Source organism: Biomphalaria glabrata, chromosome 2 (assembly GCF_947242115.1).
Source record: "Biomphalaria glabrata chromosome 2, xgBioGlab47.1, whole genome shotgun sequence".
Classification (NCBI taxonomy): Eukaryota; Metazoa; Mollusca; class Gastropoda; family Planorbidae; genus Biomphalaria; species Biomphalaria glabrata.
The window spans coordinates 62600439-62672527 of NC_074712.1; the positions used below are offsets into that span (position 1 = coordinate 62600439).

At 37.6% G+C, this 72089-nt stretch overlaps 3 protein-coding genes across 5 annotated transcripts in view; 1 reads left to right on the top strand and 2 right to left on the bottom strand.

Annotated features, from left to right (window-relative positions):
* The first annotated feature begins 865 nt into the window (after positions 1–865).
* On the top strand, positions 866–45857 carry LOC106075292 (uncharacterized). 3 transcript variants are annotated; one of them, XM_056021840.1, is made up of 4 exons: positions 866–1143; positions 28873–28978; positions 30555–30641; positions 45009–45857. In XM_056021840.1, the coding sequence occupies exons 2-4, from the start codon at positions 28892–28894 to the stop codon at positions 45741–45743; spliced, it is 909 nt and encodes a 302-aa protein (XP_055877815.1). In that variant the 5' UTR covers positions 866–1143; positions 28873–28891; the 3' UTR covers positions 45744–45857. The 3 variants fall into 3 exon arrangements, with proteins under 3 accessions (XP_055877815.1, XP_055877816.1, XP_055877814.1); XM_056021841.1 differs by lacking the exon at positions 866–1143 and adding an exon at positions 7717–7861; XM_056021839.1 differs by lacking the exon at positions 866–1143 and adding an exon at positions 28319–28455.
* LOC129924746 (S-antigen protein-like) lies at positions 11499–20206 on the bottom strand. Its single transcript, XM_056021258.1, has 2 exons — positions 20077–20206; positions 11499–13954 (listed from the first exon to the last, which is right to left on the bottom strand). Exons 1-2 carry the CDS (start codon positions 20204–20206, stop codon positions 11499–11501), a joined length of 2586 nt encoding a protein of 861 aa, XP_055877233.1.
* Positions 45858–59003: 13146 nt separating the features above from the next.
* LOC106065555 (U3 small nucleolar RNA-associated protein 6 homolog) overlaps positions 59004–72089 on the bottom strand; it is a 165016-nt gene continuing 151930 nt past the window's right edge. Inside the window, exons 19-21 of the mRNA XM_056021843.1 lie at positions 61624–61690; positions 61378–61450; positions 59004–59237 (exon numbers count right to left, since the gene is read on the bottom strand). Of these exons, the coding sequence (XP_055877818.1) occupies positions 59086–59237; positions 61378–61450; positions 61624–61690 (292 nt within the window). The 3' untranslated portion in view covers positions 59004–59085. The remainder of the gene's footprint in view (positions 59238–61377; positions 61451–61623; positions 61691–72089) is intronic.

A 72089-nucleotide genomic window follows, 5' to 3' on the forward strand; every position in this document is an offset into this window, starting at 1 on the left:
AGAGAGAGACAGTGAAACAGAGAGATAGAGAGATAGAATGAGAGAAACAGAGATAGAGAGAGACAGAGAGATAGATAGATAGAGACAGAGAGAGAGAGAGATAGAGAGACAGAGAGAGATAGAGAGACAGAGAGAGATAGGAAGAGAACGAGACAGAACAAAGTCTAACATTTTATTCGAATAACAACAAACACACGAGTTGCGTAATTCATGTATAATAAAATATTGTGTACAAAAATGTCGTGCCTCTAGCAGACGTGGAGGTCAATTGATTATGAAGTGTCTTGCTTGGTGTCGTCTGGTCGTGGCTCAAGATGAGACTCTCGGCGCGCGTCTCGTCTTTTGAAGCAGGTAACCATACACAAGTGGCAGCATTGTGCGCCCTCTGCGAGGCAAACGGGGGAGGTGGCGGCTGTCTAACCTGCATGCTGTCGATACATAAGTAAAAAAAAAAAAAAATCCTGGCGAAATTCCACGGTACTGACATCTTTATGTACTGGCTACAATACGCGGATGGATACACAACCCCACTAGATCTTAGATCTAGATTCTGGATCTACACTCCATAAGAGTGTAAGGCCAATGCGTCAACTTCTAAAAATAAGTCCGGATTGTAAATATAGTGGGGTGGGGGGGATGTTATAGTTAATGTAAAGATAAGGAGGGGGAGGTACAGGAGGGTTCATCAAGATGGGGTCCGGGTGCTAATATTATGAATCACCCCTTTTGTTTGTCACGTGACTCTCTCGTCTAGATGACGAGCAGACTAGAACGAGCCGGCCCCACAGGGACTAATACTTCGTGAGTGAGTGTTTACTGAAGAGAGAGAGAAGAGAGACAGAGAGAGAGAGCAGTTTAGGGAAGGAGTCCCTTCAGATACATACGTATCCATTCAGGTGACGGGCATGTAAATAGACTTGGAGGCGATCCATCACACAATAACACAAGGGGGAGACAATTGGAATAAGGCTATACCAGTAGCAGCACCAGTGACAGAGAGAGACGGAGCAGACGGGGAAACATGGCAGACGGGAAGGGAAGCAGACGTAAAGTGCGCCATATTTAAAGAGATGGACATGGCCAGCCGCAGGACAATGATGTGAACTGGACTAGCCACTTGTGACCTATTATTCTTTTTAATATGTAAGTTTCATTTTTATTTTAAAGATTGTCCAATAGAAGTTAGAATTACTTTTTTTTATAATAGAGGTTCGTACGTCACTTGCACTTGTTGTTTTAAAATGCATATATTACTTATTTTTATGTTTTATTATTGGTTTATAGCTACAATTTATTATTAAAGATTTAGATATGTAGAGGGATCTAAGTTTATCCTCAACAAATATCCTTGACTTCTAGACTAAGAGTCAATAAAACTCAGTGAGATTATGCTTCGGGTAGAGTGGTACAGCGCTTGGTTTCTGGGTTCGAATTTCGGTGAAGATTTGGGTTTTTTAATTTCGGGATTTTTGGAACATATTACTTTTACACCATCTGCCATATTGATCTTAATGCCTGAAATGGATATTTTACTTTTTTTTTAAATTATCATTTTAATCTCCATATGTGTGACATTATATTGCCCTTGTGCTCTTTTTTATCAAGCACAATAACTATGTAGAAAATTTAAGTTTTCCTCTTGGTTTAAATAATTTGATTAATAAAGAATGGAAGTGTGTTCGTAAGGACATTTCCGTGTTTACTTCCGGAAGTGTGAACCTCCTGTCTGTGAAGTGTCTAGAACAAAATATGTAGAAAATTCAAGTTTTCCTCTTGGTTTAAGTAATTTGATTAATAATGAATGGAATTGTGTTCACCTCATTGTGCCTATGTGTTTGTAAAGACATTTCCGAGTTCAAACAGAGAACCTTTACACAATTTACATGTGGAATCTATAAAAACACAATTTAGATAAAAAAAAAGGGGGAAATGAAGCAGGTTGTAGGTTTTTCATAAATAGTGTCCCGCGTGTTCCTCAATAGTAAAATGTTACAAAAATTGTATTTGAAAAAAACATATTGTCATTTTTTGTGCACTTTTCACAAAGTTTATATCAACTCATTGTCTGTCTGTCTGGTAAAAAGTTTGAGCACGTTTATTCTCCCCTTTCCCATCCTCGTATCAAGTTAAAAACTTTGCACAATTATTCATTGAACCTGAAGACATGAAAATTAAAAAAAAAAAAAAAAACACAATTAGTTGTTGGTAATTAATAATCATGTTTGATATCGAAATAAGGCTTATAAATGCTACTTAATGAGAGATGTGGATTTAATCCCCTTATTACGTTTTAAAACGTTTTATCTCCCACTTCCCATTATTATTATTATAGCTTTTATATAGCGCTACTTTCATGTTTATAGCATGCTCAGAGCGCTTTTTTGGTCCAATCTCATTTGTGGACCAGTGGGGGGGGGGGGGGGGTGAGGGGGTATCTAGGAATTGGTTTTCCGTGCTGCCTTTAGGCGCTCAGTAAACACAACTCTGCCCGAGTCGGGTGTCGAACCTTCAGCCCCCTTCTAGGTAGCCAAGCCAAGTTAAGTTCAAGCACACTTGGCCTCTCGACCACGACCATTCTCGGATTGAAATTTTGCAGAAGTATTCACAGTGAATGACAAAATCAATCCAATAATAATAAAAAGTTCATCATTTAGTACTAACTAATTATTTATATATATGAAGGGAGCTAAACCCTGAAATTTTCAGATAAAAGGCAGTAATTAGCGGTTCTTTCCCTTTGATTCGCTTTTTTATTTTTTTTATTTTTTAAGTATTCCATTTCTATTGCTTGTTAGCATTGTAGAATCAAATTTATCACATCTTCCGCTTGTAGAAGTAATAACAAGTTTTCATTTCTAGTTGGCAACAATGATCTTCAGTTATTTTATTTTATGTTATGAAAAAAATGTACATTTACATAGGACAACAAATGTTCCAAAGCATGTCATAAGTATACGATTAAATATGGTCAACCATTGGTCTATCCCTGTACCCTCCGCCTCTACCAGGGCCGGCCTTAGGTAATGGGAGGCCCAAGGCGAAGTGAATAGGTTGGCCGCCAAATGAAAACATAAAAAAATAAGACCGAAATATACACAATGGGTTATAAACCTTCCTGTATCTACATCCCAAATCAACAAATAAGTTAAATTCTTAAAACGCCGATAGCAGGGAATGTGCTTCATGGACGATTCACGATTCACCAGACTAGAAATAACGTTTTGACATTTCACCAAAAGGAAGAAACAATGGACTTCTAACATACGTAGTCTAACAAGTAGATGTAAACATTCGTGAATAAGCCTTGGACCATAGTAGGGACTTAGAGCTAGGCTAGTAGACATAGAGCCATAGAGTTCTGCTATGTTGATAACGAGGCTAGAAGACATAGAGCCTTAGAGATCTGCTATGTTAAGAACGAGGCTAGCAGACATAGAGCCTTAGAGATCTGCTATGTTGAGAACGAGGCTAGCAGACATAGAGCCATAGAGATCTGCTATGTTGAGAACGAGGCAAGTAAACATAGAGCCATAGAGATCTGCTATGTTGAGAACGAGGCTAGTAAACATAGAGCCATAGAGTTCTGCTATGTTGAGAACGAGGCAAGTAAACATAGAGCCATAGAGATCTGCTATGTTGAGAACGAGGCAAGTAAACATAGAGCCATAGAGTTCTGCTATGTTGAGAACGAGGCAAGTAAACATAGAGCCATAGAGATCTGCTATGTTGAGAACGAGGCAAGTAAACATAGAGCCATAGAGTTCTGCTATGTTGAGAACGAGGCAAGTAAACATAGAGCCATAGATTTCCGCTATTATTGAGATATGATACATGTTTCGCAATTTTATTTTTCTAAATAAAAATTTCTCCTGCACGAGGCCCCAATCAATCGGAGGTCCTATGCGGATGCCTTGTTTGCCTATGCCTAATGCCGGCCCTGCCTCTACATCTAATTTTCATTACAGACGGGTCAGGCTTTAGAACTCTCGAGACCATAGAGCGTGTAGTCGCGCACCACGTGACCTGTATCTGAGAAGGTGCAGAGAACTTTCCTCCTGTTGGTGTCGGGGCAACAGTGCCAGGAAACTGAAATCTAAGTAGGTTAAAGTTTCAGACGAGCGCCAGATTTAGGACAAGTGGAACCCAGGACAAAACAAGTTAAAACTGAGCAAATTAGTCTGCGGGTTTTACTAAATATTCAATGCTTCATAATCGTTGTTGTAGGCCGTTGACTAAATGTGGCTCAACAAAAATGGCTGAGACGGATTTTGGGAGCCAGTTACACAGATCGGGTCTCAAACAGGGAAATAATATGCCGAACTGAGAGTCGAACACTTAGTGAGGCTGTGACAGAGCGTCGCATGAGGTTTGCGGGACATGTTCTACGACAAAATGAATTACGCACACCAAGAGTTGCGATGACATGGAAGCCAAAACGAGGAAAGCGCAAACAGGGACGTCCTCGTATAACCTGGCGTCACACCTTCATGGAGGACCTCAGAACAGTGGACATCAGGTGGGAGGAGGCTTCAGACATTGCCAACGACAGATCTTGGAGACAGCTTGCCGCCCAATGCGCTGAACGGCACTGGAGGACCTAAGTCTAAGTCTAAGTAAGGTTCGGGAGGACCTAAGTCTAAGTCTAAGTAAGGTCTGGGAGGACCTAAGTCTAAGTCTAAGTAAGGTCCGGGAGGGTCTAAGTCTAAGTAAGGTCCGGGAGGACCTAAGTCTAAGTCTAAGTAAGGTCCGGGAGGACCTAAGTCTAAGTAAGGTCCGGGAGGACCTAAGTCTAAGTAAGGTCCGGGAGGACCTAAGTCTAAGTAAGGTCCGGGAGGACCTAAGTCTAAGTAAGGTCCGGGAGGACGCAAGTCTAAGTCTAAGTAAGGTCCGGGAGGACCCAAGTCTAAGTCTAAGTAAGGTCCGGCAGGACCTAAGTCTAAGTCTAAGTAAGGTCCGGGAGGACCCAAGTCTAAGTCTAAGTAAGGTCCGGGAGGACCCAAGTCTAAGTCTAAGTAAGGTCCGGGAGGACCAAAGTCTAAGTCTAAGTAAGGTCCGGGAGGACCAAAGTCTAAGTCTAAGTAAGGTCCGGGAGGACCCAAGTCTAAGTCTAAGTAAGGTCCGGGAGGACGCAAGTCTAAGTCTAAGTAAGGTCATTGACTGCTGGTAGACAACTAAACCGCCTGTAGGCGTATTATATTTTAACTTGAACATTTTGGAATAACCTGAATAACTTCTTTGCGAACAAAGCTATAAATAGAACTTTTATTACAATATAGACAAATCCAATTTCAGACGAGATGAGATAAACTGATATTTCAAGAAATATAACTCACATTACAAAAACACGTCTTTACACTCAGACATCCTAGAGTTGTCTCTCGTACTTAACACAGCTTACTACAGCGCCGCTTATGTTGCACCATTCTACAAGTCTTACACCAACTTAATGCTCTATATATAACTTACAACAAATATTCACTTTTGAAACACACGAGGCGCGGTGGCTGAGCGGTAACCGGGGGTCGCGGGTTCGAATCCTGGTGAAGGCTGAAATTTTTCATTTCGGGGTGTTTGGTCGCCTCTGAGTCCACCCAGCTCTAATGGGTACCTGACATTAGTTGTGGAAAGTAAAGGCGGTTGGTCGTTGTGCAGGTCACGTGACACCCTCGTCAACCGTGGGCCACTGAATAATACGATTATAATGGCAACGTTGCTGTTATGATTTTTTTCTCTAAAAGACTCACATCGATCACTATAAACAGTGGATGACATGTTTAATGAGAATACTGTCAAGCCAGCACAATGACAATCTGCAGGAGATTTTTTTAAAAATATATAATTTTCGAAAAATTCGTTTTAATAGTCAGATAAGCTGGGACAAATTTATGTAAGCTTCCCTTCCTCTCCATTTTACATGAGAGCGTGGAAAATGTTGTCCGAATTAGAGAGTCTTCACTGAGTTAACGTCTTTTCAACATGCACGACTAGATAAACACAAGGATACACGTAGGACGTAATTATCTTCTCTTTTCAAGGAACGTCTGTAATTTATAAGATAAGATAACAAAAGTCATCGACTTTTTCTTTAAAAAAAAAGTTTAAATTTTTTTTTTTAAATTAACAAAACACAACGACAATAAAATAAGTAAATACAGAAGCCATAAAAAAAGTTACAAATTTTGCAATAAATCATAAAATCATCAAAACACCATAAACATGTTTCTCTTTTACCTAGCAACGGAACTTCAAACTCGTCGGCTCCGCGAGAGAAAATCCTCGCGTAGCTGCAGGAGGTCTGATACAGTGATAAGAGACTATCGCTTTTTCCACTTTGTACTTTTCACATCAAAATCAAACAGATGTGTCTAGTCTAGGGGAAAACTACATCAGTGATGAGCAAACTAAGGCCCGCGGCCCAAATCCGACCCGTGGTGCTATTTTAGGCAGCTGTCAAAATGTCAATATTCTGACTAACTTGTATAATGAATCCGTTCTATTGGAAGCAATTCCCCCCCCCCCTGTGATGTGGGCTGTGAAACAAGGGCCGGAAATTGACATGCCCGCCAGGGGTAAAAATTGTTGGGGACATCTTAATATCGAAAAAATACACAAAAAAAAAAGTCTAACACGTTGCTTATATTATAAATAAATTTATATTTAGTTTTGTTCACCAGGAAGTTATTCAAGTTATTTGAACTTTTATTAGTTAAGAGATATTACGCCTACAGCGGTTTAGTTGTCTTCCAGCAGTTCGGTGCTACAAGTCAACGACTTTTCAGTCTCACGTTATGGAGTCGTCTCCCCCCTAACTAAGAACAAATGACAACAATGCCACCTACGTTGCATCATTCGCAACCAATCGCTGAGCTCTTCACACCGTCACCATAGAAACACACAAACACACACTCCATAACATAGGTGGTTGGTCGTTGTCCTGATACTACAGCACCCTAGTTAACTGTTTCCTCTGAAACATCGTCTGCTTAGTGAAAGATCCTGAAATGGACAACGAGCCGACCCGCAGCGTAGCGCACGCCCCCCCCCCCCCTCGTTTTTTTTTTCCAAGGCCTGCACTCTGTCACCGCGAAAGTTACGTGGGGTAACTCTAGTCCGACTTGCAGAAATAAAAGAGTTATCTTGCCATGACTTTTTCATCGTGATGTCCCACATAGGTTGTGCTACGAAAAGAATTATATATATATTTAGAGAGAGAAATTCGCAACAGAAGTTTGAAACATCTTTAGATTATTCTTACAGGCCTATTAATACTTATGGAAATTTCCTAAACACACTTGCCAACAAAACTAGGTCATCTCCTCACTAATTAACACCTCACTAAAGTATATGAAAACGCTTTTAAATGCGTCTTTCTTGTTTTTGTAGTCAAAGAACAATACGACCTCACTGCTGTTTCACTGGGGGGGGGAGAGTTTTCGATTACCCTTTTTTTTTTTTAAAGTAGCCGATTACAAGTACGACAGAGCCTCGATACGCGCATAGTCGAAACAAGACCCGATTTTCTCAGCTCGCGGCACAGACGTCGAATGCTAATTACCGCTTTTTTCTTTCAAAATTGATGTATTTTATTTTTGAAACAATTTTTTTTTAGGTGGGGGGGTTTCGTCTTGTTTTTTTTTTTTTTTTGTTTTTAAATCACTTTTATGTTTTCTTGAAAGCGAAGAGTGTAGTGTATAAGTCGTCTGCTGATGTATAAAAAAGGTAGATTGCGTAGAATGAAACGAAAACAAGTCCTTGTTAAAAACAAGAAATTGGTTTCATCTTGTGGGGGGAAATAGTTTCGGTGCTTGGATTTAATTTTCCGGACACGACCTCTTGCAAAGTGTGGATATTTCATTAGTTGGTAGGTACCTCTGTGTTTACATTGTATTTAGTGTAAGCAACTTGAACTTTTAGAGTACGCGGTGTCAAACCCTATAAGCTAAAGTGGCTCTAATTACTTAAAAACCTGGCATGTACTTTATGCATATACAAAGTACACTCGCCTATATAATTTAGGTGACTTTCATAACTTTAAGATTCTAAGTGCGGTCTCGAGTGTATATGTGGAGGAGGTACTAGAGAAGAGATATATGCGTTTATTATGATTGACAGATTGTTGAAGTGAGGATTATTATTAACGATCAAACGTATTGATCTTGTCCTCATGTTTGATGCCAGGTCTCCGAGATTGCCTTGGTGACCAATTATAGTGGTTCAAATACAAACCCGACAGACCCCGACTTGAGCCTTGGACAAGTCGGTGGTTCAACGTTTTATCTTACAAATCCCCCACTTCTGACACCATACTAAATGTATATGACCATCATTGTGTACTTCTTGAGACCAACAATCACAACATAACAAAGACGATAAAAAATAACACCAAGACTTAATGCGTTTAAAGTTATCCTGCAGCTGCACATTAAAAACTGGACACCGTCCATTAAACAATTAAAATCTAATTCCCACTTCTGACACCATACTTAATGTATATGACGATCATTATGTACTTAAAGAGACCAACAATCACGACATAACGTGACAAAAACGACAAAAATAACATTAAGACCTAAAGCGTATATAACATTATCCTGCAGCTGTACATTAAAGACACATTAGACACCGTCCGTTAAGCAATTAAATTAATCCCTTTCCCGTGTATTCATTTGGATAGTAATTACTTTATGTCTCAGACGCTAAACCCCCCGAGTTATGTAGTAAATTTGTATCTTCTGACTTGATTCATCTTATCTTCTTATCTTATAAAATACAGACGTTACTTAAAAAAAAAAGAGTCCTACGCGTTAGGCATCTAGTCATGCATGTTAACCAATAGTCATTGGTTTTCCTGGCTGCATTAGGCAACCCATTCCATGCTCTAATAGCACTAGGGAAGAATAAGCATTTGTATAAATTTGTCCTAGCATATAGAGCAAGGAATGTGCCTTTATCTTTGTGTCTTTCTGAGTATTGTATTAAATTTTGTTTTTGTATTTGAAGATTATGGTTCAGTGTTTTATGTATAATGGACCTCTTTCTCCAATCGTAAACAAACGACATTTAGCCACGTGATTCTCTATATTTTCTATACAAATTATGTAATCTATAAAGGCTGTCACGTGATACGTATTTTTCATTGTTTTTTCAATATTATGACGTGGCTAAATGTGTTTATTTACGATTGGTGAATGAGGTCCATTGCTACTTTACTTTTGAGTCTTCTGTCTGAAGGCTTTCTAAATTAAGTGATTTACCTAAAGGTGTTACTCTAGTCAAATGTGATTATTTGAATGTTATGAATCTCACTGCTCTATTTTGTGTCTGTTCCAGTTTCCTAATATTTTCTTGAGTTGAGGGGTCCCAAAAAGTGGATGTATATTCTATTATTGGCCTAACCAAGGTTAAATAACATTTTAGTTTTATGTTCTTATTTGATTTATGGAAATTTCTTTTAATAAACCCTAATGCTTTGATTTTTAAAATCTATTTGTGACGTATTGTTTGGGATGTCAGAGCCGCATCTCAGAAATGTGTGTTACGTTTTGAGAAGTTATCTTAAGCAAAACGAGTATATTTTATTAACGGCTATAACTAATGAATTCTATATTGATATTTTAAGCGTCAAGCCCTCCCTCTAATAAGATCCGCCCCTGGTTTCAGTAATTAGATCTTATAGGTGGTCTCGAGAGAATGTTCACGTGTGTGTGTGTTGATACATACGTGTGTATGTTTGGGCCAATGCTAGTCTAGGTGTGTGTGCGTGTGTGGGTAGGCGTGGTCCGCTAGAATGTAAATAAACCTGGAGAAGGGTGAGGGGGAGGGGTGTTGCTGTAACATCCCACCCCTCCTCTGTTCAACAAATATATAGGTCACTGCTTTTTTTTTTCTTCTTTTTTTTTTTCTCGCCAATCCTCGTACCAGCGAACTAACAGATTTCATCATCTGAACATCTTCCAGGTAACGCAGTCGTCACATCTGGAGGCAACCTCCGGGTCAAGATGTTGTTGTTAAGAAATAAGAACTAACTAGATCTGTCTAAACGTAACTAGATATAACTAGATCTATTTTTTTTTAAAAATTAGTTTTTGATTGGCATTATCAAAAGAATAACAATAAATATAATAAAACAACTATATTAAAATTATAACAAAATTTAAATAAAAAGGTGGTTTTCATTTTGAGAAAACACAAAAAAGAATGTTAAACTGCCCATCTGTTAAGCTGAGATACTAGGTTACTATCCCAAAGACCAATTACTCCAACATGTGTCACGTGACCATTAAAGTCTTGATGGACGGGAACAACCTATTATTCTTTAAAAAAAAATAATCACTAATGTCTCCACCAGGATTTAAACTAAAATTCCTCTGCCCTGCAGTTAAGGGATATAACAACCACTTAGCTGTTTCTATCCCTTTCAAAAGATATTACTTAAGACAGGGCCGGCCCTAACAATTGCGGAGCCCTATGCGAAAGTGATTACGCTGGTCCCAGTCTGGGTAGGGATTAGCATAATGTTAGAATTAAGATTTTGTATTGGGAAAATACATACCTCTTTGCAATGCAATTTTATTAAATGAAAGTTGGCAATGCCGTTTTTTTTTAATCGCGCGTAGGATTGTGACCTCAATGTCGAAGGCGCCGGTAGGATTGGCACCCCAAAATGACAACTGTGTCTTTTTTTCAAGGGATTTGTATGAGTTTTCAGGAGATTTTAATAATTTCAGATTTCCATGACTTTTTCGCAATTTGGGAAGATTTGAAAGGGTCCTGGAAAATCAGAAGGCCGCGGAAACCCTATTATTATATATAAGTTATAATGTTTTAATTTAATAATTTACACCTAGAATTAGCGCGGGGCCTTTGAAAGTGCGGGGCCTACTGCGGCAGCAGAGGTTGCAGTGGCCTAAGGCCGCGCCGACTCAAGATGCTCAAATTATTTTAAATATTTGAATCATAAAAAAAATATTCCATAATTCCGATTGAAAAATAAACAACTAAATAAATTGATCTTTAAATGTCTGAAATAGATTATAGGTCTGTACCTTAACCTTAAACTGATGCACTTCTGTCTCAAATCTGACATGTCTAGGACCTCAGCAGACGACGTTATTAACACTTCAACACTTTCACGTCTGCTGGCATTCAAAGAAAAATGTTTTCTATTACCGTTATGCACTTTGAAGAGGCTTTGATAAAAACGTGTTGGGATAAATATATGCACGTGTGCTGGGCAAGTCCTTACATGCAACACATACAAGGCTAACAAAGAAAACAAGAACTATAACTACTGGTAAAGAAATGTGAAAAGAAGTAATGTAATCGAAAACAAAATCCAATCCAACTTTTTTATTCAAATAATGGGATAATCCAAACATTCATATTTGGTCATTGAAAAAAAAAAATCGAGAACAAAAATGGCCGCTATTGGGCTCAAACTCACGCTATTGGTGTTATAAGCACGAGGGTCTATCAAACAAAGCTAAGCAGCAGTAACATTATGAGATTGAAATAAAAGATTTATTTTTTACTTTCAACTTCAATACACTTTGTATAAAGTGGGGATTAATATCAACATTAAAGACAGTATTAGACACATCATTAGACACATCGTTAGACACATCATTAGACACATCGTTAGATACACCATTAGACACATCGTTAGACACATCATTAGACACATCGTTAGACACATCATTAGACACATCGTTAGATACACCATTAGACACATCATTAGACACATCGTTAGATACACCATTAGACACATCATTAGACACATCATTAGACACATCGTTAGACACATCGTTAGATACACCATTAGACACATCATTAGACACATCGTTAGACACATCATTAGATGCATTATTAGACACATCGTTAGACACATCGTTAGATACATCATTAGACACATCATTAGACACATCGTTAGATACATCATTAGACACATCATTAGACACATCGTTAGATACACCATTAGACACATCATTAGACACATCATTAGACGCATCGTTAGACACATCATTAGACACATCATTAGATGCATTATTAGACACATCGTTAGATACACCATTAGACACATCATTAGACACATCGTTAGACACATCGTTAGATACACCATTAGACACATCATTAGACACATCGTTAGATACACCATTAGACACATCATTAGACACATCGTTAGACACATCATTAGACACATCATTAGATGCATTATTAGACACATCGTTAGATACACCATTAGACACATCATTAGACACATCGTTAGATGCATTTTTAGACACATCGTTAGATACACCATTAGACACATCATTAGACACATCGTTAGACACATCATTAGACACATCGTTAGATGCATTATTAGACACATCGTTAGATACACCATTAGACACATCATTAGACACATCGTTAGACACATCATTAGACACATCGTTAGATGCATTATTAGACACATCGTTAGATACACCATTAGACACATCGTTAGACACATCGTTATACACATCATTAGACACATCGTTAGATACACCATTAGACACATCATTAGACACATCGTTAGATACACCATTAGACACATCGTTAGACACATCGTTAAATACACCATTAGACACATCGTTAGACACATCGTTAGACACATCATTAGACACATCGTTAGATGCATTATTAGACACATCATTAGACACATCGTTAGACACATCATTAGACACATCGTTAGATGCATTATTAGACACATCGTTAGATACACCATTAGACACATCGTTAGACACATCGTTAGACACATCATTAGACACATCGTTAGATACACCATTAGACACATCATTAGACACATCGTTAGATACACCATTAGACACATCGTTAGACACATCGTTAAATACACCATTAGACACATCATTAGACACATCGTTAGACACATCATTAGACACATCGTTAGATGCATTATTAGACACATCGTTAGATACACCATTAGACACATCGTTAGACACACCATTAGACACATCATTAGACACATCGTTAGACACATCATTAGACACATCGTTAGATACACCATTAGACACATCGTTAGACACATCATTAGACACATCGTTAGATACACCATTAGACACATCATTAGACACATCGTTAGATACACCATTAGACACATCGTTAGATACACCATTAGACACATCATTAGACACATCGTTAGATACACCATTAGACACATCGTTAGATACACCATTAGACACATAATTAGACACATCATTAGATGCATTATTAGACACATCGTTAGACACATCGTTAGACACACCATTAGACACATCATTAGACACATCGTTAGACAATTCATGAGACACATCATGAGGAACATCGTTAGACAAATCGTTAGACACATCGTTAGACACATCATTAGACACATCGTTAGACAATTCATGAGACACATCATTAGACTCATCGTTAGACACATCGTTAGACACATCGTTAGATACACCATTAGACACATCATTAGACACATCGTTAGACACATCGTTAGACACATCATTAGACACATCGTTAGACAATTCATGAGACACATCATGAGGAACATCGTTAGACACATCGTTAGACACATCGTTAGACACATCGTTAGACACATCATTAGACACATCATGAGACACACCATTAGACACATCGTTAGACACATCATGAGACACACCATTAGACACATCATTAGACACATCGTTAGACACATCGTTAGACTCATCGTTAGACAAATTATGAGACACATCGTTAGACACATCGTTAGACACATCGTTAGACACATCGTTAGACACATCGTTAGACACATCGTTAGACAAATTATGAGACACATCGTTAGACACATCGTTAGACAAATCATGAGACACACCATTAGACACATCATTAGACACACCATTAGACACATCGTTAGACACATCATTCGACAGGATTGGTACAGCGATTGCACCCCACGATGACCTGCTAACTACTGTAAAAAAAAAACGCAAACTAAAACTCTATGGCCATATCACAAGGGTGGGAAGAGGCTTCAGATAGATAGATAGATAGATAGATAGATAGATAGATAGATAGATAGATAGATAGGTAGGTAGGTAGATAGATAGATAGATAGATAGATAGATAGATAGATAGATAGAGTCGAAACTTGAAACAATCCTTAATGCAATGGCTCGAACAAGACTCTGACCCCAAAACTTTCCTATAGAACAAAAACTATACGGAGAACTGCCTGATCTGGACACCACTGCGCAGTTCATCTCAGATCTAGAATTACTGATCTGAACCCTCCGACATGTAAAATGAGAACGAAGAAGAAGAAGATGCAGTGGATAATAAATAAAATAAAAAATTTCAGACTTATTTCGAAATTATCAATTTGTGTGTGTGTATCAAACTGGTTTAAGCTAGTTTAGTTCATCTCTACCTTGCCCGAACACGTGCCCCCCCCAATCCCCCCCCCCCCATCCAAAAAAAAAAATATATTGAAGCAAAACACGATTGCATCATCATCTCAAACTGTTTTAAATTTTCATTCATGTAAGACTACGTGGTTGAAATGGAGCGGGGAGGAAGGGGGGGGGGAGTAATGGGGGCATGGGTGACGAGAGGCAGGGGGAGCGGGTGAAGCAGAAAAAAACAACAAAAAAAAACTTGTTTTCACGAGTTCAGTGTGTAGACCTAGTCACGCCTGAAAGCCGCTGTCAATAACATCAGATACATGAAATGACGCAATCACCGCTTAACAAAAGCGGTTTGATACAAAAAAAATAAATAAATTTGGATACAATTTGTAAAAAATAATCCTGAGACCTGAATGCTGTTTCACTGTGTTTACCAGCGGTTCTCAACCTTTTAGGCCGGCGACCCCTTTTTATAACTCCCCCACTCAGCAGCGACCCCCCCCCCCTCACACTTACACAGAAATAAAAGAATGGACAAAAAAAATCAATTTTTCGATGGTCTTAGGCGACCCCTGGGAAATCGTCAATCGACCCCCAAAGGGTTCGCGACCCACAGGCTGAGAATCCCTGGTGTACACCTTTGATGTTATAAAAATATTATTAGACAAAATATTAAGAAACTCAGACTCCCTGCTTCTTTCTGTTTTTTTCCCATGCGAATTTACGAGTGGAGTAACTTCCCCCTTTTTTATGTCTGCTTCTAATTACCGGTTAGACGTCTGCTGACGGTCGGTTATTTTCATCAGATAATTGGTCTGTGACGTCACGCATCACGATTAAGAATGCTTATTGCATCAGCACATTTGAAAGGGAGATCAATTCATGCATTTAAATCGACTTTGCGTCCCCTGACCTTCAAAAGTGTAGGACGCGTGTACTATAATTTCGACCATACCTGGGAGCGGCTGAGTCGTGGGAACTGAATGGATTTACTGTATATAAAGATTTAAAATAATTTCAGATTACTTTATTGATAAATCTTTTTTAGTGCCTGTGTTTTATACCTGACATTTTGTAAATAATATTTAGACATAAAAACAAAACCTAATAAAACAGCACATATTTTTAAACAAATGTGTACAAATACATAATCCTTTTTAAAATTTTTAGAGCATAGAATGGGTTGCCTGAATCAGCCAGGAAAACCAATGACTTGGCAGGATTGAGGCCATTTGTTTGCAAGTAAAATGTTTGACATTTCGGATGTTCCTTCAGAGTTGAAGATAATCCACTTCCTAGTTCAAAACTCCCGCAGGACGACGGGGTTTGGGAGCGGGCAGGGTTTGAACCCGGGACCATCGATAAGTCCGAACGACCAAGCAGCCATCCATTATTTAACATACAGGACTAGATTGACCTAGGAACATGACGTAATCATCTTCTATTTTCAAAATAACGTCTGTAATTTATAAGATAAGATATAGAAGAGTATTTCCCCCCTTCGGACAAGAACAACAGATACCTTGCCGCAACGTTGAATCCGATTGTGAGTGGTTCTCAATTGGTGATAAGATCATGTAACCCCCATGTTTCCATCGCCTTTGTATCGTTCTTGTCACGCTTGACCGCACATCGCGCGAGGGGTCAAGTTATTAGTCACACTGTGTGACGTAAATTATGGGTCAAGATTGATGGCTTGTGTCAGACCAAAATATCTAGAACACATTGGAAACAGATATTGATGTCAACAAAGACACGGGTCATCGAATGAAAGACATTTCTTACTAAGGGTATACAAATGATGTAACAATCCAGATAAAGATTTTAGAAGACTATAAAATACAAGCAAAGCTAGGTATAGGGGTCAGTGGTCAGTGGTCATTGGTCACTAGTTTTGATGGTCAGCATTTTCACTGCGCATCATTTCATTTCCCAATATTTCTTGAGTCAGAGTATTCTACTTTGTATGATTTAATGGACCTCATTCACCAATCGTAAACAAAACAACATTTAGCCACGTGATAATATTGATAAAACAACGAAAAAAAAAACAACGTATCACGTGACAGCCTTAGTGTATTACGTAATTTGTATAGAAGAGATAGAGAATCACGTGGTGTTTGTTTACGATTGGTGAATGAGGTCCATTCGTACAAGTGATCTATGTTTTATATGATTTCTCTTATCGATAGATTACTTGGTTTACTGGATACTTTCATGCATGGCGGAAAACCTATAAATATCCAGCTTTTTGGTATATTTGGTGTACAAAATAAAGGAAGTGTTGATGGGATAGGTGTTTTATTTTCTATAAAGTTACACAGTGATAGTTTCGCACATTTTAGCACTGCAGTTTTTTTTTTTGAAGCACTTCTGTTTGCAACTGTTATATAGTTGGCAGTTTGGATGTTCAATTTAGCGTCCTTGACATTGTTTAGATCAGTGTTTCCCAAACTGTGTTCCACGGAACCCTAGTGTTCAGGGAGGCCTGTATAGGTGTTCCTGGAATAATTAACTAGTAGGCCACTACGTGAATTCGCCTCTCTAAAAAAAAAATAATAATTAAAATGTTAGGCTGAATACTCAGAATGTGAAAAAGTGTTCCGTTAAGGAAACAGATTGGGGAAAACACTGGTTTAGTTTATCTTGACAATCTCACATTGAATTGAGTTTGAAGATATTGAACTCAAGAAAAAAAAATAATTCTCCGATGTGTTTTTTAAGGCAGTGGTTCTCAGCCTTTTAAACTCGGCGACCCCTTTTTACAATCCCCCACTCTGCCGCGAGCCCCCCCCCCCCCACACACACACAGCAATAGAAGAATAGTAAAAAAAAAAACAATCCATATTTCGATGGTCGTAGGGTAAATCGTCAATCGACCACCAAACGGTTCGCGAACCACAGGTTGAGAACCCCTGCGTTAGTGTGTTTCAATAGAGTCACCTCCACAATGTGCATACGTCGTGGAATTGAAGAGACAGCACTGCACTATATAACAATATATCGTCTGCGCGACAGAATGATCATACATTCACTCATACCGTCGCTCTCACACGCTTACTCGCTAACACACACTCGCGCTCTCTAAAACACACGCACACTCACTAACACACACACACTCACTAACACATGTACACACACACTTGCTAATACACTCACTAAATCTTATAAAATACAGACGTTACTTCAAAAAAGAAGATGATTACGTCCTACGCGTCATTCATTCAGTCATGCATATTAACCAATGACTTAAATTCTGCCAAGTCACTGGTTTTCCTGGCTAGCTCAGGCCAACCCATTCCATGCTCTAATAGCACTAGGAAAGAAGGAGCATTTGTACAAATTTGTCCTAACATATGGGACAAGAAACACTAATGCGTAGACAATGTTAGGAAACTCTCTTACTTACTTAGACATAGGTCCTCCCGCGCCGTTCAGCGCGTTGGGCGGCAAGCTGACTCCACAAAGATCTGTTACTGGCAAGGTCTGAAGCCTTCTCCCACCTGGCGTCCACTAACACAAACACTCACTAACACACACACACACATATGCTAATACACTGACTAAATCTTATCTTAGCTTATGAAATACAGACGTTACTTAAAGAAGATGATTACGTCTTACGCGTGTTCCTAGGTCAATCTAGTCATGCATGTTAACCAATGACCTAAATTCTGCCAAGTCACTGGTTTTCTTGGCTAGCTCAGGCAACCCATTCCATGCTCTAATAGCACTAGGGAAGAAGGAGTATTTGTACAAATTTGTCCTAGCATATGGAAATAGGAACACTAAAGCGTAGACAATATTAGGAAACACTCACTAGCCTATATTAAAAAAAAAACCCAAAACCAAAAAAAAAAAAACCCACCGTGTTGAGCCCTGCAAAAAAAAACAAACAAAAAAAAAAAAACAACAACCTGGCAAAGTTGATAAATTGTTTTGCACTGAAAAACCTTTTTACAAGTTTTCTAACAGCGACAGTAAAAAAAATCCTGGCAATAATTTGTACGAGTGCATACTGAAAAAAATAATTACATAACGAGGTGAGTTTGTGAAACAAAACTCTTAGGAGAGCCTTGCGGGTTGGTCAAACGTTCACAATACGCTTTCACGCAGACTCTGGCGTAACATCGCATTCATAGCAGTGACCATAAGATGACCAATAAAGTACCTTTTTTTTGTCCAAAACAGATTTTTAAGGGTGAAAATGAAAATTTTAGTAGCCTAAATCTTATAGTATAGGAACTCCCTTCTTATAGACTGTACGTAGTAGTAGCCACAGCTTAAGCATGAAAAAGATAAGAAAGATTTTCTCTGTACATCCTGATAACAAGATACGACCCTCAGTACGACTTCAACAATAAATTAATTACACGGACATGTTTTTTTTTTCTATGACGGGTCTATGTCGAGTGCGCTCTGGACTGTCGTTTCAAAGGTCCGGGAGTCAAAACATCACCTGCGGACTGCTGGACGTTTGGGATATGATGAAAAAAAAAAACAAGTTCCCCTTTCAGACTTTGAGATCTATAAGCCTTCTGTTTATGTGGCCCTCGGTTATCAAGGGTGTCATGTGGCCAGCACACCGACCAACCGCCTTTACGTTTTCCCCAGCTTACGACAGGTACCCGTTGGGCTTTGCCCGGCTAGGGTGTAACAATCTTCATTTCTGAAGGAACAGCCGAAAAAAACTGTAAACTAGACGTACAACTTTAACTAAAGAGCTATTTGGTATATCCTGTGTGCAGATACAAAAAGTGTTGGCTGGATATGTATAGCAGAAAATATACAGGCACGATACTTATTTGCACCACTTTAGCGTCATATTCCTGAATTGTATCTTATCTTCTTATCTTATATATCATAGACGTTACTTGAAATAAGAAGATAATTACATCCTACGTATTTCATGTGTCCATCTAGTCATGCATGTTAATGAATGTCTTAAACTTCTGCTAAGTCACTCCTTGATTTTCCTGGCTGATTCAGGCAACCCGTTCCATGCTCTAATGGCACTAAGGAAGAAGAAGGACTTGTAAGAATTTTTTCTAGCGTTTGGAATAAGAAATTTGCCTCTATCTTTGTGTCTTTCTTATCTTATCTTATATAATACAGACGTTACTTCAAAAAAGAAGATGATTACGTCCTACGCGTCATGCACTCTTTCTGAGTGTTTAGTCGTTAGTAGTATAAATACAATCTTTATTTAGTAGCTATCCGTGATATTTAAATATGGCATCATTAACATTGTTTATCTTTTTTTTTTTTCACAATCTTCCTCTTTTTATGCATTCTTATATCAACTCTGTCTGTCTGTCTGTCTGTCTGGTACACATTTTGAACACGTTGTTTCTCCCACATTCCAGTCGTGTATTAAGTTCCTAACAAAGCATGAATCAATAAAAAAAAACAAATTAACCTAGTAGTCAAATAAATAATGGCAAATAACTTTTTTTTTTAAATAAAAAAGGGAAGTGCATCTTACAGTATTAAGATATGTGGCTGTAAATGTGCAGTTTTCCCCTTAGATATATTTTTTTTTTTAAAGTATATATATATATATATATATATTATTTCGCGGGTTATTTCGTTTCCATACATCGTCCCGTAGCCATAAAGAAAAGTGGTGTTCCGGACATCTGACCACATAGACGTTACTTCCCATAGGTTGAATTACATAAACCCATACGTTTGATCATAAGTATGACCAAAGATTTGACCATAAGTATGACCATAAGTATGAACATAATTTTGACCAAAGAGTTGACCATAAGTATGACCATAAGTATGAACATAATTTTGACCAAATATTTGACCATAAGTATGACCATAAGCAGGGCCGGCCTTAGGCCACTGCAGCCTATGCGGTCGCAGTGGGCCCCACGCTTTCATAGGCCCCGCGCTAATTCTAAGTGTACATTATTAAATTAAACCATTATAACGTATATAAAATAACAGGGTTTTCGCGACCTCCTGATTTTCCAGGGCCTCCAGGGAAATCTCATGAAAAGGCAAAATATACGATAAAGTCCTGAACTTTTTTTGAATTTATTCAAATCTCCTGAAGAATAGAAGAAATTGACATTTTGGGGGTGCCAATAAATAAAAAGTGGCATTGCGAGCTCTCATTTGATAAAAATTTATTGCAAAGACGAAAGTAGACCTATTTTCTAATTTAAAAAAATAATAATTTTGACATTAAGCTTATCCCTACCCAGACTAGGCCCCGCTAAGGCCGGCCTTGACCATAAGTATGATCATAGATTTGTTCTTCAGTATGACCATAAGTTTGACCATAGGTTAGACCGTATTCCTTCAAATCTCTACATCCAAATGTTTTGCTCTTCTGAGCCCCCCCCCCCCCCCCCGCCGCCGCCGAGTTTGTAGTTTGTTAACACTTTCCTAACTTGTCATGCAGAGACCTGTTTCACTGCGACATTACGATCCGGGGGTCAGGCTGACATTCTACACAGACGAAGTCTGACAACTGGAAGGGAAGAATTTAGGGAAGTGTGTGCGTGTGAGTAGTTGGGTGAGCGTGAGGTGGATGGAAAAAGGGGAGGGGGGGGGAATGGGATGACGTGGCTGTCGGACGCACTCACTGTCACGTACATAAAGCGCGTTCCGCGAATGACTTGCGTAACTTCTGCGTAACTTCCGCGACCTTCTGTTATGCCGAGAACATAAGACTGGGGTTGAGAAAGAACAGAAGAGGGCTGCGAACGTGGGGGGGGGGGAAGAGAGATAGATGGAAAGAGGGAAGACAAATAAAAATACAGAAAGAGAGATAGACAAAGAGATACAGAAAGAGAGAGAGACAAAGAGATAGAGAAAGAAACACACAAAGAGAGATAGAGCGAGAAACAGAAGGAGAAAAGAATGAGAGAAAAAGAAAGAGGAAGAAAGAGACTAACAGAGAGAGAGAGAGAGAGAGAGAGAAAGAGAGGGAGAAAGAGGGAAAGGAACAGAATAGTAATTGTGATCAAATTTAAACAGAATGTGAGTGGGAGATAGAGTAGTGATACAGAGAGAGAGAGAGACAGACAGAGAGAGAGACAAACAGAGAGAAAGAAGAAAGAGAGAGAATGAAAGTAAACAGAAAGAACGGCTCTGATACATGAACATTTACTTATTCTTCGCTTCATGTTAAAAAACAACTCCACCTCCGATACACCTGTGTACACGTCACTCTCATATGTTTGTCGCTTTGATTGGCCAGACTGCTCATTTGTTACCGACGACTTGAATGTGTTAACATGGCTCAAACGTTGATCACTGCAAAACTTCTCCCAACGCTGGCCAACACAATGTGTTCAACATATCTGTTCGCTGTTTTCCAACCAGAGCCCCATCAATCTTTTAGGATCACCCTCAAAATGATTCATCAGATTGTGACTAAAATGATTCATGTCAACATTTAGATTTTTTTGTTTAATGTGCCAAAGTAAAAATAAACTACCCCTTTGTTATGGAGTGTGTGTGTGTGTGTGTGTATCCTAGGTGATGAAGAAATGATGCAAGATAAGCGTCTCTGTCGTAAGCTGTGTTAAGTACGAGAGACGACTCCAGGATGTCAGAGTGTAAAGACGTGTTTTTTAAAAGTTAGATTTGTTTAGAGATCAGTTTATTTCATTTCATCTGAAGTTGACTTTGTCTGTGTTGTAATGACGAGTGATGTGAACCAAACAAAATTTCAAAAGTTAAACTAAAATATAGTAGTTAAACTAAAATATAGTAGTTAAACTAAAATATAGTAGTTAAACTACAATATAGTAGTTAAACTAAAATATAGTAGTTAAACTAAAATATAGTATAGTAGTTAAACTAAAATATAGTAGTTAAACTAAAAGCTTATCACGAATTTCAAAATATAGTTAAACTAAGCTAAATAAAATTAATTGAACCTTAATAACTTTTCATAACTTTTTATTTGGTGGGGGGCCTTGTTTGATCTCTAGATCTAATTCATTATTATTATTATAGCTTTTATATAGCGCTACTTTCATGCTTAGAGCGCTTTGGTCCAATCGCATTTGTGGACTAGTGGGAGGGGGTATCTCGGAATTGGTTTTCCGTGCTGCCTTTAGGCGCTCAGTAAACACAACTCTGCCCGAGTCGGGTGTCGAACCTCGAGCCCCTTTCATAGGTAGCCAAGACAAGCCAAGTTCAAGCGTACCTAGCCTCTCGACCAAGCTTCCCACCATCATTCGACATTGCATAAATCTTGCTCCATGATAAAGTCAGTTAAGGAAGATGTTTCTTCCTAAACGCAAAGCAAAAATTCGAAAATAAAAAGATGTCTAAATGAATAGAAAAGAAGGTACTTTTACTTTTAAAATATATATATATATATTGAGCTTGCAGAGGAAGTCAGGCTCAAAGGCCGCCCAAGACTAACCTACAGAGATGTCTGCAAGCGAGACATGAGAGCCACAGACATCAATGAAAGTATGTGGGAGGAGATAGCTCAAGACGGAGAGCATGGAGACAGACTGAGCTTGCTGGTACGATCCTCGCCGAGTGCAAAAGAAACGAAGCTGCCTTAGTCTAGAGAAAAAAAAACAACATACCATATCAGCTAGCCCTTAATATGCGTATACATGCACGAACTGTGGCAAACTCTGCCGCCCAGAATTGACTTCATCAGTCCCTCTAGATTCTGCCCCGTCTCAAGAGGAAACCAAAACCAGTATATCACTCAAACACAGCTACCATCTCTTGAAGAGCTTCTTCGTGAAAGATGCCTTTCCAAAACACTCAAGATTCTTAAAGATAACCTGCACCCATTAAACCACTGTTACATAAGATCTGAACGAAGTGGTCGTCTCCTTTCCATTAGGACTAAAACAGAAAGATTTAAAAACTCCTTTATCCCACTTTCGGTCAGAGTGTTACAAGATCAGCTGTCGTCATCGAGAAGTACATAGAAGTCTAATTCATAAAGCGCTGGTTATGAGTGTGTATGTGTTTCGTGTGTGAATATGGTTCGTATTTGCATCTATACTGTTATTGTACAGTAGTTACGCTGAGGTTGTCAATTGTAGTCAAACCGAATTTCCATTTGATTGGTTCAATAAAAAATCATCATCATGTTGTCGCATCCATTGTCTCCCAAGACAGAAGGAACCATATATATTGGCTAATTATATAACGGAAAATCTTACAGTACCGGTAAAGTTTAAAATCTTATAAAAGAAATAGAACTAGACTTTCACATTTAGACCTTTACGAAAGAAATAGAACTAGACTTTCACATTTAGACCTTTACCAAAGAAATAGAACTAGACTTTCACATTTAGACCTTTACCAAAGAAATAGAACTTGACTTTCGCATTTAGACCTGTACCAAAGAAATAGAACTAGACTTTCACATTTAGACCTTTACCAAAGAAATAGAACTTGACTTTCGCATTTAGACCTTTACCAAAGAAATAGAACTAGACTTTCACATTTAGACCTTTACCAAAGAAATAGAACTAGACTTTCACATTTAGACCTTTACCAAAGAAATAGAACTAGACTTTCACATTTAGACCTTTACCAAAGAAATAGAATAGACTTTCACATTTAGACCTTTACCAAAGAAATAGAACTAGACTTTCACATTTAGACCTTTACCAAAGAAATAGAACTAGACTTTCACATTTAGACCTTTACCAAAGAAATAGTACTAGACATTCACATTTAGACCTTTACCAAAGAAACAGAAAACGAAATTTCTTGAGTCTTAAGAAACATTGACCTGTGTAACTTTTTTAGTTTCAAGGTAGATCTAGGTATATATTCTTGACTAACTAGACCAATGCGTTATTTTCATGTCTGACCACCCAATTTACAAAAACGCAGTTTGTCTTCGACTACACATTACAAAATCCCTACATGTGTACGTCTATCTGACCAGCTGTTAAAATCAGTCGGACATCCAGTCTATTTAATTTTTGTCAGGGAGGATTGGGATTAATTTTTTTTATAGAGTTGGTTATCCTAATGCTCTTTTCTACATAGGCCTAACTTTAGGTTTAGACCAAGATCTCTATAATTAGTCTATTAAAGACTATGGCCTATTATACGCTTCGGCTTCATCTAAGGTTTAAGCTATAAAAACTGTGCACTTGATGTTCCTGCAGTTAATAAATTATCGTTTAACGCAAATGAATTGATTTAAATCATTATTTATTGACCTAACACGCTAATCAGATTCCCGCTATAAACCGACAGAAGTTAAACACCACCACGTGACTAAAAAACTTGTATGAACAGCCCCATGCAAAATATTGGCAGCAAAAAATGTTTACCAATATTTATAATGCTGTTTTTTTGTAAAATGTTTTACATGTTTCGGATGTCCCTTCAGAGTTGTAGATAGTTTACTTCCTAGTCCAAACCTCCCGCAGGACTACGGGGGATGGGTGCGGGCAGGGTTTGAACCCTCGACCGTCGTTAAATCCGAACGACAGTCCAGCGCGCAAACCGCACGACCGGGCAGCCATGCTGTTACGTACAAGTGATGATATTGGCGCCAGAACTTCTACCAGAATCTGACTTTACCAATTTCTCTTCAAATGTAGACTGTGACTAAATAGTTGTTAATTGAATTTTGTTTGTTGTTTTTATAATCAACGCTGTTGATATCATGTACATGACCAAAACAAACATGGATGTGCGTTGCAACCGCTACCACATGTTGAAAAGTTTTACACATTTAATTGAACTTTTTAGTTTGTAACTAAAAATCAAAAATGATTTAAATTTTTACTACATTTTATTTTCTAATTACACTTTGTCCTTTTATATAATACGTCTACAGCGGTTTGTCTACCGGAAGATCGAGCTACTAGTTAACGGCCGTCAACAACCCCCCTTTCAGAACTTGCTAAACTCTAGGGCCGATGGACGGGTGGTTAACGAAGGAGTCATGTGACTAACACAAGGACAAACGCCTTTCAGGGGCGTAGCTAGGAATTTTCCATCGTCTGTGGGCCAGGGGGGGGGGGGACTTGACCTCTTTGAGGACCCCTGCATTTTGCGTAATATAAAATTTTTAATGTAAAAAAAACACTCATTTGGGGGCCGCCCTCATGTGGGGGCCCGGGGAGATTTTCAAATTCTTCCCCCTCCTCCCCACCCCACCCTAGCTACGCCACTGACGCCTTTACTTCCAACAACTAATATCTGATATTCACAACGACCAAAGCCTTTTCTCTCTACAACTAATGCCTGGCATCCATTAGAGTTGGGTGGACTCAGGGATGTCCTTAAAACCCCCCAAATTTAAAATCCCAGTCTTCATCGAGATTTGAACCTGGGACCACTTGTTTCTCTACAACAAAACACCACACATTTAGCCTTATCTGTGAATACTGAAGGATTAATTTTTTCATGTTGATATTAAACAAATAATTACCAATGAATAATCGTGCAATATTATATCTTAATCCGAGAATGGGTGTGGTAGAAACAGCGTGTTCAAAATTTTTACCAGACAGACAGACAGACGGAAAGAATGAATTGATATAAGCTTTGTAAATATGCAGGTCGCAGCTTGGTTTGCGTTGTCATGTGAAGCACTTGTCTTTATCTTTTGGAATCATTGCCATGATTATTACAAATGTAGTGTAAAGCCAGAATCTATTTCCATTTTAGATTCGAAAATCAATCCGATGTTTCTTTACCTGTTGTAGACTTCTTTCAAAAGCTGAATAGTTAGATTTGAGCGTGGGACAGGCTGTGGGTTATCAGCTACAGAAAACATTCACAATGATTATGAATTAAAACAATATTTGTAACTTCAATATGTGGGAAGAAGCTACCTATCTTGCCATCGCCATTACCTCACCTTCCTCCGCCTCCAGATCCGCCATTGATAAGTTCTTATTGTGACGTATTTAATTACGTCATTTGATGGCAGACGTCAAAGTTTGTGCCTCTAGTCTTGAAAGTGATTTCCAAACTAGGGGTCGCTGGCTATAGAGGTTCCCTGATGTGATGATTGTCTAGACGTCAAAGTTTGTCGCTCATGTCTTGAGAAGGAATTTCCAAACTACTAGTCGCTGACTAAGGAGGTTCCGTGATGTGATGATTGTCTAGACGTCAAAGTTTGTCGCTCATGTCTTGAGAAGGAATTTCCAAACTACGGGTTGCTGGCAATAGAGGAACTCTGATGTGGTGCTTGTCTAGAGTATTTACTTCCCTTTAGAAGAAAGTTTAGATAACTCTTACCAAAAACAACAACAACAAAACTTTTCTTCCTTCTAAGATTTGAAATTTAGGCCCACGGTAGCTCGCCTTGTCTGAGCAAGATGTTCTGTCTGGGAAGGATCCAAGCAGATGTAAATGTGTTACATCCCCATTACCCACGACTCCTATTCCAAGTTGCTCTGGTTAGATGCCAAGCACCCTATTCCTTCTCAGTGCCTTCTCAGCTGTGCTAGTATCTTCCATAAAGCTGCCCCTTTATGGAACGGTCTGTCGATGTGACATGGTAGTTGGGGATCTATTCCCAACAAGTGCAATGAACTTGGTCCTCTGGCACTCCAACATGGGTTCTGTTTTTGCTTCCCTATTGCCACAACCGTTTTCTCTCACGACTATTCCCACCAAGTGCAATGAACTCGGTCCTCTGGCACTCCAACGTGGGTTCTGTTTTTGCTTCCCTATTGCCACAACCGTTTTCTCAAACGACTATTCCCACCAAGTGCAATGAACTCGGTCCTCTGGCACTCCAACGTGGGTTCTGTTTTTGCTTCCCTATTGCCACAACCGTTTTCTCAAACGACTATTCCCACCAAGTGCAATGAACTCGGTCCTCTGGCACTCCAACGTGGGTTCTGTTTTTGCTTCCCTATTGCCACAACCGTTTTCTCAAACGACTATTCCCACCAAGTGCAATGAACTTGGTCCTCTGGCACTTCAACATGGGTTCTGTTTTATGCTTCCCTATTGACACAACCGTTTTCTGTTACGACTATTCCCACCAAGTGCAATGAACTTGGTCCTCTGGCACTCCAACGTTGGTTCTGTTTTTGCTTCTCTATTTCCACAACCGTTTTCTCTCACGACTATTCCCACCAAGTGCAATGAACTTGGTCCTCTGGCACTTCAACATGGGTTCTGTTTTATGCTTCCCTATTGCCACAACCGTTTTCTCTAACGACTATTCCCACCAAGTGCAATGAACTCGGTCCTCTGGCACTCCAACGTGGGTTCTGCTTTGTTTTCTCTCACGACTATCCCCACCCGGGTGCCACGTTGAGGCTGAGAAGCCTTGCCCTGGAAAAAAAAAATCTTAAATCCTAACATTGGTGAAAGTTTTGTTACAAAATAAGACTTTTATTTTAGCCTTAACTAAACAGGTCCGTTAAGAGGTTATATGCTCTGACTCAGAACCTAAACCTCTATTTAGTACACTTTAGATTCAAATCTGATTACAATGTCATGATAACCTTTTGAAAAACATCCGCACTATCACACCGCCCCCCTCCCCCCAAAACCAGGTTTTCTAATTGCTCTCACTCTCACAATTACTTCTTAAAACACACACACACCTGATTGCGTTTTAACACTGAGCCCAAGAGGTCATCTACCTGGCGTCACACCTGCATAATAGCTCATTCCTACAAGGCACCCGTTGCTCTTTAGCTGGCACTGTTACTTTTAATTCAAATTCCCAAAATCTCAATTAGAATGAAGACGCAATCTTTATCAGTTTCGTTTCGGTTTGTTTTCGCTTCTCAATTCAGAACTTCTCATCTGCTAACTTATACAAAAACACTGTTGAACGTGTATGTGCAACTATCGCAGTGATGTCTTGGCATAATACGATAAATTGAACTTAATTTGTGACACAAAAGAGGTAGTAGAAAAATGAATACACGACTTTCTCTGTAGCTAGGAAATACCATCTTCACGTTTTTTTTTTTCCTTTCTATAGATTTACTTAGTGATATGCAATCATTCGCTTTTATTGTATATGCAACCTGCTCTAGTTAAGCCGGCCATACAGTATATATATGTTCGTCACGTGGCACACGCTTCAGTCTGCGGTAAGAAGAGTGAACAATTCATTATAGTAAGTCGAAATTCTGGTTTCAGAAATTTACATTTTAGTTCGATGTCTTTGATTGTTCCGCGATTAAATTTTTGTGAAAGATGATTTATAGTGATTTAGAATATAAACCTCAGTGCATTTGTTATATTTTGACATTTAAACCAAAAGTGTATTTGTGTCGCTATGACATATACGTTTTCGGAAGAAAACAAAAGTAGCTAGCCACCGTTTCTCAAGGGATAACTGATAGTCAGTAAGGGGGGGGGGGCTACTGTCCAGGGGCGAAATAGGCCTACAACTTAAACGGAGTTGAATATTTTGATGTTTCGTTTTTGTCTCTACTCTAGTGAGACACGTCGGCTAGAGTCAAGATACTTTGCAGGCCTCTAATGTACTGATAGTCAAAGTAACAATTTTCTTCTTTTTTTTCCCCCCTAGTAACTGACCACTGTCCAGTATGGAGCATACGACATCTCTACTGGTCCTAGTTCTTCATATGCTACGTAGTTTGGCTGATCCGTTAGAGGACTCCAATAATGCTAAGGTAAACTACTTGACCTTGTTTATTTACGATACAAGCAATTCTGTGTGTCGAGAGTATATTGAACAAATGACGTCATAGATTGTTGTGCTATATACATTCAACTCTTTTTTTTTAGAAATAGACCAAATAAAACATTTCAGACCGTTGACAAATTAGATTTTTTTTTATCCTCAATGTACAATTTAGGAAGCTTGGTTCTTCTGCAATTTGTCTTATCTTGTTTATCCTTTAACAAAGCTTATATCCAGGGCCGGTCTTAGGGCACTGCAACCTATGCGGCCGCAGTGGGCCCCGCACTTTTGTAGGCCCCGCGCTACCTCTAGTTGTAAATCATTGAATTAAACCATATAAACTTAGAACAGGGTTTCCGCGGTCTCCTGATTTTTCAGGAGCTCCTGGAAATCTCCTGAAATTGCAAAGTATACGAAAAAAAAGTCATGAAAATCTCCTGAAATGATTAAAATATCCTGAACACTCAAAACATGATATTTTGCTAGTTGATAGTAAATCTAAAAGCCAGACCTGAATGTTTATCGGCTTTATGTTGAAAATCTAACTTCTATGGTAGATGGCTCGTAAAGTTAATTTGATCTTGATTTTGCACTTAGTAAATGACGAATAATATACAAAGACGAATTTATTTTGTAACAAACAATCTTAATTTTCACTTATTATCCTTATCCCTACCCAGTCTAGGCCCCGCGCAATCCGTTTCGCATAGGGCCCCGCAATCTGTAGGACCGGCCCTGCTTATATCAACTCACTCTGTCTATCTATCTGTCTGTCTGGTAAAAAGTGTGCACACGTTATTTCTCCCACACCCATTCTCGGATCAAGCTGAAACCTCGCACAAGTATTCCTTGACGTAGACAAAAAAATGAATCAATAAAATAAGTAACAATTTAGGCAATTAATTACTGGCGATTCATTATTTCGTGTAATAGCAACAAGAGAAACTAATACTTCAGTATTCACATGATATGGCTAAATTTGTTGGGTTTAGTCCTCTTAAATAACGCTATTTCTCCCTCACGCATTCTCCGATCAAGTTGATTCTTTAAACAATTATTTATTGTACCTAACAAAACATGAAGCAATGAGCACAAAAATATTCAGTTAGTCAATTACTTATTTGGTAATTAGTTAATATGTTTGATATCAAATAAAGGAAATAAAAAAAAGTAAAGTTCCCCTTTCAGACCTTGCGATCTATAGGGTAGATGATGTCAAGATCGTCTGTTTCTGTGGCCCACGGCTAACGAACACAACGCCCAACCGCCTTTACTTTTCCCCCAACTAATGTCAGGTGCCCATAAGAGCTGGGTGGACTCAGGGGCGCCCAATGATCCCGAAGCTAAAAATCCCAGTCTTCACCAGGATTCTAACCCGGGACCCCAGGTTCGGAAGTGAAGCGCTTTACCGCTCAGCCGACCGAATAAGGGAAATAACTTTTACATTATTGGTAGATATAGTCTTAAGGACGGAGTTCTTACCCTTTATATAAGCTTTGCTTTTTTTTTTTAAAGCTTGTTTGCTTGTTTTTTTTTATTTATCTTATCTTATCTTATTTTTTTAGTCCTCAGTACAGAACGGGAAGAGAGCTGTAGAAGACCTTTTCGATTTCAATCTCCTAGAGTACACACCTCCTAACAAAAGTCTGAAGGTCAGTTTCTCGCAATGTTTAAAACTTTTTTTTTTTTAATTCTATCTTGTTTATCGCTGACAATTTACAAGGTACGTTGACAATACAAATGTCTGTCAGAGTCTGGAGATACTTTGACAATACAAAAATCTGTATGTACTTTGACAACACAAATGTCTGGAGGTACTTTACAATACAAATGTCTGGAGGTACTTTGACAATACAAATGTCTGGAGGTACTTTGACAATACAAATATCTGAAGGTACTTTGACAATACAAATGTCTGAAGGTACTTTGACAATACAAATGTCTGGAGGTACTTTGACAATACAAATATCTGAAGGTACTTTGACAATACAAATGTCTGGAGGTACTTTGACAACACAAATGTCTGGAGGTACTTTGACAACACAAATGTCTGGAGGTACTTTGACAACACAAATATCTGAAGGTACTTTGACAACACAAATGTCTGGAGGTACTTTGACAACACAAATGTCTGAAGGTACTTTGACAACACAAATATCTGAAGGTACTTTGACAACACAAATATCTGAAGGTACTTTGACAACACAAATATCTGCATGTACTTTGACAACGCAAATATCTGAAGGTACTTTGACAATACAAATATCTGAAGGTACTTTGACAACACAAATATCTGAAGGTACTTTGACAACACAAATATCTGAAGGTACTTTGACAACACAAATATCTTGAGGTACCTTGACAATACATATGTCAAGAAAGTTAATTTGTGATACGAATGTCATGTATACTTGTGTATAGGGAAACCCATTAGAAGCCATACATACCAACGTTAAAATATCATTAAGTCCATAACCTTACATACATAAGAAATAAAAACAAAAAAACAAACAATTGCAAGCTTGTTTAATACAGCCGATATAGAAATTTTATAAAGACTAAAGCCATGTCAATGTGGTCACTTTGAAAGAGGATTTCCTTGACAATATGGAGGGTGGTACACCCGGACCTTTACTTCTGCCTCGCCTTCCCTGGCAGGCTGAGACAAGTTTGATGCACTTCGAATATTATAGTTGGCAAGCAAAATATAAAAATAGTTTACACAAAAAAAAAATAACAACTACACAAAGCTTATAGTGAGTGAAGGGAGGGCACCTTTAAATTGCTGACATATTTATCAATATTGCAAGGTTTATCTGCCCTGTTTCTAAAATAAACCAAAATTATTAATTACCTAAAATTTATTAATTCGTTTTTTTTTTAATTATTAATTCGTGTGTTGTCGTTGACAAGGATTAAATGTGAAAAATATCAACTTGATCCGATATATGGAAGTAGGCCTACAGGAAGTGTTCAATAATCCACCCAGACATACAGACATACAGACTTAGAGACATACAGATATATAGCGATGGGGAGATAATCAATAACTTTCTCGGATTATCCCCCAGATGGTGCTGTAAACAACATAATCTCTAAACAAAAACGTTATAAATTGTTTCCACGTTCACACGCGCACACAGTCACACAACTATGTCACGTGGGATTGGATAATTTATAAACAAAAAAAAAAAAAGGTGACCGATTATGTCTCCCACACTTAGTCAAAATCTAAAAATAAAACTACTGCCTGATGACTGAACTATAGCAGACTACTATACACAATGTTTGTTAGTAAAGGTTACAATGTGTATAGATGTATCTGTGTAAGACTCTGTTTGAATTTTACAGTCCACAGCAGCACTTGCACAACTTAGAACAATCTGGAAAGACAGAGGCATAGCCCTGGACACCAAAATCAGACTGTGAGTCTTGGACGCTGACTGTAGGGTTAGGGATGAGGCGCCTTGCAATGGACTTGAGATGCTACAGAAGGATCCTTGGTATAACATTTAAAGACCGCATCACAAATTAGAGATAGGGTTATTAGAGCAATTGGACCCAATGATGACCTTCTAACTACTGTAAAAACAACAACAGCAGCAAACAAAAATTAAAACTCTCTGGCCATATTACAAGGTCTTCAGGGCTCGCATAGACCTTTCTTTCAGGGAACAGTATCAGGAAAAAGAATAAGAAGCAGACAAAGAAAGCTATAGTACGACGGGCCTGTCATTGAAATAAATTCTATCAAAGGCAAAAGACAGAGAGGAATGGAGAAAGATGGTAGACAGATCTTGCGTGGTGCCCCAACGGTCGAACAGACTAAGGTGAAGGTCGAAATATAAGTCTGCTTCTATAAAATTGAAAGACAAATTCAGTCATTTTAGGATCTGGCACTAGGAAAGGAAAAAAAGTTATTGGTCAACTCTCTAGTTCAACAGGCCCCGCCCATTCCTTAATTCTGTCCTTCTGTCACTTCCTATGTCTGCCTTTCCTTCTTCCGCCTGGTACCTTTCGCCACTGCCATTGCCTTTGACATCAGGCTGGGAATAGAAGGGCCTGTCTTTGGGGAGACTGGCAAAAAAACAACCCCCCCCCCCCAGAAAAATGGAAAAAGACCGTCGTCAGATCAAGTGTGGTGCCCCAAAGTTCTTTCTTTCCCCTGGTACTTTTCGCCACTGCTATTGCGTTTGACATCAGGCTCGGAATAGATGAACCTATCTTTGGGGGAGGCTCTAATCCTGGCAAAAGACATAAAAATGGAGAAAGACGGTCGTCAGATCAAGTGTGGTGCCCCTAAGTTCATTCTTCCCCCTGGCACTTTTCGCCACTGCTGTTGCCTTTGACATCAGGCTCGGAATAAATGGACCTGTCTTTGGGGGAGGCTCTAATCCTGGCGAAAGACATAAAAATGGAGAAAGACGGTCGTCAGATCAAGTGTGGTGCCCCTAAGTTCATTCTTCCCCCTGGCACTTTTCGCCACTGCTGTTGCCTTTGACATCAGGCTCGGAATAGATGGACCTGTCTTTGGGGGAGGCTTTAATCCTGGTGAAAGACATAAAAATGGAGAAAGACGGTCCTCAGATCACGTGTGGTGCCCCAAAGTTCCTTCTTTCCCTTGTTACCTTTCGCCACTGCCATTGCCTTTGACATCAGGCTCGGAATAGATGGACCTGTCTTTGGGGGAGGCTCTAATCCTGGCAAAAGACACAGAAAAATGGAGAAAAATGGTCGTCAGTTCACGTGTGATGCCCCAAAGTTCCTTCTTTCCCCTGGTACTTTTGACTTCCCTATGGTCATAATCGTCTCCTGTATTGACTGTTTCCACCCTAGAGCCACGGTAAGGCTGAGCAGCATTGGCTGGGATAGTTTGGGTACACTCAGAATCTGGACAGAAACTAGTATAGGTGTACTCATCATAAAAGCATCCAGTTCTAAAAGTATTAAAATATGGCATTGTATTGTTAGGTCGTCGCGAAGTGGGCGACTGCTGCCAATCAAAACAATAACAGATTGATACAAAAACTCGTTCGTACCTCACTCGGTCAGACTATATCACCGCCACTCGTTGATCAGGGAACATGAAAAGCACCAAGATGCCTGTGTGTAGTCGCTGAATGAACTCTTTATGTTGTGTCTGTTGTATTTATGTGTATTTTTCTGTTGTGTTGTCTTATATGAGAAAAGAGTCCTTGTAATTACATCGAATTTCTGTTAGGATCTATAAAGCAGTCTTAGCCTTAGTTTTACTAAACATTATATGGCTTAGAATCAACAAAAACTCTTTCCGCTGGCCTATAATTTGTATGTTTTTTCCGTATCTCAACAGAAGTAACAAAATGTGTTAAATGTCACACGTGAATGTCAACAAGTCATTTGTCACCTATTTTTTATTTTTACTGGGAGAGATAATACGCGTGTAAAAATCCGAAATTTTATCAACTGAGAAATGAGCAGGAGTGATCGTTCGTGTCTTGGCAACAAGCATATGACCTACGTCTGCTGTGTGAGCTATGAACGTCTGCCAGAGTACATGTTCTTTGCCAGCACACAAATGTCATTCAGACAACCTGCCGCCGAGAGTATATAGCGTACATATCTTTCCACCCCTTAGTAACAATAAACAGCCACTATGACGTCATCAGCTACAGCGTTCTCTCATTAGGTCCAGACGTTGACACAATTTATCAGTAAAGGGACGAGACCCAAACAATTTTCGTGGCGCAGACGTATGGCGTGTCCTTAACATCATCGCTGGCCCTTCTTGTCTTTTGTTGTGGTTTTTCTTTTTAAGAACCAGATTAATTCTTTTTGGACTTTACTAATTGATTTAAGCTGTTATTTTTCTAACGGTGGCTTGATTCAAACATGGTCGCCTGTTATAATGAGTACCCGTGGTCTGAGCCTAAGGTGGTCATTATTGCTGGCGTGTTAGAAAGCCTTTACCTACGTTTTAAAAGGGTTTAAGCTGATAAGTTGGGCGTTGAAAAGGGCGGCGGGGGTGGGGGGGGGGGGGGGGTAAAATGTTAAGTGAAAGTCCTTGTAGAAGCCAATTAAGTCTACATTCCACAGTAATCTCTTGTTGTGTTTCCGGGCCCTCCACCTCACCCCCAACTCCCTACTCTCTCTCTCTCTCTCTCTCTCTTTAACACATACACACAATCAGATGAACTGTTTGTTTTTCTCTGGGATCTGCTTCTCAGTAAACAAACTTGAGTCACAGAAGAACAAGATTAAAATTTTAACTCATGTTTAATCTAATCATTGTTTTTAGAAATAAAAAAACTATCTGTTTCCCCCACCCCCACCCCCAACCCCCACCAAAAAAAAAAAAAAAAAAGGATTTCTGGTTTGGAAGTAAATCTAGACTGGCTATCTAGTTGAAAGAACAGACGCTTTTTATCAGTGTTTCTCAAACTTGTAACAGTCACGCCCACCACAGACCTAAAAAATTCTCCCCCCCCCACACCCTTTAGCTATCTGTAAGTTTACACAGTTTATAATGGACTAGAGAAGAAACTTTTAATAGTGGCGCCCCCCCCCACAGACCTAAAAAACAATCATTCGCCCCTCCCCCCCCCTTTAGCCATCGCTTACGCAGTGTATTATGGACTAGAGAAGAAACTTTTAATAGTGGCGCCCCCCCACAGACCTAAAAAACAATCATTCGCCCCTCCCCCCCCCTTTAGCCATCGCTTACGCAGTGTATTATGGACTAGAGAAGAAACTTTTAATAGTGGCGCCCCCCCCCCCCCCACAGACCTAAAAAACAATCATTCGCCCCCCACACCCTTTAGCCATCACTTACGCAGTGTATTATGACTAGAGAAGAAACTTTTAACGCACATGTTCAGTCTTGCCTTACATATATATTTATTATATCCTTAACAAATGTGCATTAAATCTAGTCAGTTAAATCTTTTATTAAATAGTGTTTTGTTGATAATTAGTATTGGAAATGAAGTAGGTCCCACCTACGTCCAGAGAGGTAGTCAGATGGGGTGCTCTGGGGTCCGGCCTTGGCGCCAAAGGTTTGCTTGAGTTCTAGGCTTCAGAAATGTATTCACCTGGCGTTTACAATGCCGTTTTGTTTTTCTCATAAGAAGACTGCATGTCAAAAAAAAAAAGTTTAAATAAAAACGGGTAAAGGAAAATAAGCCTGTCAATAAAGGACTACTACAAATGGAGGTAACTCTGTCCAATCACGCGAGGGACATTCGAGGTAAATATAGCGCAAGCACGTCTGCAATAAACGTGATCCTGGTAAGATCTACTTCGTGATAAGACATCTTATTAAGTCTTCTCTCGAGCGTTGATTTTTTTTTTTTGAAGCAAAAGTTATCGACAAAATTTGGTAAGGCAGTCGAGAAAAAGTCGACACTCATCGGATAAAATAAAAAAAAATAGGATCTTAAAAAAGTTTTTATCCGGCATTGTTACATACGCCCCTCGTGAAAATGATATACATTTTAAAAGGTCTTACTTACAAAGTGAAACAATAGTAATCAGTAATAATGTTATTTTATTAACAAAACATACATTTATAATTACATTGAAAGTGCTAACTTTTCTCCCTTAAAAAAATAAATCGACCAGCTTTCGTCCCCCCCCCCCTCCTTTTGCCCTTCTCAGGACCTCGCGCCTCCTTTGGGGTCCCCCCCCCCCCCCTGTGGTTTGAGAAGCGCTGGTTTGTAATGTTTTTTTAACCAGAATACCTGTAACCAAAAATATATCTGCTTCTTGTCGGGAATGTTTGTCTTTAGATTAGTGTTATTTTGTTAACATTGTTTTCTTTCGGTAATTATCTGGTTAAATCAAAAACAGAAAGTAGAAACTTTCGGGAATTTCCACAGAGAAACGACACAACAACAAGAGGTAAATTCTGTTTTTTTTTTGTTGTTTCATGTCGAGAAGAGTTCGTTCACCGGGTTATTGGCTTTCGTCAAGTTCTATAACTCTTGATGATTTACCGTTTTTTGCTGAACTCGATTCACTCCCTTGGTGACTTGGTTTAAAACCCATAAAACACAGACAGTATGATGATGTTAAAAATATACTCGCTTATTGCAGAATACATCTTGATGTTTTGATGTTACAGGCAGAGGCGTAGAAACGTCTTTTGTTTTTACAAACAGAATGTCGTTCTTTGAAAACTATAGACATTTTGTTTTTCTTTGTTTCCACATAAACCAAATAATGTTTAGCTAGGGCATTCTTATTATGCAATTATAAGCTGTATGCAGAGAAAGTTTAGTTAGGTTCCGAAATGTTTATTATCGGGAACCCCTTTAAAGTTAAAGATCTGAAGGGCAGATAATGTAAAAGTCACTGGCTCTGTGACCTATGGGTTTACGAGGGTGTTATGTGGCCAGCACAACGACCAACCGACATTACTTTTTCCCAACTAATGTAAGGTACCCTATTGAGCTGGGTGGACTCAGAGGCGCCCTAAAGATTCTCAAATTAAAAAATCCCAGGATTCAAACTCGGGACCCCAGCAAGCCAAGCGCTTTACCACTCGGCCAGCTCTCCTCCTGAGGACTCCTTTATATAGTCAAAATTTAGCTATGGATTCCTAAGTTATAAAGCTAAAACCGATTAATATATAAATTTAAAAAACAACAACAACAATACATTTGAAGAGGTATTTATTGAAGATAAGAACTTCTGCTTAAGATAAAATAAAATAATATTGATTTAGATCAGTGATGCTCAATCTAATTCGACCTGCGGGCCATTTTAACTTTCGACACGCGTGTCGCGGGCCACATCAATAAAAAGGTAAAAAAAAAAATGAAATCAAAATTCACTGAAACGATTTAAAACTATTGGATCTAGAACTTACATTAATTTAATGGGATAGTTAAAGTATATCACTTTTTACGCATCTAAAAATGGCTTCATTTCTCTACTTAAAATGTGAGCAACGTTGTAGCTACCTTTACCACCAACTTATTTTCTGGTCTCTTTTTGGTAAATATTCCCATCGACCCTCCAATCTCTAGGCGTAGTTTGACCAATCTTTTATACGCGGCTCAAACTAAAAAGGCCTTCATATTTGTTTTATACTGCCGCTCTATATGTTGTTGTTTCTGAAACAGTCAGACTTCCTTTACAAAACAATTATGTTGACTTATGTTCCACAAAAAGATCCATTCACTTTTTCTGGTAGACTCTACATTCAGAGTTCCATTACATAAACTCATAAACGAAGATAAAGATACATTTTCAACTTTTTTGCTACTTTTTGTGCCGACGTTTCGGCGGGCCGGATGGAACCATTTCGCGGACCGGTTCTGGCCCGCGGGCCGTACTTTGGGCATCAATGATTTAGATAAACGTGATGAGATTTTTATGAGTGCAATTAGATTATGTTAATGTCCTCTGGTCGGTTTCTTTTAGTTGTCCAGGCTCATTACGACACTGAATCCAAGTTTAACCAAATACAAAGTTCTACCAAATACGAAGTTCTACCAAATACAAAGTTTTACCAAATACGAAGTTTTACCAAATACGAAGTTCTACCAAATACGAAGTTTTACCAAATACGAAGTTTTACCAAATACGAAGTTTTACCAAATACGAAGTTTAACCAAATACAAAGTTCTACCAAATACGAAGTTCTACCAAATACAAAGTTTTACCAAATACGAAGTTTTACCAAATACGAAGTTCTACCAAATACGAAGTTTTACCAAATACGAAGTTTTACCAAATACGAAGTTTTACCAAATACGAAGTTCTACCAAATACGAAGTTTTACCAAATACGAAGTTTTACCAAATACGAAGTTCTACCAAATACGAAGTTCTACCAAAGACGAAGTTCTACCAAAGACGAAGTTCTACCAAATACGAAGTTCTACCAAATAAGAAGACGGCAAAGCAGTTTCTGTTTAATGATCTAAAACTGTATAATATGTATACACTTTTCACCTTTCTTCGGGCCCTACCATCGTCTCGCGTACCCCAGTTTTGAGAACCACTGAACAAGATGACGAATAATACAATGTTTTTGTTAACTGGGTCGTCCATATAAGCCACTAGTGAGTAGAAACACGATAATGGTCTTGAAAAAAAAAAGGTGAAGACCCCTTGGAAAGAATAAATGGAGGTCACTAGAAATCTTGGACAGGAGAAAATCTACGACGTCTGGTCATGTCAAGAGTCCAGCCAGATGACCGCAAGATAAAGGAACGATACATACTTTGGATATTGTCTGATGTCGTTAGACGGACACTTGAACTCCATGTTGTCGTCTGCAGCCCGACAAAGCGATCACGTGACTATCTGATGCTATCTTGTTGAGCTTCTCATCTCGTATAACGAGAAACGGACGGCGGAACTTTTGTATTTGAAGAGGCCCTCAAGCCAAGTAGCCAATAGTTAAGTAGCCAAATGTAGCTCTCCCAGAAGCTAGAGAGACAAGGATTAAAGGAAGCCTCACGTATATTTAGTTCTAGTACTATTTAAACGGGAAACAAATTCTCTATACTTCATATAAATATATATAGAACCTAGTGGGGCGCAATGGCTGAGTAGTTAAGCGCTTGGCTTCTGAAACCTGAGTTCCTGGTTTCGAATCTCGGTGACGACAGGGATTTTGAATTTTGGGATTTTTAGGGTGCTTCTGAGTCCATCCAACTCTAATGGGTACCTGACTTAAGTTGGGAAAAGTAAAGGTGGTTGGTCGTTGTGCTGGCCACATAGCAAATGGGAAACTTGACTTAGATATAGAATCTCAGCTGTTTTAAAAGAGACAATAACACCACACTATTGGCAAATGAAATTTAGTCTATGATAGACTCATCTACTGTACGGTTTCAATTGTTAGGACTATTTTCTCATACCAACCCCCCCCCCCCCCCCAACCATTAAGTTCAACTGTTGATGGTTCAGATACCCCCCTCCCCCCAAACATCAGCAATGTCTAAAGGGATCTGTGTATCTCTCTTTCTTTCTCTCTCTTTCTTTCTCTCTCTTTCTCTCTCTCTCCCTCTCTATCTATCTATCTACTATCTATCTATCTATCTATCTATCTATCTATCTATCTATCTATCTATCTATCTATCTATCTATCTATCTATCTGTCTGTCTGTCTGTCTGTCTGTCTGTCTGTCTGTCTGTCTGTCTGTCCGTCCGTCCGTCCGTCCGTCCGTCCGTCCGTCCGTCCGTCTATCTATCTATCTATCTATCTATCTATCTATCTATCTATCTATCTATCTATCTATCTATCTATCTATCTATCTATCTATCTATCTATCTATCACACACACACACACACATTTATACATATATATCAAGCAGAAAACGAGGCCTATGTGTGTATGTATGTATGTATGTATGTATGTATGTATGTATGTATGTATGTATGTATGTATGTCCCGAATAAAATTCAAAACCTTATGACCAACAACAACTTGGCATAAAAGTTCCTTTGATCATGGCCGAGACCGTAGTGTATGTTTAATGTCCCTCCCACAACCGGAGGGCCCTAAAAATAAACAAAAAGTACCTAATTGTATTTCCATCAAATAACGAAAACTTTTTTGACAAATCGGGTAAACCCGTTTTCACAGTAATTTATATTGGATATGAATATGTCGGCTGAATGGTTAAGCCCATTTTGTTATTAGAAAAATACATTAACCAACCAGTCGATGACCTCTGATATTTCATTAAAAACTATCTTAAAAGCATTATAAAAAATCATATACCAACTAAATACTGATGAAACATAATAAATAAATGCTGGTTTAATAATAGATTAAGGAAGCTTTGTAAGCAGAAGGAAAACCTATAAAGAAAATATAAAGAAACTAAGGCAGAAAGAGTTTATAAAAAGTATATAAAAATTAAACACCTAACCCGAAAAGTAAGCAGACAGATGCAAATTGAATACATAAACAATGTAATATCTAAAGATAACAACAAAAACCTATGGTCATACATTAAGTCTAAGAAAATGGAAACAACAGGCATAGCGCCATTAAAAGGAGAAGATAACATAATACATAATGATAATGAAACTAAAGCAAACATCCTAAACAAATACTTTGCATCAGCATTCTCAGCCCCAGGAGACAAAGACATATTACTTAATTTGAACCAAGTAGACAACATAGAAGATAGTAGTACAAGAAAATGGAATTCAAAAACTATTAGCCAACATCAAACCGAATAAAGCGTCTGGACCAGATGGTATTCCAGCTAGATTACTCAAAGAACTAAACAATGAGCTAGCACCAGTGTTCAAAAATACTTTTTCAGGCATCTCTTAACCAGGGCAGAGTACCAAGGGACTGAAAAGAAGCTAATGTCACCCCCCTATTTAAAAAAGGAGAAAAATCTGACCCAGGAAACTACAGACCTGTATCACTTACCAGCATCACATGTAAAATTCTAGAACACATAATATGTAGTAACATCATAAACCACTTAGACAAAAATAATGTCCTTACTCCATACCAACATTGCTTTAGGAAATATAGATCATGTGAAACACAACTAATAGGACTAATTGATGATTTTTCAAAAGGTTTAGATAATAGTGAACAAATAGATGCTATCTTACTAGATTTTTCTAAGGCTTTTGACAAAGTTCACCACCATAGTTTGCTTAAAAAACTAAAAAATATTGGGCATTAATTGTCCATTGCATCATTGGATTAAAGATTTTCTGATAGGGAGAGAGCAAACTGTAATAATAAATGGCTCTAAATCAACACCAAAAAAAACCCAATAAACTCAAATGTACCACAAGGAACAGTCTTGGGTCCACTACTATTTTTAATTTACATAAATGATTTACCAAATTGCATTAGTTCAGGAACAAAAGTCAGATTATTTGCTGACTATTGCATAATATATAGAACAATAAAAACAACACAAGATACAGACATTTTAAAAAGAGAATTAGATGAATTACAGAAATGGGAATCAAATTGGAGCATATCTTTCCACCCAGAAAAATGTCAGTTATTAAGAGTAACAAAAAAAACTAAAATTAATTCCACTTATCTTATTCATGGTAAGCCAGTAACACAGACTAAAAACGCAAAATACCTAGGTGTTATAATAAATATAAAAATGACATGGAATTCACATATTGATGAAATTATCAAAAAATCAAACAAAGCATTAAGATTTATTAAAAGAAATTTCTATAAATCAAATAAGAACATAAAACTAAAATGTTAGTTAACCTTGGTTAGGACAATAATAGAATATGCATCCTCTGTTGGGACCCCTCAACTGAAGAAAACATTAAGAAACTGGAACAGACACAAAATAGAGCAGTGAGATTCATAACAAACGAATATTTACGTTTGACTAGAGTAACACCTTTAGTAAAATCACTAAATTTAGAAAGTAAAGTAGCAATCATACATAAAACACTGAATTATAATCTTCAAATAAAAAAAAAAATTTAATAAAATACTCAGAAAGACACAAAGATAAAAGTACATTCCTCGTTCCATATGCTAGGACAAATGTGTACAAATACTCCTTCTTCATTATTGCTATTAGAGCATGGAATGGGTTGCCTGAGCTAGCCAGGAAAACCAGTGACTTGGCAGAATTTAAGTCATTGGTTAATATGCATGACGCGTAGGACGTAATCATCTTCTTTTTTGAAGTAACGTCTGTATCATATAAGATAAGATAAGAAGATACTCTACTTTTACTTTCGTTGCAAAATAAAAAATGTGAAGTGAACATTTTCCAAGTTTGACATAAATCTAAATTCAATCCAGTAGATCAGTAATACCCAAACTATGGCCAGCAGGTCATATCCGGCTAGTATATATATAATAATAATATATATAATAATAAGGCTTGTCTTCGATTCCGAAGATTAGTGAGGAATGCCGTATTGCGCGTGGCTGCGCAGCCCCAGCTGTGACCTACATATTTTGCCACATCCAGGGCAAGCATAACCATTGTATAGATAGATTATTACTTTTCTTGAATTTTAACGTTTATCATTAATGTATTAGTAGTTAAAGGTTAGGCAATCCACCATTGAGTACCGGCACCTATTATTTTACCAAAAAAAAAGCCTATATGATGAAACATTGCCGGGTAAGCGTTTATGACTATAGATAATCGGGCCAAGTCATTCTCTTTCCGGTACCTACAGAAATAATTAGAATATGCTAATTGTTCGTTTAATAGTGCTAGCAGCAGATATTAGTCCGGGTACGTAATTTGTTTATTGTATCCTATTTGATTCGTTTCATCATTGCCCTGTGAAGCGCCAACTCGCTTACAAAAAAAAAAAGGTTTGGCTTGCACTCAGGTCACGTCTGCTGTTTGACTTGCCAGGTAAAACAAGGGATCTAAAACTATTTGAGAACTACACCCCCTCCTCCCAAGACTCGTTGGTTCTAAAAAGTATATTAGTGTCATCATTGTTGATTATTATCGGAATGTTCTATTATGCGAGTCTTATGTAACCCAGGGGTGTTAGGGGGTCACTATATCATTCTGGCGCGACTCTTCCTGAAGGGCTGTTATGAGAAAAGAATTGAGGATTGGTTACCAATTGAGAACCACTGTACTAGTATTTTGTTTATCTTTCAGTTCGATTCAGTCTCGTAGTGATGATATGTTGTAGGCTCATAAATTAACATCTCTCTCTATCTCTCCCTGTTTCTCTCTCTCTCCTTGTTTCTCTCTCGATCTCTCCCTGTTTCTCTCTATCTCTTCCAGTTTCTCCCTCTCTTTCTATCTCTTCTTGTTTCTCTCTCTATCTATTCCTGTTTCTCTCTCTATCTCTCCCTGTTTCTCTCTATCTCTTCCAGTTTCTCCCTCTCTTTCTATCTCTCTCTGTTTCTCTCTCTATCTATTCCTGTTTCTCTCTCTATCTATTCCTGTTTCTCTCTCTATCTATTCCTGTTTCTCTCTCTATCTATTCCTGTTTCTCTCTCTATCTATTCCTGTTTCTCTCTCTATCTATTCCTGTTTCTCTATCTATTCCTGTTTCTCTCTCTATCTATTCCTGTTTCTCTCTCTATCTATTCCTGTTTCTCTATCTATTCCTGTTTCTCTCTCTATCTATTCCTGTTTCTCTATCTATTCCTGTTTCTCTCTCTATCTATTCCTGTTTCTCTCTCTATCTATTCCTGTTTCTCTATCTATTCCTGTTTCTCTCTCTATCTATTCCTGTTTCTCTCTCTATTCCTGTTTCTCTATCTATTCCTGTTTCTCTCTCTATCTATTCCTGTTTCTCTCTCTATCTATTCCTGTTTCTCTCTCTATCTATTCCTGTTTCTCTCTCTATCTATTCCTGTTTCTCTCTCTATCTATTCCTGTTTCTCTATCTATTCCTGTTTCTCTCTCTATCTATTCCTGTTTCTCTCTCTATCTATTCCTGTTTCTCTATCTATTCCTGTTTCTCTCTCTATCTATTCCTGTTTCTCTATCTATTCCTGTTTCTCTCTCTATCTATTCCTGTTTCTCTCTCTATCTATTCCTGTTTCTCTATCTATTCCTGTTTCTCTCTCTATCTATTCCTGTTTCTCTATCTATTCCTGTTTCTCGCTCTATCTATTCCTGTTTCTCTCTCTATCTATTCCTGTTTCTCTCTCTATCTATTCCTGTTTCTCTATCTATTCCTGTTTCTCTCTCTATCTATTCCTGTTTCTCTCTCTATCTATTCCTGTTTCTCTATCTATTCCTGTTTCTCTCTCTATCTATTCCTGTTTCTCTATCTATTCCTGTTTCTCTAACTATTCCTGTTTCTCTATCTATTCCTGTTTCTCTATCTATTCCTGTTTCTCTATCTATTCCTGTTTCTCTATCTATTCCTGTTTCTCTCTCTATCTATTCCTGTTTCTCTATCTATTCCTGTTTCTCTCTCCATCTTTCCCTGTTTCTCTCTCTATCTCCCTGTTTTCTTAAAAAAAAATTCTTGCTGTTCTTTAGACTTAAAAAAAAAAAAATCATCAATTTGTGCTGTTTCTTTTTTTTAAATCTAGAATTCTGTTGTTTTTTTTTTTGTTTTGTTTTCAGGCCGACAGATTGATGGAAAGGATGGGCAAACATTTTGATTCGTTCTGGATGTCAGTCGAGAAGCCTTCAAATCACGAGGATCTGTTCGTGAAGGGAAATCTGGAGACGCCAATAGAAAAAAATTACCTGGCTTTCAATCTCACCGGTTTGCAGACGGTACTAGCCGTCAACGACACGCATGACAACAGCACGATAACGACTGTGGTGTCCAGTGTCCGAGATTGGCTAAACTATCAAATGTCCTGCCCAGTTTATTACGAGTGGAAAGACCTCGGGGCTCTCTACTGGCCAAGATGGGTCAGGAGAGGAATGTGCAATGCCAAAGAGGCCAAGTGTAAAAACGCGAAGCCGACAAAGGAATCGTCTTGCTCCTGGCCACCTGGCATGAACTGCATCCCTGACAAGGCCAAAAAACTTCGCATTCTTCGCTGGCAATGCCTACATCACAAGGGCCCCTTTAATACTCTCCCACACGCGGTCTTCAAGGGCGTGGAACCGCATCACGTCGACGCATTGAAGAAAACACTGGGCGTCTCGAATGTTGTGATGATTCCCTCCAGCCCAAAGGATGACGATGACCCACTTTTACATTTCTGGCGCCGTGAGGATGACCCTAACCACACCGAGAACTGGAAAAGACAGATATATGTGAACATCAAAAGAAAGCCCTACAAAAGATGTCGTTGGGGAAAGATTCCGTACCCTGTTACAGATGACTGTTTCTGTTCCAGTTAAATCTGTGCATCTGTCTTTCTCTTGTTCGCAGTTGCTTGATACAATGTAATGTATTTAAAAAGACAAAGCATTGAACATTAAAATTTTCCATTTAAAATGGAATTAAAAACTTAATGCTTAAAATATTTGGTTATTTAATCTTATGTACATATATATATATATATATATATATATTGATTTTTTTTTTAAATTTTGATTCAGCTTGAACAAGGCGTCTAGAAATCTCAACTATTACGAATAATTTCAACTTTAAAACTATTCTTGAATTGTCTTCAAGTTTGATTGGCTACAGATATTTTAGTAGTTGTTATGAATGAATAACACAACAGAGTCAAAGACCATGTCCGCATAGTATCTCTTTAACACACTGTCTGACTACACAACACACATTTCGTGAACACATTCTTACGGACGAGTTACAAGCACATGTAAACATAAGAACGACAACCGATACAGTAAACAAGTTTCAAAGAAGTATAATATAAAGCAGAAAGTAAGGCGTATGTATGTATTCATATATCTCGATTAAAAATCAAAATCGTTTGGCCAATCTTGATAAGACTTGACAAAAAATGTTCATTAGATCATGGCGGAGACCGTAGTGTATGTTTAATGTCACTCCCACAACATGGGGCCCTACAAATAAATATAAAGAACCTAATTGTATCTCTATGAAAGAACGAAACTATTTAACAAATTGGGTAAACCCGTTTTCAGAGTATTTTATATTCGATATGAATATGTCGGCTGAACGGGTAAACCCATTTTCACACTCTACTTTTATTTTCGTGGCAAAAAAAAAAAAAAAATGCGAAGGGAACATTCCCAATGTTCGACATAGATCTAAATTCAATCCAGTAGATTAGTAATACACAAACTAAAGCCCGCAGGCCGCGGGTCACATCCGGTTAGTATTATAACAATTGAGACTTAGATCAAGATATAGAAATCAGGTTTGTTGTAAACATTTTCAGGACAATGTTGTAGAGAAATGCTTCGTCATCTGGACGTTTGTTGTGTTGTATTGTCTACTAATGTCAATATCTTATCTTATCTTATATAATGCAGACGTTACTTCAAAAAAGAAGATGATTACGTCCTATGCGTGTTGCATTCAGTCATACATATTAACCCATGACCTAAAGTCACTGGTTTTACCTGGCTAGCTCAGGCAACCCATTCCATGCTCTAATAGCACTAGGGAAGAAGAAGCATTTGCCCTATAATTGTAATCTTAAGCATGGTGATATTTTATACCAGTGATGCCCAAAATACGGCCCGAGGGCCAACATCCGGCCCGCGATGCAGGTCTAACCGGCCCTTCAGAACTTCTCTCCGCAATACAATAATTGGGAATGTAAAATATATGATTTAAAAAAATAACCAAATCGTCTCCTTGCCTTGCCATTTTTAGTTGACTTCTTTTGGTAGCGCCGTGATTAGTAGCTTGCTGGTCAACATTGGAGTGTTGAATGCATGGGAATGCTGAACAAAAACTTGGCTTTGAGTGAACACAATAAAATAGAAAAATGGACACATTTTGTTTGTGTACAGAATACATCAAGTATATCTGTTTTAATGGAGTATTTGCATTGCAGCCTGTCATTCAGAAGTTTGAAACAACCAACTGATTTCTATAGAATTAATGTTGGATACAACTTGTTTCTAATCAAAATGACGTCTGCTCTATTGCCTTTCCATTTTCGCAGTGATGTGGCCCGCGACAAGAGTGTGTGGAATTTATTTGGCCCGCGGGCTGTAGAAGGTTGGGCATCACTGTTTTATACGATTAGTAGTCTCAAGTAAATGGGCATTCATTTAGACTATACCTATTTTATTTCGGTCTATATCAGCTATTAGAAAGGGCCACCCAGAATTCCATCAGACTCCCACCACTAAACCTTGTGCTCTATCTTTACGTCTGCTGGTATGTTTGTGAATGGTTTCTCTCCCCTTGTTATCCAGTCCAACGCTCTAAATGCAGGCGATACTTTATCAGAAAAGTAGACATTATCTTCCTTTTTTTTTTAATGCGACCGCATTCAAAAAATTTATCTGGTGACAAACATTTCAATTCTTCATCAAGGCAGGCTAGATAAGAATAAAATTCTAGCATCCATACTTTTTTTTTTTTTTAGCTTTAGACCACAGACTTGTAGGCCCTATCTAGACTGGACATGGAAATCTATAACACTACACAAAAACGTCGTGAAAATCTTTTGTAAAGTTGAAACAAGGCGTTGTTTTGTAAAGTATTCATAAGAAGTAAAGTGTTTTTTTTTCAACCCTAACCTATGTAATATATAATTTAATGTTTAGATTTAGATCTAGAAGTAAAACATCTAAAATAAGAGCACTCTCGTCTCAAAATTATTATTTTTCAATTTTTAGATACATAATCTAGAAAGATCTAGGTCATCAATCTATTAAAATGTACATTAGATGACTAAAATCAATAGACTTGAATTATTTCGATCTAGGATTTTCGAAACATTATCTCAATGGAAACTAATTGCTTTATATCATAGATTTGCGTGAATATATAGTTATGTGATTTTATGAAAAATCCGCAAAATAGTTTTGCATTATTTCTAAACTTTGAAAACTAAAGATCATTACAGAAAATATCGATTTTCCTAGATTCGGGGCGACTTCCCTTATAGCTTGAAAAAGAGTTACGTGATAACATCTGCATATATAGGTCTGTGATCAGATCATTATCGTGTAATATATATAGGTCAGTGAGCAGACGTCTTAGTCTATAGCCTCAGTTTCAAACCAAAGGTTAATTTATTCCATTGTGCTCATTGTTTGCAAATTACAAAACCAAATGGCTTTCTGCTTCTGTAAAAAACAGCGGTTCTCAACCTTTTAAGCCCAGCGACTCCTTTTTACAACCCCCACTCTGCCGCGACCCCCCCCCCCTCCGTTCGCACAAACAGCAACAGAAGAATAGACAATAACAATCCATTTTTTCGATGGTCTTTGGCGACCCCTGGCAAAACGTCAATCGACCCCCAAGGGGGTCGCGACTCACAGGTTGAGAACCCCTGGTTTAAAAGCTTGTTTTGGTATTTCACAATATTACAAGGAAGTCGTGTACATTAAATACAAAATGAAACTGCAACTGTAGGAAAACAGACAACTGAACTTCCGGCAATCAAACTATTCTTTTTTTAAACTTTTTAAACGCGAGAGCTTGACAGTTCTGTTTTAAAAGCACTTGCGGACGTCTGCAGAATTGACGAGGCTTCTGAGAGATACTAATATCAAATCTTCTTTATTTTCACACAGTAAATGTAAATCTTCGCGCCTCAAGAGAAAGTCAAGACTTAAGTAAAAAAAAAACATTCACAGTTTATGTTCTTTTATGGATAGTGTGGGGGCGCGGTGGCTGAGTGGTTAAGCGCTTCGCTCCCAAACCAGTGGTCCTGGGTTCGAATCCCGGTGAAGACTGCGATTTTGAATTTGGGGCACCCCTAACTCTAATGGGTACTGGCCACATCCCACTCTACTCGTTAACCGTTGGCCAAAGAAACAGATGACCCTATGGACAGTAATCAGACTGCACTTTAAAAAGCTTTTTTACATTTGAGAGATAAAATACTCAGAAAGACACAAAGATAAAAGTTCTGTAAATTCTTATATTTTTATAGTACCGTCTTCATCCACCATTATTGAAAGGTTAGTTGCCATGGTTACTTATGTTTACAATGTCCAACAAATGTACAATATCTATCATGCGTCTATTTGTCTGTTGTATGTGTGTAAATGATGCAGAAATTTGATGTAGAAAATAAGAAAAAAAATTCTTTCTCGTCCGGATTACATTTAACTCAAAACACAAACTTGTGTTTACAAAATTCCAGTCTAGGATTTTCTTTGCCTATTATGTTTAACGAACAATAATCTAATTTTAAGCATTGGCGCTCAGGGTGTGTTTTGTTTTGTCTTGTTATTAGACTTATCGTACCGGTGTATTGGTTTATTAATCAACCAGTACAAAATAACAATGTCTAAGCTATAGTTTTCAATTGAAAAAAAAAAAGGTAACTCCCTTTTTGAAATAGAATTTCTATTTCCATTTTGTTTTCAGATCTGAAACGTAAAATGTTTTTTTTTTTTTCAGGTTTGAAATCTAATTAGTTTGGTCTAGATTCCCAAATATTTCCCTTAGTGGAACACTTCGCATATTCTGAGTCTTTAGCGGAACATTTCGCTTATTTTTTTAAGAGAGATTAATTCACGTGGTGGCCTACAAGTACTAGTAAACTATTCCAGTAGTTCGTGGAACCCTGTTTAGGACTCGTGGAACAATTGGGTTCCGCAGAACACAGTTTGGGAAACACTGGTCTAGATGTTTAGGGTGATTAGAAAAAAATGACGTCGTTTGAAATGAATTTTAAACAAGTTTTTTGTTGTTGTTTTAAACTGCTGGAATGTCAATTCAACGTTGGCCAACAATTTGAACTGCTTCGTAGATTTAAACTTTTTTAGAAACCAAGCAACAAATAAGTCAATCTAGATCTAAAACAATTGCGTTGCCCTGTCTTTACAAAATCCTTGGGTGGGCTTTTAAAGTCTGAAATGGTATCCTTCAAGTAGCGCGTAATTGAAAAGTGGTCTGGTAGGCAAACTATTGATTACTATCTTATCTTATCTTATATAATAGCGACGTTACTTCAAAAAAGAAGATGATTACGTCCTACGCGTCATGCATCTAGTCATGCATATTAACCAATGACTTAAATTCTGCCAAGTCACTGGTTTTCCTGGCTAGCTCAGGCAACCCATTCCATGCTGTAATAGCACTAGGGAAGAAGGAGTATTAGTACAAATTTGTCCTAGCATATGGGACGAGGAATGTGCCTTTATCTTTGTGTCTTTCAGAGTATTTTATTAAATGGTCACCATGGTCCTGAGCTCAAACCCTGCCCTCATACCGGTAGTCCTGATATCTCAATAGGCCAGGGATTATAAGCAATAGATTAAAAGGTTGATGGTGACTACTTTAAACAGCCCAGATATTCCATATATAAGTTAAACCACGTTCCCCATTGTACAATGTTTGACATGTTTCGGATGTTCCTTCAAAGTTGAAGATAGTTTACTTCCTAGTCCAAACCTCCCGCAGGACGACGGGGGATGGGAGCGGGCAGAATTTGAACCCGGGACCCTCGATAAATCCAAACGACAGTCCAGCGCGCAAACCGCACGACCAGGCAGCCATTCTGACATTGCAATCTATGGGGCAGATAATGAAAAGTCATCTGTTCCTGTTAACAAGAATGCCATGTGGCCAGCACAACGACCAACTGCTTTTACTTTTCCCCAACTAATGTCAGGTAGCTATAGAAGCTGGGTGGACTCAGCGGCGCCCGAAAAATCTAAAATTAAAAAATCCCAGTCTTTACCAGGGTTCAAACCCAGGACACCCCGGTTCAGATGCTAAGTGCTTTTAAAATTCAGCCACAGCGCCTCCTTCCATATGTAAATGGAACATAAAATTTATGGCACTCGGAAATTTATTTTTTTTTTTATTTAAAGTTATAAAACTGAACTTTTTTTTTTTTTTTTTTTAGTTTTTAAAAAGCTTTTATGAATTCACTCTGTTTGTCTGTCTGTCAGCTAAAAAGTTTGTACACGTTATTTCCCTAACACCCCATTTCGGATCAAGCTGAAATTGGAACATCATTTTTTTTATCCGACAACACAAGAATCAATTACAGATTAATTAATTAGTGAATTAACTATTGGTAATTAATTATTTTATTTGGCATCCCAAACAAGTGAAAGAATTTGTACTTGACTGAAGTGGTGGTATAAGCTGAATTAGTCCCCTTTATAGGTCGTCGTATGAGTCTTAGTGAACACAACATGAAAAATAGGACGAGACTATATAAACAATAGATAATTAATGATAATAATTGTTAATAAGCACTCCACTAGCAGAGTGGTTACCGTGTTGGCTTGAGAAGCCTCTGAAAGCTTGAGCCATCAGTTCAAATTCAGGTCGTCCCCCCATTTTTAATACTACTTTTATAAATGCTTGTTATTGTTAGTCTAGATCTATTAAAAATGTAATTACATGACTGATCCAAACTAATTGCTAAAACCTTACTTAAATTAAGCTTTGTTTTTTAAATAAGTATTCTTTTTTATGTTTTCTAGTTACCTTTCTGAGACTTGAAAATATACCAAAAGAATTTTTGTTGGAATAAAATCACTTTCAAAATTTACACTTGGTAAGGTGGTGTCTAATTAAAGATTTAGAGGCCAAGTTTTTCAAAAATATGTGGATTCACTTAATGTACCAATGTTTTCAACAGTGTGTGGAATAAATTAAAACTTGTAAATAGTTCAATATTGAATTGTGAATAATTAAAAGTTTAATATAAAGAAATGAGTTTCTTGAAATCAAGATGTCTGTATATATGCTCATATAAAAATGATTGTATTTTTTTAAATTTATAAGTTAACTGGAGGTGCGGTGGCTGAGTGGTAAAGCGCTTGGCTTCTGAACCTGGGGTCCCAGGTTCGAATCCTGGTGAAGACTGGGATTTTTATTTCGGGATCCTTGGGCGCCTCTGAGTCCACCCAGCTCTAATGGGTACCTGACATTAGTTGGGGAAAAGTAAAGGCGGTTGGTCGTTGTGCTGGCCACATGACACCCTCGTTAACCGTAGGCCACAGAATCAGATGACCTTTACATCATCTGCCCTATAGACCACAAGGTCTGAAAGGGGAACTTTACTTATAAGTTAACTAAAACAAGTTAGCACTATTGTACTATATCACATCGTTATAAGCTAAAAGTTGGACAGACTGATGATAATGATCAACTGAATACTGTTGTATTTACATAGTCTGACAAACACATCTTGTTTGAATATTTTTTTAATTTTTACAATAAATTGTGTAAGACAATGCCTTGACATATTCAACATTATGATGTCAGACAATGACAACTTGTTTCAGTGTCATTCTCTATTAAAGAATGTTTCAATGTTATATCTACTTCTGTAATTTTTTCAATGTCATATTATCTTCTAGCACTGTCAAATAATGTTCTAATGTAAACTTATCTTCTGTCTCTGTTAGCTTTTTTTTTTTTATTCAGATGTGACATCACCTAATAAATGTCAAATAATGTTCTAATGTAAAATTACCTTCTGTCTCTGTTAGCTCACTTCACAGATATGGATACAAATGTAACATCACCTGTTTCAATGTCATATTATATTATCTTTCAAATAAATAATGATACACTTTATTCTATTTCCACCTCGCCAGCTATAACTTTTAAATTTAATTTGTTTGTTGCTTTTGTTTAACTAATAGAAGTTCGAACCAAAACTTTCCAATCACTCGCTCCAAGTTGATGTCAGCTGTTAAACCTGGACTTAAATAAGCAAAATATAAAAATCCTTTGTTTAAAAAAACAAACAAACAAAGCTTATCTAAAGGAGAACTCTGCCCTTAAAACAACAAGTATCAACAATTTACAAGTTATTTCCCTTGTTAGATATCAAACAAAATAATTAATTATCAATAATTAATTGACTAATTGCATATTTTGTTTATTGATTCATGTTTTGTTAGGTTTAATAAACAATTGCTTTTAGTATCAACTTGATCAGAGAATGCATGAGGGAGAAACAGGGTTATCAATTTTTAAGGGGATCAAACACAACAATATCTGTCAATACTGAAGGATTAGTTTCCCTTGTTGGTATCAAACAAAATAATTTGTTTTTTCTCATGTCTTGTCTATGCCAGTGAATAATTGTGTGAAGTTTCAACTTGGTCCTAGAATCAGTGTGGGAGTTAAAGATAATCTACTTCCACATTAAAGATAATCTACTTCCACATTAAAGATAATCTACTTCCACATCACATTAAAGATAATCTACTTCCACATTAAAGATAATCTACTTCCACATCACATTAAAGATAATCTACTTCCACATTAAAGATAATCTACTTCCACATTAAAGATAATCTACTTCCACATAAAAGATAATCTACTTCCACATCACATTAAAGATAATCTACTTCCACATTAAAGATAATCTACTTCCACATTAAAGATAATCTACTTCCACATTAAAGATAATCTACTTCCACATCACATTAAAGATAATCTACTTCCACATTAAAGATAATCTACTTCCACATTAAAGATAATCTACTTCCACATTAAAGATAATCTACTTCCACATTAAAGATAATCTACTTCCACATTAAAGATAATCTACTTCCACATTAAAGATAATCTACTTCCACATTAAAGATAATCTACTTCCACATTAAAGATAATCTACTTCCACATTAAAGATAATCTACTTCCACATTAAAGATAATCTACTTCCACATTAAAGATAATCTACTTCCACATTAAAGATAATCTACTTCCACATTAAAGATAATCTACTTCCACATTAAAGATAATCTACTTCCACATTAAAGATAATCTACTTCCACATTAAAGATAATCTACTTCCACATTAAATATAATCTACTTCCACATTAAAGATAATCTACTTCCACATTAAAGATAATCTACTTCCACATTAAAGATAATCTACTTCCACATTAAAGATAATCTACTTCCACATTAAAGATAATCTACTTCCACATTAAAGATAATCTACTTCCACATTAAAGATAATCTACTTCCACATTAAAGATAATCTACTTCCACATTAAAGATAATCTACTTCCACATTAAAGATAATCTACTTCCACATTAAAGATAATCTACTTCCACATTAAAGATAATCTACTTCCACATTAAAGATAATCTACTTCCACATTAAAGATAATCTACTTCCACATTAAAGATAATCTACTTCCACATTAAAGATAATCTACTTCCACATTAAAGATATTCCTAGTCCAAACCTCCCGCAGGACGACGGGGAATGGCAGCTGGCATGGTATGAACCCTGGAACATTGAGCTGAATGAACGACAGTCAAGGACAATAACGCAAGACCAGGCAGCCATTTTAACCTAATGTCTGAAATAGTTGGGGGGGGGGGGGGGGAATGAGCTGTGGCGACAATTGCCATCCATTTTCCCTGAAGAGATGGTGGTGGGATCTATTTTTCTTTGTCAAAAAGGATTTTATAATTAAAATACATTTTCTGCTTTGGATAGTTTCAACATCTTTCTATCAATGTGTACACCAAATATAAGGGTGGTGGGGCTGTACCAGTTTTATAAATTCTATATGACTTTACCCCCCCCCCTTTGTATTATTCTTATTTGACTGTTTGGGCCTGGTGGAGACATTTTCACAAGCTTCTCGCACCTTGTTTTAAAATGTGACTGTAAGGCTCTAACACAACATTTATTGTATCCACTACCAGGTTTTAAAATTTACAAACTCATTTATTTTTCTTACATTTTCTTATATCATTTAGTAAGAAAATGTACATTTTTCAGAATAAAAAAAAACAATTTTAAGCTGAGTGGTTAAGTGTTTGTTTCCCAAACCTAGGGTCCTCGATTGGAATACCAGTGAAGACAGAGATTTTCAATTTTTAAAGCGCCCCTGAGATCACCCAACTCTAATGAGTACCTGACTTTAGTTGGGGAAAATAAAGGCGGTTGGTCATTGTGCTGGCCACATGACACCCTGCTCGTTAACTGTTGGCCATTTAACCTTAACATCATCTGCACTATAGATCACAAGGTCTGAAAAGGCGAACTTTATTTTTACATAGTTAAAAATGAAATCAGTAATGGAACACTGAGTCTATGAGTATATTAGAGCAGTGGTTCTCAAACTGTGGTCCAAAGACTTCCCCCCCCCCCCCCCCCCGGGTGCATGAGACATCTGTAGAGGTCTGCAGAAAAATGAAAATTGTATACAATTAAAATAACGTCTTTGCTAAAATCCAGTTTATCCTATCTGATAATATTAATAATAATCAACTCGCCCTTCACTGCAGTTCGATATGTCTATTACAAACTATTCTATGATGACCTAGTCCAAAGAATATAAAAAATTCCAGTTGGATATTCCCGACTGGATATTGAACCCTTTTGCTTATGGACCAACTCAGATCCAAAACACAGTCCACAATAATAGAGTAGCAGCTTTATTGAAATATTCAAAGTTGAGGAACTTGAACTAAAGTTTAAATAAAGATAACATAAAGTTTGGTTACAAAAACAAATCCCAACTTTACACTAATTGTCATGGATTATTGTACAGTAGTTCTACAGTTTCATGTTTGGTCCAATGTGGATTCATTGCCGAATGAACCTCATCACAAATAAAAGTAACGGACTAGAAATTTGTGCTTGTTGATATTTGTGCTTGTTGATATTTGTGATTGTTGATATTTGTGAATGTTGATATTTGTGAATGTTGATATTTGTGCTTGTTCATATTTGTGCTTGTTGATATTTGTGATTGTTGATATTTGTGCTTGTTGATTTTTGTGCATGTTGATATTTGTGCTTGTTCATATTTGTGAATGTTGATATTTGTGCTTGTTGATATTTGTGCTTGTTCATATTTGTGAATGTTGATATTTGTGCTTGTTGATATTTGTGCTTGTTGCTTACATTAACCTCATTCATGTCATTAATTTTTAAATTTTATTTTAAACAAAAAATAATCTCAATAAGCACTCCTTCAGTAACATGTTGATTTTTTTATTTACCTTATATATAATAAACATTTAAGTAGCTATTTCACTAAATAAACAGGTCCCCTGGTCGAATAAGTTTGAGAGCCATTGCATTAGAGTGAATCTGTATAGATAGGACACAGGCCACTATAATACAGTTCAGTTTGTTTGACTTAGATTGATTCATGAATTAGCCACATAGGAAATACAAACTGTGTCAGCCTAGTTGTGATTCAATTGTTGCTCTAGTCTGAAAGGGGAAATACTCTTCTATTTTTAAGCTGATTAATGAGTTTAATGTAAGGCATTAAACAAAGGAGATGGTATTTATGTTAAATATAATTTAAAATAAGAGATATATCTAACAAACGGATTTTACTACATACAAAATATATAGACGCAATTAATGTTTCAAGGAAGTTTATGTAATATTGCATATATTATATTATATTTATTCTGATATAATATACAGATCGATATATCCGGTTACTTTCTTACAGTAAAGATTCAACAGGGGCGGGAACCAAATATCATTCACTTTCTATAGCGAAATATGTTTCAGATACTTAGTGATGGGAACTATACTAGGTTTTTTAGTTAAACTAAAACTAAGTTTGAACTAAAAAAAAAGTAATTAAACTTTTAGTTAATCACAAATTGAAAAAATTAGTTAAACTAAACTAAGAAACTTTAGTTAAACTTTTACTAACTATTTTGACCTTTTTTAAGGACGAAACAGTCAAACATAAAAAATATAAAGCACAACCAATCTCTGTAGCAAAATGTAAGTAACATTTTTTTTGCACATGAAAAAATATTTAATTAGTGATTCTATTAAGATCTACATTTATCCCAATAAGACATGTCTTATTGGGATAAATGTAGATCTTAATAGAATCACTAGATTAGACTAGAATGATACTATTATAGAAAGAAATTAGAAGTCATTGTCCAAGTTCTATATAAGTTACCTTTAGAAGTAATGATAAAACTGCATGTTGACTCTAACTAACTCTAGATTCTAGAATATTCTGGATCTAATATCTTCTACAAACGAAATGATCAGAAATATAATCTGGATCTAGAATAGATCTGGCTACTAGACCTAGATCAAATAATTAATATTTTAATATAAAAATAATCTAAGAAATACTAGTTACTACTACACTACTACTACTAGATCTAAAATCTAGATAAAGTGTACTGTAGTAGATATCTTAGTAACTCTAGATCTAGAAATTTTAGATTATTATAATTATGATTTTAACTAGATATAGATATTTAGATCTATATACTCCAGTAGATAATATCTAATAGATCTAGATAGTATAATTATAATAGAAGTAGATGTAGATCTAGTCTAGATTTAGTTAATTTAGTATTAGATCTAGTATAGTGATGACTATTATTAGTATTATAGTCATTATAGATCTATCACCAATGCATCTTTATCTTAGGTCTTAGTATACTATAGGCCTAATAAGTAATCTAGATGATAGATCTAATCTAGACTCTAATTCTAGAATAGTAGAATCTCTAAACTAAAAGATCTAGTCTAATAAAGTAAAGTAATATAGATTTCAATTATTAGATCTATATTATTGACTTATAATTTTAAATTTACATTTAGATCTAAGACTAAGACTACTAAGAGTTAGACTCTACTTAAGACTAAGAGACTAAAATAATTAAATATAGACTATTATGACTATAGATCTAATAGTAGTAATAGACTAATACTAATAGACTAGACGTCATTAGACTCTAACTCTAGATCTAGTAAAAAGTTTTAAAATAAAAAGAGTCGACGTTTCTTTTAGATCTATAGTAAAGCAAACTTCTTTGCCTGCAGTTATACAGGAACACACTGGTGTTTAATAAAAAGCAGCAAAATGTAGATCTATAGAAGCAAGGAATTATCAGGATTTATCAAGCAGCGAAACTTGCTAGAAATATAATGAACACGTTTATTTTTCTCGCCTTTCAAATACCATGAATTGGCGGGAATAGCGACCATTATAGGGTAATGGTCAAAAGGCTTTCTAGTGACCTGTGCACCCTCTAGTTATTTCTCCTCTCTATTATTTATTATATATATTCTCCAAATTACATAGATCTAAATATTTATTGGTATGTTAAAAAAGTTTGTAAAATTTGTAATTAAACTTTTTAGTTTGTAACTAAAAAAAAAAAATTAAACTAGGATTTTAACTAAACTTTTTTTTTTAAATTAAACTTTGGCCTTAACTAATTTATTTTTAGTTAAACTAAAAGTTAGCAACTTTTTAGTTAACTTTTGCCCATCACTACAGATACTGAATATTTCGGGTACCCAAAGGTCCACTGGTACCTGTTATTTTAGCACTCATCTAGCAAGGGAAGTAAGTCAGTTACACACACTGAGCTGTGAATAATTCTTCAGGGTACGAGAATTTCTTTTATTGAAGTCATAACAGTTAATTGTTAACTCTTTCTCTCCATAATTATTCACCACATTCTAGTGGAATCAACGTTGGTATTGTCAGTTAGGAGAGAAAGAGTTAAACCATCACAGTTTGAACTAATGCAGCTCTCAACAAACACATTTAAAGACCGTGAGATTGAAGACAGTCACAGAAAATTACAACATTTATTTCAATAGACCAGCTGTTTTTAGACAGATGTAACTCCCAGACCACCAGGTCAACACCAGGGCATCTAGAGGACAAGTCCTGACAGCACATGTTTCCTGATAAAAGCGTCCCTTTGCTCGGGGTCAAGGGCAGTCAGGGCCCTCTGGTAAATGTCGCCAGACTTGGCGCTGTCTTTGCCTGAGTGTGTCTCCCAGTAGAGGTAGTTGAGCCACAAATCTGAAACACAAAAGTGATAATAACAATGATGATAACATTATAATATTATAAAATGATAGGGAACAATATCATAAAGTGTATTCAATTCAAAACTATAATATGATACAGAAGAATCTTTAAAAAAGGATAAAAACCTGTTGACATTCATTTGTTTTCCATTTTTTTGTTGCAAAAAAAAAAACAACACTATTAATATTGATAAACATCATATATATATATATATATATATCAGTGTGGATTCAGGAGTGGTAGATCCACTACAGACATGATATCTTCTCTACGACTACTGCAGGAGAAATTCGGAGAGAGACAGACCCCTTTACATTGTTTTTGTTGATCTGACTAAAGCTTTTGACATGGTCAGCAGAAGTGGCCTTTTCAAACTCCTGAGGAAAATAGGTTGCCCTCCCAAACTACTGAAGTTAATTGAGTGTTTTCACGAGGAAACTAAATGTACTGTCAAATTCAATGGAGCCCGATCAGCACCTTTTGAGGTTTGCAGTGGTGTCAAGCAGGGGTGTGTGCTCGCACCTACTCTGTTTGGCATATTCTTCTCCTGTCTACTGCATTATGCGTACAGCGACATAAACGAAGGTGTGTTTCTCCATACAAGATCCTCTGGAAAACTAATGTATCAAGGCTGCAGGCAAAAACCAAGGTTAGGAAGCTACTCGTCAGGGAACTTCTGTATGCTGATGATGCAGCTATTGTGGCTGATTCTGATATTCAGCTACAGTCCCTGGTTGACAAACTATCTGCTGCTTGCCAGAAGTTCGGCTTAAACATCAGTCAAAGCAAGACTAAGATACTTGTCCAAAACACAAACACTGCACCTCAAGTAAGCATTAATGGCCAACCACTAGAAATTGTGGATCACTTTTGTTACCTTGGCTCCATCATATCCAACAATGCTCTACTGGATAAAGACATAAACAACAGGATAGCCAAGGCAATGGCCACCATGTCACTGTAGCAGAAAAGAGTCTGGGACAACATATTGCTGACTAGCAGTACTAAAGCCATAGTCTACCGGACCTGTGTGTTGAGCACCTTGCTGTACGGAAGTGAAACATGGTCAACCTACTCATGGCAGGAAAAAAAGCTTAATGTCTTCCACCTCCGATGCCTAAGGCGGATCCTTAAAATAAGATAAGATAACCAATGAGGAAGTGCTACAAAGAGCAGGATGCCAGGACATCCGCTCTGTTATCAGCAGCAGACGCCTTGGCTGGTTTGGCCACGTTCGTAGAATGCCAGTAGGTCGACTTCCACAGGACATCCTGTATGGCGAACTAATAGAAGGCAGGAGAGCCGCTGGTCGCCCACTTTTACGTTATACGGATGTATGCAAACGCGACATGAAGCTCTTCAAAATTGACACTGGCAACTGGGAAGAAGTGGCACTGGACAGATCCACATGGAGAGAGAGCATAAAGGAAGGGTCACAGATTGCAGATGTCATACACAACAGAAGCAGAAAGAAGGGTGAAAATGCAACGGCGCCTGCCGTTATGCCCAACCTGCGATCGCAGCGGTGTATCAAGGATTGGCCTCTTTAGTCACACAAGAAGTTGCAAAGGGAAAAGATCGTCTCTCGAGACGTAAAATGCTACAGGACATATATATATATACCGGTATATAATAATTATATAACTATCGCTTTTATATAGGGCTACTTTAGCAAGTATATATATATATATATATATATATATATATTAAGACATAGTCATCTAATTTGAAGATAAAAGAAGGGTGAAGTATTTCACAATACTAAACAAATCTAACTGTGACCTGCATATTTTGCCACATTTGATGCAGACAAAGCCATTGTAAGCTTTGCGTCCGTATTTATTTTCAGGATAAAAAAAGTTTTAAGATTTCTAGATTTCCTTGGACACTGTCACTCTTAATATGATGACCTAGCCTCATGTTACCCTGCGAATGCCAAGCTGTCCTTGCGAATGTAAAGTTACTCCTCTAGTGAATCTATCATCAACTGGTTTAACTCTTTCTCTCCGTAATTATTTACCACATTCTGGTGGAATCAACGCTGGCATCGTCCGTTAGGAGAGAAAGAGTTAAGTAATCCAAATTATGTAAATATTACATCAGAAACACTTGAATCTTTATGTTAATTTACCTGGCTCCTTATGACCAAAAGTAACCAAGCATTCCTCCATCGCGTTACGAATCAAGTCAACATTTGGAGACATCTGAAATGAAGTAATGTAGGCGTTAACAAAATGTAAAGATCTAAATAAAAAGATAACTCTCAAGGGCAATAACTTAGTTTTTTGTCTCAGTATTAAAGAATTTTCACGGTTATTTCCCTTAGATTAAAAAACCAAAGTATAATGACATATCTACATGTGATTAAATGTCTAACCTGGGAGTTCTCCATCTGAACGTAGAGCTTAAAGAAACTCAAACTGACGGGACGCAGCGACTTGAACCTGGACAAAGTCAAGACAACAGAATCATTGTGACATCAAGTTTGATAAAACACAAGTCTACATTAGTTATGCTATTCAAACCTAATGAACATCAATAACATTAGCATTGACACGCGCAGACCTTGATAGCAACTGATAGAATTCAATAAACTGGTTTACATTTGATGCACTTTCAACACGATGTGTATGTGTGTGTCACTGTGTGTGTGTGTGTGTGTATTTTATGAGTATGTGTTATGTGTGCATGTATGTAGGTGTGTATGAAAATAACTTATTTGACCTGGATTTCAAAACGAATTTGTTATTTCATTTAATGTTTCAGTCTTTAAAATGGTAAATTACAAAACAAATATTGTGGATGTAAAAGTTGTTGGTTTGATCAAAGGTCTGACTATACAACATACAGGACTGCCAATGACTATATATATATAGTTCGTCCATCGTGGTTCGATGACGACCACTTTGTCATCCAGGGGGCTGAGGGCTTTGCACTGGGGTTTTATGTCTCCTCGTGTGGCTGGTGAGACCTATGTGAGCCCGGAGTCGAAGATAATTACTTCCTAAGCCAAACCTCCCGCAGGACGACGGGGGATGGGAGCGGGCAGGGTTTGAACCCTCGACCATCGACAGATCTGATCGACAGTCCAGAGCGCAAACCGCACGACCAGTTGGTCATACAAGAGTCGATTAGGGATGCGGTGGTCTGAAGTCCTTCGAAGAGCGAGTCTGCAAAGCATCCATACAACCCTGATGCAGTCTCAGCTACGATGGGCAGGACCCGTCTGCAATAACTATACAACATACAGGACTGCCAATGACTATACAACACACAGGACTGCCAATGACTATACAACACACAGGACTGCCAATGACTATACAACACACAGGACTGCCGATGACTATACAACACACAGGACTGCCGATGACTATACAACATACTGGACTGGTATGAATATACAACATACAGGACTGCCAATGACTATACAACGCACAGTACTGCCAATGAATATACAACATACAGGACTGCCAATGAATATACAACGCACAGGACTGCCAATGAATATACAACACACAGGACTGCCAATGACTATACAACACACAGTACTGCCAATGACTATACAACACACAGGACTGCTAATGACTATACAACACACAGTACTGCTAATGACTATGCAACACACAGGACTGCCAATGACTATACAAGACACAGGACTGCCAATGACTATACAACACACAGTACTGCCAATCATTATACAACACACAGGACTGCCGATGACTATACAACACACAGGACTGGCAATGACTATACAACACACAGGACTGCCAATGACTATACAAAACATAGGACTGCCAATGACTATACAACACACAGGACTGCCAATGACTATACAACACACAGGACTGCCAATGACTATACAACACACAGGACTGCCAATGACTATACAACACACAGGACTGCCAATGACTATACAACACACAGGACTGCCAATGACTATACAACACACAGTACTGCCAATGAATATACAACACACAGTACTGCCAATGACTATACAATATACAGTACTGCCAATGAATATACAACACACAGTACTGCCAATGACTATACAACACACAGTACTGCCAATGAATATACAACACACAGGACTGCCGATGACTATACAACACACAGGACTGGCAATGACTATACAACACACAGGACTGCCAATGACTATACAACACACAGTACTGCCAATGAATATACAACACACAGGACTGCCAATGACTATACAACACACAGGACTGCCAATGACTATACAACACACAGGACTGCCAATGACTATACAACACACAGGACTGCCGATGACTATACAACACACAGGACTGCCGATGACTATACAACACACAGGACTGCCAATGACTATACAACACACAGTACTGCCAATGACTATACAACACACAGGACTGCCGATGACTATACAACACACAGGACTGCCGATGACTATACAACACACAGGACTGCCAATGACTATACAACACACAGTACTGCCAATGAATATACAACACACAGGACTGCCAATGACTATACAACACACAGTACTGCCAATGAATATACAACACACAGGACTGCCTATGAATATACAACACACAGGACTGCCGATGACTATACAACACACAGTACTGCCAATGAATATACAACACACAGTACTGCCAATGAATATACAACATACAGTACTGCCAATGACTATACAACACACAGTACTGCCAATGAATATACAACACACAGGACTGCCAATGACTATACAACACACAGTACTGCCAATGAATATACAACACACAGGACTGCCAATGAATATACAACACACAGGACTGCCGATGACTATACAACACACAGTACTGCCAATGAATATACAACACACAGTACTGCCAATGAATATACAACACACAGTACTGCCAATGACTATACAATATACAGTACTGCCAATGAATATACAACACACAGTACTGCCAATGACTATACAACACACAGTACTGCCAATGAATATACAACACACAGGACTGCCAATGACTATACAACACACAGTACTGCCAATGAATATACAACACACAGGACTGCCAATGACTATACAACACACAGTACTGCCAATGAATATACAACACACAGGACTGCCAATGAATATACAACACACAGTACTGCCAATGAATATACAACACACAGTACTGCCAATGAATATACAACACACAGGACTGCCAATGACTATACAACACACAGTACTGCCAATGAATATACAACACACAGGACTGCCAATGACTATACAACACACAGTACTGCCAATGACTATACAACACACAGGACTGCCGATGACTATACAACACACAGTACTGCCAATGAATATACAACACACAGGACTGCCAATGACTATACAACACACAGTACTGCCAATGAATATACAACACACAGTACTGCCAATGAATATACAACACACAGTACTGCCAATGAATATACAACACACAGGACTGCCAATGACTATACAACACACAGTACTGCCAATGAATATACAACACACAGGACTGCCAATGACTATACAACACACAGTACTGCCAATGACTATACAACACACAGGACTGCCGATGACTATACAACACACAGGACTGCCGATGACTATACAACACACAGGACTGCCAATGACTATACAACACACAAGACTGCGAATGACTATACAACACACAGGACTGCTAATGACTATACAACACACAGTACTGCTAATGACTATACAACACACAAGACTGCGAATGACTATACAACACACAGAACTGCCAATGACTATACAACACACAAGACTGCGAATGACTATACAACACACAGAACTGCCAATGACTATACAACACACAGGACTGCCAATGACTATACAACATACAGGACTGCCAATGACTATACAACACACAGAACTGCCAATGACTATACAACACACAGGACTGCCAATGACTATACAACACACAGTACTGCCAATGACTATACAACACACATGACTACACTTAAGTTTTGGTAAGAGGGTCAGGAGGTTCTAACATATCTTACGACCTCCGCAATCATTTAAGCAGTGTTTCCCAAACTGTGTTCCACTGAACCCTAGTGTTCCGTGAGGCCCGAAGAGGTGTTCCACGAACCAATGGAATCATTAAATAGTACGCCACTACGTTGATTAACCTCTCTGAAAAAAATAAGCCAGGTGTTTCGCTAGATTACTCAGAATGTGGCGAAAGTTTTGTTAAGAAACAAACATTGGGGAAACACTGATTTAAGAAATATTTATGTCAAGTTTCATAAAGATCAAAACCATGTTGATTTACATAAATAGCAGACATACGTCTGCCTGACAATGTGGTTGAATTAGGTTGAATATATTACACAGCTACCAGCATGGAGGCAATCCTAAAGGAATAGTCCTGGAGCGCAAAAAAATGAACACACTTCTTCGTAAGTGTCGTGCAAGTTGAGTCTAAGATTCTTGGAATTCTGAACTGATCAAACCTAGCTTCCGTCTGACTGTCTTAACAAACTTCTATCTAGGAAAGATCCAAGAAGATGTAAAATGTTTACATCTTTATTGCCGATAGCTCATATCCCAAGACGCTCAGGTTAGAAGCGAGGCCAAAGGTCGAGCACACTGGGGAAACTCCCCCATATTCCTTCTCTGTACCACAAAAGACGTGTACGTGTCTGTCATAAAAAAGACCCATTCAGGAACATGTTAGTTGGGGCTTTCTTCCAGTGCAATAGACTAGGTCTATATGAACATCAACGGAAGTTCTATTTTGCCTCCCTATGGGTCTAATCGTCCGACCGTGTCCGATAAGGCTGACAAGCATTGCCCGGAATGATGAACAAAAAAAGAAGCGGCAACAAGGTTAAAAACGCTGCAGTATCAAGTGTTTTTGAAATCCCCAACCTGCGACTGTGCATGTATGTCAAGGTCCGGTCACTCTTGTGACAAGAGAAGATGAAAGGCGAAATGATTGTCTCCCGTGACACATCACGCCTCAGAAATGACACAATTATAATGCTATAGGTCTGTGTCTCGGGTTTGACGAGAGAGTGAAAAATAGTTCAGCACACTTGGAACGCATTCAAATTTAATACGCGTAAAAAAATTGACGTCATAATTGGACTATTTTGTTGCCCACATCAGACTTCCGGTTCACAAATGTCAAAACAAACACTGTCCACCACCCTCCCTCCCCCTGCGCCAGAAGTTAGACAAACATCGGCAGGTCGTTTGTTTGTTCCACATCAGCTAGCCACTTAGTTCTGTTGGTCAGCTGTCACCTTTGTAGGCTGGGGGGGGGGGGAGGAGTTGTTGTTCCGTAAAGGTCAACGACCAGTTGACCTTTCCCTTCCCATATCACCGCAGAAGTTAAACAGCCCGAAAGTAGAGCCACAAGTAAGACAAGATTCAATTGTCAGTTTGAAACCAACAGACTGGAACCTGTTTGAAGTTTCCCAACTACCTAGAAGAAGATGATCGAGACTTTAAGGGCACTGCCCTCATCAGCTTTCAGCAACAGATTCTAGGACTTGAACATGATGGAACTATTGGAGTTACTGCAAGCCTGGTCTGGAACCCAAGTCAGGTTTCGAACCCAAGCCACCTTGTTAGCCAAACGGTTTACGACACAAAACTTTTTTTTTTTCAAAATCCTTTACGTAAACATTTCACAGTAAATTTTTCAGTTCTGCAGATTTTCTTTTTTTTTAATTTTTTTTTTCACGTCACGTAGATCTAGATGTAAATATACCATTTCATGAACACCGTGCTTATTTAGTCGTCAAGATGTTGTATACCATTTCGTGAAGGCGGGATGTTCAAATTAAACTGATCGGATCGGAACGTCTTTGAAAACAAAAGTTGCCCAGTGTCGGGATCGACCCACGACAATGGCGTAATTAGCCCAACAATATATCAACTTTGTTGACAGTTTCGGGAATTTCCAGACTTTCAACTAAATAATAACAATTCTTCAAGCGAAAGAAATAGTAAGAACAAGAATAATAATCTTTACTGTCCGTGAGGAAATTTGTCTTGCAATTTGTGCATTACCCCAAACAAAACATTAAAACTAATAATAAGTACAATGACTTTCCAAAGCTAAAACAATGCCCCATTCTGTCGTCACTTCCTGCATTCTGTACACGGGCTATACCAAAATGCAATCTGTTTAGAGATACCCACCCAAGATGAAATTAGCATTCAATTTTACTTAAAATGTGAGTACAAATTATACACTTCTAGTAGCACTGGAGCCACTATTCAACCTCAGTGGGCGTAGACGAAGTTATAGCATGATTCTGTGTGAAGTTATAGGCTGATTCTATGTGAAGTTATAGCCTGATTCTATGTGAAGTTATAGGTTGATTCTATGTGAAGTTATAGCCTGATTCTATGTGAAGTTATAGACTGATTCTATGTGAAGTTATAGACTGATTCTATGTGAAGTTATAGCCTGATTCTATGTGAAGTTATAGCCTGATTCTATGTGAAGTTACAGCCTGATTCTATGTGAAGTTATAGGCTGATTCTATGTGAAGTTATAGAATGATTCTATGTGAAGTTATAGCCTGATTCTATGTGAAGTTACAGCCTGATTCTATGTGAAGTTATAGACTGATTCTATGTGAAGTTATAGGCTGATTCTATGTGAAGTTATAGCCTGATTCTATGTGAAGTTATAGACTGATTCTATGTGAAGTTATAGACTGATTCTATGTGAAGTTATAGCCTGATTCTATGTGAAGTTATAGACTGATTCTATGTGAAGTTATAGCCTGATTCTATGTGAAGTTATAGACTGATTCTATGTGAAGTTATAGGCTGATTCTATGTGAAGTTATAGACTGATTCTATGTGAAGTTATAGCCTGATTCTATGTGAAGTTATAGACTGATTCTATGTGAAGTTATAGCCTGATTCTATGTGAAGTTATAGGCTGATTCTATGTGAAGTTATAGACTGATTCTATGTGAAGTTATAGCCTGATTCTATGTGAAGTTATAGACTGATTCTATGTGAAGTTATAGCCTGATTCTATGTGAAGTTATAGGCTGATTCTATGTGAAGTTATAGCCTGATTCTATGTGAAGTTATAGGCTGATTCTATGTGAAGTTATAGCCTGATTCTATGTGAAGTTATAGACTGATTCTATGTGAAGTTATAGACTGATTCTATGTGAAGTTATAGACTGATTCTATGTGAAGTTATAGCCTGATTCTATGTGAAGTTATAGACTGATTCTATGTGAAGTTATAGACTGATTCTATGTGAAGTTATAGCCTGATTCTATGTGAAGTTATAGACTGATTCTATGTGAAGTTATAGGCTGATTCTATGTGAAGTTATAGCCTGATTCTATGTGAAGTTATAGAATGATTCTATGTGAAGTTATAGGCTGATTCTATGTGAAGTTATAGCCTGATTCTATGTGAAGTTATAGACTGATTCTATGTGAAGTTATAGACTGATTCTATGTGAAGTTATAGACTGATTCTATGTGAAGTTATAGACTGATTCTATGTGAAGTTATAGACTGATTCTATGTGAAGTTATAGCCTGATTCTATGTGAAGTTATAGACTGATTCTATGTGAAGTTATAGACTGATTCTATGTGAAGTTATAGCCTGATTCTATGTGAAGTTATAGACTGATTCTATGTGAAGTTATAGGCTGATTCTATGTGAAGTTATAGCCTGATTCTATGTGAAGTTATAGAATGATTCTATGTGAAGTTATAGGCTGATTCTATGTGAAGTTATAGCCTGATTCTATGTGAAGTTATAGACTGATTCTATGTGAAGTTATAGAATGATTCTATGTGAAGTTATAGGCTGGTTCTATGTGAAGTTATAGACTGATTCTATGTGAAGTTATAGAATGATTCTATGTGAAGTTATAGGCTGATTCTATGTGAAGTTATAGAGTGATTCTATGTGAAGATATAGCCTGATTCTATGTGAAGTTATAGGCTGATTCTATGTGAAGTTATAGCCTGATTCTATGTGAAGTTATAGGCTGATTCTATGTGAAGTTATAGCCTGATTCTATGTGAAGTTATAGAATGATTCTATGTGAAGTTATAGGCTGATTCTATGTGAAGTTATAGGCTGATTCTATGTGAAGTTACAGCCTGATTCTATGTGAAGTTATAGAATGATTCTATGTGAAGTTATAGGCTGATTCTATGTGAAGTTATAGGCTGATTCTATGTGAAGTTATAGGCTGATTCTATGTGAAGTTATAGACTGATTCTATGTGAAGTTATAGAATGATTCTATGTGAAGTTATAGGCTGATTTTATGTGAAGTTATAGGCTGATTCTATGTGAAGTTATAGGCTGATTCTATGTGAAGTTATAGGCTGATTTTATGTGAAGTTATAGGCTGATTCTATGTGAAGTTATAGCCTGATTCTATGTGAAGTTATAGCCTGGGCATCGTTATGGAGTGTTTGTGTGTGTGTTTTCTATGTGATGATGATCAGGCGATTGGTTGGTGGCTGTGCGGTGTAGAATGATGAAATATGAGCTGAGTTGTCGTAATGCTGATGATATGAACGGCAGACGATCTACAGACATAAAAGAGTAAAAACGTGTTTTTGAGATTAAAAAAAAATCAGTTTATCTCATTACTATTAGATCTATATCTCATCTCAAGTTGAATTTGTCTACATTGTAATAAACGTTTTTTTTTAAATTTGTTTTGATGAAAAAAAAAAAAGAAGTTTGTTCAATCATTTCAAATTCTATATTAAAAATATAACACGCCTACATCAGGCTTAGTTGTATTAACTCTTTCACTCCTAACTGACGATACTAACGTTGATTCCACCAGAATGTGGTAAATAATTACGGAGAGAAAGAGTTAATAATTTGGTGCTACAAGTTAACAACAGAGCACATCACACGTACATGAAATTATTGTCTAGACTTAGATAAATTTATAGCATTGACCTACGTGAAGTTATTATTTAGAATTACAATTAATCTATAAATGGAGGCGAGGTGGCCGAGCGGTAAAGCGCTTGGCTTCTGAACCGGGGGTCCCGGGCTCGAATCCTGGTGAAGACTGGGATTTTAAATTTCGGGATCTTTGGGCGCCTCTGAGTCCAACCAGCTCTAATGGGTACCTGTCATAAGTTGGGGAAAAGTAAAGGCGGTTGGTCGTTGTGCTGGCCACATGACACCCTTGTAAACCGTAGGCCACAGAATCAGATGACCTTTACATCTTCTGCCCTATAGACCACAAAGTAGGGAACTTTATTTTTTCTATCTGGACCCACGTGAAGTTATAGCAGGAGCGAATCGGAATAAAAGATTCATTTAACTGAAGCTACACACTTATACCACAAGTTATGAGCAGGTAACAAGCTACACATTTGTACCGAACGGTATGACCAACTAATTCAATCGACTTTCTTCAAACGTCCTAAAATCTACATTTAAAAAAAACAACTGATCATCGCATGAAACGAAATTAAAAAAAAAAAAAGTCCACCAAAGTCAACAAGACAGTAACTGCCCTTTCCCTCTCCATTCCATTCGTCCATCAGAATCTCTAAAAACCCAGCTGCCCAAGAAAAGAGAAAACCCATCCAAGAGGAAACAGGCAGAAATGGAGATTTTTCGCTTGGCGGGAGAACAATTCACCAAAGACCACTCAAGGAGCAGAGAAGCCAATGAGTTTTTGCAGTTAAGTCCCTTTTCTTTTCCCCCGCCCAGTTTTGTTCCGGTGCAAAGGGAGATTGTGTTCGTCCATTTTAACGTCTGCTCCACTTGGCCAGATTTTTATGAGCGGGGGGCCGCCGTCTTTCTGCCAGGATGACTTAACAAAGACGTGATGCCTTGAACGTGATTACAGTTATCACACGTGACACACGCAGTAGCGGGGGAGCACCTTGTACAAAAGCTGCTTTTTACGCAAGAAGAGAAGAACAAAAAATAGGGGAAAAGAAATAGAAATACAAGAAAAATTGAAACAAAAATTGAAGAAATTCTTCCCAACGTGTTCGGGCAGAGGGGCAGATTGAAGTCTAATTCAGAATGGACCTCATTCACCAATCGTAAACAAACAACATTTAGCCACGTGCTGCTCTATCTCTTCTATATAATTTACGATCTCATGTTTAATTCATGATGGTTGTCACGTGACAGTTTATTTAGTTGTTTTATAAATAAGATCACGTGACTAAATGTTGTTTGTTTCCTCAAGGATCTCTTGAAAGCCTCTTCAGTAAAGAAAAAAACACAACACAAAAACAACAACACCAAACTCGGAACAAGGCACACACAAGTTGACCAAACACAATTGACTAGTTGACTGAACCAGATGGTACGCAAGGTGTGTTCAATTCAAACTACTCACTAGAGACCGCTGTGGTAAAAAAGTTGTTTTTTTTTATTCTACACACCACTCACCACAAATACAACACATTAAGTCACGTGATCAAATGTGGATATTTAGCTAGATTATAGAAAAGAGATGCTCTACTGAGTCCGTAATCTACAATCTCTAGTCTTGTCTGATTGATTAGATCTGCATTTAATATACTCTAACAACAAGACATTAGTAAACACTTTCAAAACCTTTATTGAACAATGATTCTAAGGTTTCAGACAATCTCGCTTTAAGTCGGCGAAGTGGTTAAGTGGCTAAGCGCTTGGCTTTCGAACCTGGGGTCCTGGGTTCAAATCTCGATGAAGACGCGGATTTGAATTTCTCTAATGGGTACCTGACTGAAGTTGGGGAAAGTAAAGGCGGTTGGTCGTCATGATGGCCACATGACACCCTGCTCGTTAATCGTGGGCCACAGAAACAGATGACCTTAACATCATCTGCCTTAGAGATCGCAATGGGAACTTTATAGTTACTT

What these genes read in the sequence shown, in the direction of transcription:
- LOC129924746 (XM_056021258.1), bottom strand. Translation starts at nt 20,206, where the DNA reads ATGGTCAAATATTTGGTCAAAATTATGTTCATACTTATGGTCATACTT. An exon ending in GGTCATACTTATGATCAAAC is followed by an intron (nt 13,955 to 20,076) that starts GTATGGGTTTAT and finishes TTTTTTTTACAG; the next exon opens with TAGTTAGCAGGTCATCGTGG.
- LOC106075292 (XM_056021840.1), top strand. Translation starts at nt 28,892, where the DNA reads ATGGAGCATACGACATCTCTACTGGTCCTAGTTCTTCATATGCTACGT. An exon ending in AGGACTCCAATAATGCTAAG is followed by an intron (nt 28,979 to 30,554) that starts GTAAACTACTTG and finishes TTATTTTTTTAG; the next exon opens with TCCTCAGTACAGAACGGGAA. An exon ending in CTCCTAACAAAAGTCTGAAG is followed by an intron (nt 30,642 to 45,008) that starts GTCAGTTTCTCG and finishes TTTTGTTTTCAG; the next exon opens with GCCGACAGATTGATGGAAAG.